This window comes from Nicotiana tabacum, chromosome 17 (assembly GCF_000715075.1).
Source record: "Nicotiana tabacum cultivar K326 chromosome 17, ASM71507v2, whole genome shotgun sequence".
In the NCBI taxonomy this organism is placed as follows: Eukaryota; Viridiplantae; Streptophyta; class Magnoliopsida; order Solanales; family Solanaceae; genus Nicotiana; species Nicotiana tabacum.
In genome coordinates, this window is record NC_134096.1 from 151,526,998 (window position 1) to 151,599,086 (window position 72,089).

Below are 72,089 nucleotides of genomic sequence, written 5' to 3' on the forward strand. Positions count from 1 at the left end.
ATAGTAAAGTTCGAAGACACGACCTGGAAAATAGAGCCAAAATGTCTAAACGACGTTGCTTCATTATTCAGTAATGTGATTAAAAAATATTGTAGAAAGAGCTCTTAAATATGAAACAAAATCCGATATGTTATGAAAATATTATATTGTGGATGTCTATTCATTACTCCGCTATAGATATCTTCCTGAAGAAAATTATTCATTTAGTACTCTGTTGAAGTTTATCTACAAGCAACTGATGCAGGTAGGTTGCAAGCAACTCAATGAAATGATTTGCAGCAGTTTCTTATTAAACAGGCAGGTTGCAAGCAGCTCATACAGACAGCTTACAAGCAGCTCATGCAGGCAGGTTGCAAGCAACTCAATAAAATGATTTGCAGCAGCTTCTTATTAAACATGCAGGTTGCAAGCAGCTCATGCAGATAGCTTACAAGCAGCTAAAGAAAAGCCTTGCAGCTGCTTCCTGAAAAGTCTCGTAGCTGCTTTCTTTCTTTTATAGATAGAAGAGTTTTCAGTTAATTATAAACATAAGTTTGAAAGTTGAATAAAATATCAATCTCCCTCTATACTTGTCTTCAGTTTATTTCTTTTTAGTCTTTATTTTATAACACGTTATCAGCACGAGACTCTGCCATTTTGAGCACTTACATCGAATTTAATTTCTATTTCAGTGTTCATCTCCGATGTAAGGCGACACTCTTATGTCCGTGGTCAGATCTTGGTCATTCCGAGCATCATAAGGCAGATTATATCCTTGAGGTGGTGAGTTTTTCTTCTTGGCAGTAGTGATGTAGATATCACTTACATATGGAGTGGCCAAATTTGTGTAATTTAATTTGAGCCTTTTGCTTATATTTTAATATCTTTATCATCGCTTGCTTGGTTATATGTTACGTATACAGTACCTATTTTGGTATTTGTTTTCATCCTTATTATCTTAATAAAGGATTACAAAGTGGATAGCATTGTTAGATCCACTTAAACTCTAGTAGAGTTTGCAAGAAATATACAACCACCAGAAGTGGTTATATTTCATATATCTCATTGTAACTAAATTTTGTTAACCACCAAAAGTGATAATTTAGGCTTTCTATGATTACAATTAAAGATAAGCTATAGAAACATTCTCTATATTATATGCACGCCTGGATTTGCTCCTGAAGTAGTAAATATTTTAAAAGAGGTTGAAGCATCACAATTTGATGTGATTAATGTGCTTTCAGATAATTATATTCGATTTCCTGAAGGATGAGAATTTTTGATAAATATTAATCTATTTCCTGAAGTGAATGTGATAATATTAATAAAGTCGTAAATATGAACGCGCTATTGTTGTAAATATATTACAATTCACCTCTAGAAGAGTTAATATGATTGAGAGAATATATACTCAATATTTCATATTTTAAATTTGCTCCTGAAGAAGTAACACAATTGAAATTTTCTCCCGAAGTAGGAAAATATTTTGAAGCAGTGTCTTTCTGTGCTTAAACAAAATAATGAGCTATTCAAAGTTAATTTTGAAGCACATTTTCATTCCTTGGAGTGAATGAAGAAATACCACAACTCACCTCCTGAAGAGGTAGAATAATAGAGGATATAAATATTATTTTTGTGGCATAAAGATCATTGCTGCATGTACCTGTTGTACGTAAAACATCTTGGATAATCTTATTAAGTAGCATTCTAAGGCAAAAGTATTCTTATAGAATGATTTCTACTACAACCACATTAATATATTATGGTTAGTTATTGAGTTCCCCGAAGGAAATAACAACTCGTGTATCTTTCCTTAAAAGATGCAATGACTATGTGGTTATCGTATTAATACAAAATATTCAGATGATAATGATATTTCTCCTTGAAGGAGATATTTGTCACAAAGTTAGTGGTAAAAATATTAAAATTCTTAATTTTTGTCATTTATAAATTTAGAATTAGCTTTATATTGTTCATTTGAATATGATTTTCTCTCATGATACCAGATCTGAGCAATATTTAGTAGTACAACAAAAGCTCCTAAAGAGCTAACAGTTTGTCTAGAAGACACATGACACAAGTAGTGTTTGAATAATATTTGATTGTGGACAATAAATGGAAGGCTCCCGAAGAGCTTATTTGTCATTATTGTGGTCAAAACATATGTTATGATAAATCGAAGTTTACTAATACATATGACTATCATACTGAGACTACAAATGATTAAAAGATTGAAAATTTTTATGTTTTCACAATCATATGGGGTAAATATGTATGTGAGAAGTTACCTGTCTTATTCTTCAAATTTGTACTATATCATGTATCACAGTATACCAGAAGTTTACTAATGCAAAAGCAGTCATAGTAAATCAGAAATTTACTGATGCAAAAGTTTATGCCATAGTAAACCAGAAGTTTACTGATGCAAAAGTTTATGCCATAGTAAACCAGAAGTTTACTTAGAGATAGTACATGTCATGACAAACTTGAAGTTTTCATCTGCCAATTTTAAATGAGCTATTTGAGAATTCAGATAAGCATATACTGAAGAACTAGAAGATTCTTCAAGAATTCTCTTGTGTTGCTTGTTCTCATAATAACTTGATTATGCCAGCTAAAGTTGGGACTAAAATCTCCGAATTCTGGAATATATAAAAGGTAAATATGGGCACATTCACCTATCATGTGAACCACTTATAGATGCATATATAAGATGGTTACATGTATGTTTATTATCAACCTGCAGTTTGGCATTTGAAATTGTCTTCTCAATTAAGAGCATAATTTTCAAATTATGAAATCAAGATAGTTCATCTAGATGATGCTGGTTTATATCCAAACTAGTTTAGCATTAAATACCTCCTATTAATGGCTAAACTATTGCTTATGAGAACAGAGCCTCATGTTTTGATCTAAGATTTTCTAAATTACATACAACAACACTTGTATGCATCAGACTAACAAAATATGATGAGTCATTCCCTCACAATTGGTTTAGGATCAGAAATAAAATATTTTTACTATCTAATAACTTTTGATGTGTGGTATATGATTAATTTCTCTAACACAATGTACAAAGATATGTTTTCCAAAGAAGATTGGGGAAATGAGTTAGTTTTTCTAACATTTGGGGGATGGAATAAAACAACTGGAAAATATGCTATATGAATCGAATTATCATTAATATGATCCTCGCTTAGAATATAATTCAAGTCAAATACCAGAAGTATTTGCTGATCCAAAATTAAATATCATATTTCAGCTGCAAATGCTTCTATTAAAATTAAAGTCCCTGAAGGATAAAATTTATTGTACGCATGAAGCGTGGTAGACCAATTGGTTCCAAAGGTAACAATCCTTGAAAAGAATATGAGCAAATGATCAAAATGATTATAATAAGGAGGAAATAAGCTATGGAAGAGCCCACGACATAATATTTTATGAAACTCCATAAAAAGTTAAGGTACCTGAAAATAAAGAAAGTGGTGAGATCTCAACAATTTATGTCGCTTGCGAACCGATACGAAATGATCGTCGACGATATATTTGATACAATATAGTGCACAATATTGTAAAAGATTATGAGGATCAGACCTGTAGTCCAGACACCTGAAGATGTCATGCCATTTAAATGTAAGTCATAACCTATATGACTCATTTGATTAATTCTATATGAAGATCCCTGAAGGATTTAAAATGCCTGAAGCAAATTCAAAATCTCGAAAAATGTATTCAATCAGATTACAAAGATCTGTGCACGGTTTAAAGCAATCTGGGCGCATGTGGTATAATCGCCTTAGTAAATATTTACTGAAAGAAGGTTACATAAATGATGTTATTTGTCCATGTATTTTTATATAAAAAAATGGCATCATAATTTGTTATACTTGCTGTTTTTGTTGATGACATAAATCTTGTTGGAACTCCAGAAGAACTCCAAAAGGCAATTGAATATCTTAAGAAAGAATTTGAGATGAAAGATCTTGGAAAGACAAAACTTTGTCTTGGTCTGCAAATTCAACATTTAGTAGACGAGATCTTTATCTATCAATCTGCCTATACAGAAAGGGGCTTAAAACGCTTTTACATGGACAAAGCGTACCCATTGAGTACGCCAATGATTGTTCGATCACTTAAAGTGAATAAGGACCCGTTCCGACCTCCAGAAGAGGATGAGGAACTCCTTGGTCCTGAAACACCCTATCTCAGTGTAATTGGTACACTTATGTATCTTGCTAATGCTACAAGGCCTGACATAGCATTTTCTGTTAATTTACTAGCAAGATATAGCTCTTCTCCTACACGAAAATATTGGAATGGGATTAAGCATATATTACGATATTTAAAGGGAACTCTTGATATGAGTTTGTTTTATGCTAACAAAGGTAGTGCAGATCTTGTTGGTTATGCAGATGCAGGTTATTTATCTGATCCCCATAAAGCTCGATCTCAAACCGGCAAGTAGGGAATGCGTATGGTTGAGATCAGTGATTCATTTCATTCGAGAAAAATGTGATTTGGAATGTGATAAAAGATCCACAATTTTATACGAAGACAATGTTGCATGCATAGCCCAATGAAAGGGAGGATTTATAAAAGGAGATAGAACGAATCACATTTCACCAAAATTATTCTACACACATGATCTTCAGAAAAATGGTGACATTGATGTGTAACAAATCCGTTCAAGTGACAATCCAGCAGATTTGTTCACTAAGTTGTTGCCAACTTCAACTTTTGAGAAGATGGTATACAAGATTGGAAGCGGAGACTCAAATATTTGAAACAAAGCTTTCATTAGGGGGAGTGAAATACGCACTGTACTCTTTTTTCCTTACTAAGATTTTTTCTCATGGAGTTTTTCTTGTAAGGTTTTTAATAAGGCAACTAGAAATACGTATTACTAAATATGTGTACTCTTTTTCCTTCACTAGGTTTTTTTCCATTGGATTTTTCCTAGTAAGATTTTAACGAGGCACATTATCTATTAATGAACATCCAAGGGGGAGTGTTATGAAAATATTATATTGTGGATGTCCATTCATTACTCCGCTACAGATAATCTTCCTGAAGAAGATTATCCATTTAGTACTCTGTTGAAGTTTATATACAAGCAGCTGATGCAGGCAGGTTGCAAGCAACTCAATGAAATGATTTGCAGCAGTTTCTTATTAAACAGGCAGGTTGCAAGCAGCTCATGCAGACAGCTTACAAGCAGCTAAAGAAAAGCCTTGCAGCTGCTTCCTGAAAAGCCTCGCAGTTGCTTTCTTTCTTCTATAAATAGAGGAGTTTTCGGTTCATTATGAACATAAGTTTAAAAGTTGAATAAAATATTAATCTTCCTCTATACTTGTCTTCAGTTTATTTCTTTTATAGTCTTTATTTTATAACACGATATTTTTTTTTCTCTTTGTTGTGCCAAAAATTTTCTTTCTTTCTTTATGATTGACAGAAATGGCCCCATAAAGGGCTGATCTTAAAATATTATTCATTTTTTTAAAAGTATTTAAAAAACGATCTTCAGCTTTACACACATTTATTGATTGCCAGGGATTTCCTACCTTATTGATAAATTTTATGTTATATTTAATCTATTTATATTGTTAATTGCTCATAAATTCTACTCGATTGGCATGATTTTATGACTATTCAATTATTTACTAAACTCTACCCACATTAGCATAACTATATATTATCTGCATTCGACCTATTTGCTAGCTGGCATAATTTTATACTTGTTCAATTATTCACCAAACTCTACCAATTGACATGACTTTGTGGTACCTGCAATTGACCTATCTGTTAAATTGTACATCAAAGTCTAACCAATTGACATAACTTTTTGTGTTGCTCAACAAAGTATTTTTTGGAATTACAATTTTAATTTCAATCAAATCACCTCAAAACTGCTCCTAATGATCTTTGGTATACATAAAACCTATATATATATATATATATATATATATATATATATATATATAAACAATCCTCAATCACCAATTTAATCAAATAACACTAAGGGTGTGTTTGGTATACTAGAAAATATTTTCATGGAAAACGAGTGGTTTTATCACTTATTTTCCCTTGTTTGGTTGGTGAATGAAAACCTTTTTCCGAAAAATATTTTTTAGTGTTTGGTTAGAGAGTAGAAAATATTTTTTATGCTACTCTCCTCATCCCCTTCCCCCAAGTCCCCATGTTTCCTTGCTCTCCCCCCTCCCCCCCAAAATAATACCCAGTATTTTCAGGACTTTATTTTTTTCAACAATTTAATTATTCTTCTAAATATTCACACAAACCCAAAGGAACTAATGTGCCGCTTTACTTTTTTACGCAAAACAACGTTGAAATTTATGCTCCATAACTATAAAAAAAAAAAATACTCCTTTTTTGGTTGAAAAAGAAAGTAGTCTTTCTATAACATGAAAATAAAGTAATCATTTTGTTGAAATAAAAGAAAATACTTTTTCTATAATATGAAAAGAAAATACTCATTTTGTTGAAATGAAAGAAAATATTTTTTTCTACATCATGAAAAGAAAGTATTTTTTTTGTTAAAATAAAAAAAAATACTTTTTTATATCATGAAAAGAAAATACTCATTTATTGAAATAAAAAAAATCTATCTATAACATAAAAATAAAGTACTATTAATAATATTTTAATTTAGGTTGGGGGTGAGGACGAGGGTGGGGGTGAAGTAGGATGGGGTGTGGGGGTGGGTAGGTTGGGGTGTGGGAGTGGGGATGCGGAATAGGGTGGGGAAGGTTGAAAAAGAATTTTGGAAAATATTTTCCTTTCTCTTGATATAGAAAATGAGTTGTTGAGGAAAAAATATTTTCCTTCGTACCAAACACACCCTAAATCAAGAAAATTCACTTTGTCTTCTTCAACTAAGAACCAACAATTGAGTTTTGAGACTTTTAAAGTAAAGCACTAAATCAATATTTGAATTAAAATGTAAGCATAAGTAATCAACATCCAAACAATCTTAACAATAATCAATTAACTTATAGTTTGATCCCCCAAACAAGAATTTCAAGTTTCTTATATTGAAGAACTATGATGTTCTTGGTGAAAAAGAAATTTATTTTTGTAACAAAAGTCAAGAACAATGACAATATTTAAGGACAAGTCTCTAAGGGGATAATTGGTGTAACCTTTTGTATTATATATATATATATATATATATATATATATATATATATATATATATATATATATATTATACTATATTAAAAGCACGACAGCCCTAAGCGAAATGTCGTTCGCCTTTTTTACCTTTTAATAATATAGTTCATACTGGATAAAATAGTTATTTAGTTATTTTCCTAATTTTTAAAACTTTGAAATAGAATAAAATTTTGATTATTATATCTTTCCTTTTTTAAACTAAAGTCATATATTTAGGACTTTAAAATCAATTAGCATTTTAAAATTTATAAATCCTTTTCTTAATTATGTAACATAACTGTAAGAAAGAGAGTATGGCAATCATCCGCTTCTTAATTATGGAACAAATTTAACTTTTCTATGTTTTTCTTTAATGTAATAAAATCACTCAAATTTTTAGACAACTATTTTACAATACAATATTGTAGAAACTTGCATACAATATTGTTTACCCTCAAAATCGGATAACAATTAAATTTGTAAGGGGTTTTAAGGATACGCGGATTAACTTGATACAAAGCGATAAATTAAGTTGCTATTTAATAAACAAAGAGAAAATAAATTCAAACCACACGAGTTGGATAATTTCAGCCTTAGTGAAATGGCCACTCTCGAACTGGGCTCACCACAACCGGTACTGTCACGACCCCAAATTCTCTCCGTAGGATGTCGTAATGGCACCTAGTCTCTAAGACTAGGTAAGCCTATCAATGCGGAATAACAATTGAAATATGAAATAAATAAATCTTCAATTCACATAATTACAACTCCCAAAACCCGATAGAAATAAATTACAAACTTCTAAGAATTTATCCTCAATGTCTCTATATATCATAGTCTAAAGAAAATAAGGAAGCAACATAATAATGATAGAAGGGTTCACCGGAGTTTGCGGATGCTGGCAGATATACCTCGAAGTCTCCGTACACAAGTAGCTTACTGATGTATAGACTGGTAAGATGTACCTGAATCTGCATAAAAAGATGTGCAGAAGCGTAGTATGAGTACACCACAGCGGTACCCAGTAAGTGACAAGCCTAGCCTCGGTAGAGTAGTGACAAGGTCAGGTCAGGCCCTACTGGAATAATAAAAGACAAGGTGAAATGTTTAACAATATAATAAAAATGAAATGACAATATAATAAGTAGTATGTCACTAATTAACTATGCAAAATAATATCAAATAATACCTCGTAGAAACAAAACAGAATTCTTTTCAACTTTAAGAAAATCACAACAATAATCAAAGGCAACTGCGGCCATAAATCAATATCAACAAGGGCACTCCCGAGGTACCGCTTCGTAGTCCCAAATCATAAATAATTTCACAATATCTCATTTTCTTATATCACCGCGGGAGCCTTCACAATTTATTTTAAAGAAAATATTTTTTTCGAAATAGCATCCCACATTTTAGCCACCCTTATCACACCGCATGACTTCTAGTAGTTCCCCTACTTGCCACGCGTATCAAGTCACCCTTATCTCACTGCATGCGTTTCAACACCCAGACCTTATACCACCGCATGCGTATCAATATCACAATATATCATAATTTGCACCTCAAGTACCAAAATAATTTAATTTGCCAAAATAAACAACATCAATAATATTTTTTCACAAAAGGGAGCTCACGGCTCAATCACAACGAGTATAAAAAATCTCACAAAAATATTCAGGAATAAATAGCTCAACAAAAATAATATTTTAAAATTTTTAATACGTTGCTTCAATACCAAATTTAAAAAGTCTAATACTTCATATTAATAATATTTAAATTAAAGAAAATCAAACTTCAAATAATGCACAGAATAAAAGAAACCAAGTTTCAACTAAACATGTAAAACAATTAGCAGGAAAAGGTCAAGCAAATTTAAAATATAAAAATTAAATCAATGATGAACAATATAACAAGGTAAAATTATTTAAGTAATATGCAGCAGTGATCTACAAAATTTAAAGATATAATCTTTCACACTTAGCCCGTGTACACACTCATCACCTCGTGTACATGACTTTCAACACATTATAATTTATCACTTCAATACCAATCCTTGGGGAAATTTCCCCTACACAAGGTTAGACAAGTCACTTACCTCGACTTGCTCCAATTTAATCCACTAATATGCCTTTTCCTCGATTATCTAACTCTGAATGGCTCGAATCTAGCCAAAATAATTCGATACAGTCAACAAAAATTATAGGAATTAATTTCATAAGAAAATACTATATTTTTCAATAAAATCCGAATTTAACTCAAAAATTGCCAGTGGGGCCCACGTCTCGAAATCCATCGAAACTCACAAAATCCGACAACACATTCAATTATGAGTCCAACCATACCAGCTTCACTCAAATCCGACTCTGAATCAACACCGAAATCTCAAAAATTTATTTTTATGTGATTTCTAAAAATTTTTCAAATTTCAATCTCAAAACACTAATTAAATGGTGAAAACAAATGATGGATTCGGGTAATCTAATCATAATTGAGTTAAGAACATTTACCCCGATATTTTCTCTGAAAATCTCCCAAAAACCGCCTCTCCCCGAGCTCCAATTTGTCAAAAATGGAAAATGAGACGAAGTCCCCTACTTTATAACTTACAGTTCTATCCAGGCTGCTCTCGGCCCTCGATCCTCGGCCCTCGATCCTCGGCCTCGATCCTCGACCTTCGATCCTGGGCCTCGATCTTCGACCTTCGATCCTAGGCCTCGGTCTTCGGCCTATGACCTTTGGCCTCGATCCTAGGCCTCGGTCTTTGGCCTTCGATTTCTGCCCCCGAATTTCCAGCAGAAAATATTGCAGCAGCTGTTTAAGTCCAACTTTTGATCTGTTAACTATCCGAAACTCACCCGAGGCCCTCGAGACCTCAACCAAATACACCAACAAGTCCTAAAACATCATACGAATTTATTTGAAACCTCAAATCATATCAAACAATACTAAAATCACAAATCACACCCCAATTTAAGCTTAATGAAACTTAATAATTTTCAACTTCTACATTCGATGTCGAAACCTATCAAATCAAGTCTGATTGACCCCAAATTTTTCACACTGGTCATAAATGACATAACAGAGCTATAAAAATTTTCAGAACTGGATTCTGATATCAAAAAGTCAACTCCCCGGTCAAACGTCCAAACTTAAATTCCTATTTTAGCTATTTCAAGCCTAATTTAACTACGGTCTTCCAAATAAAATTTCAAACACGCCCCTAAGTCCAAAATCACCATACGGAGTTGTTGAAATTATCAAAATTCTATTCGAGGGTCGTTTGCACATAAGTCGACATCTGGTCACTATTTAAACTTAAGATTTAAAACTTGGAACTAAGTGTTCCAATTCATTCCAAAACCTCACCGGACCTAAACCAATTACTCCGGCAAGTCATATATCAGTTATAAAGTATAGAACGAGCAGTAAATAGGGAAACGAGGCTGTAACTTTAAAACGACTGGCCGGGTCATTACATCCTCCCCCTCTTAAACAAACGTTCGTCCTCTAACGGGTTTAGAATTATACCTGGAGTCTCAAATAGGTGTGGATATTTTCTATGCATCTCCCGCTCAGTCTCCCAAGTAGCTTCTCCTTCTGGCTGGCCTCTCCACTGCACCTTCACGGAAGCATTGTTCTTTGACCTCAGCTTTCGAACCTGCCTGTCCAAAACAGCCACTGGTTCCTCAACATAAGGTAGATCCTTGTCCAACTGAACTGAACTGAAGTCTAACACATGAGACGGATCGCCGTGATACTTCCGGAGCATAGAAACATGGAATACCGGATGAACTGCAGAGAGACTAGGTGGTAGTGCAAGTCTGTAAGCCACCTCTTTAACTCTACCAAGAATCTCAAAAGGCCCAATATACCTAGGGCTCAACTTGCCCTTCTTCCCGAACCTCATCACACCCTTCATAGGCGAAACCTGGAGCAAGACCCGCTCACCAACCATGAATGCAACATCACGAACCTTCTGATCCGCATAACTCTTCTATCTAGATTGGGCTATACGAAGTCGATCCTGAATCAATTTAACCTTTTCCAAGGCATCCTGAACCAAATCTGTACCCAATATCCTAGCCTCACCCGGTTCGAACCAACCCACTGGTGACCGGCACCGCCTACTATACACGGCCTCATACGGAGCCATCTGAATACTCGACTGGTAGTTATTATTGTAAGCAAACTCCGCAAGTGGCAAGAACTGATCCCAAGCACCCCCAAAATCTATCACACAAGCGCGGAGCATATCCTCCAGTATCTGAATAGTGTGCTCGGACTGTCCGTCCGTCTGAGGGTGAAATGTTGTGCTCAACTCAACCCGAGTACCTAACTCCTATTGTACAGTCTTCCAGAACCGTGATGTGAATTGTGTACCCCAGTCAGAGATGATGGATACTGGTACACCATAAAGTCTCACAATCTCGCGAATATAGACCTGAGCTAGCTGCTCGAAAGAATAGGTAGTCATCACAGGAATGAAATGAGCTGACTTGGTCAGCCTATCCACAATCACCCAAAATGCATCAAACTTCCGCTGAGTCCTTGGAAGCTCAACAACGAAATCCATAGTGATCCGCTCCCATTTCCACTCCGGAATTTCTAAATTCTGAAGCAATCCACCTGGCCGATGATGCTCATATTTTACCTGCTGACAATTTTTACACCGAGATGCATACTCCACTATGTCTTTCTTCATACGCCTCCACCAATAGTGTTGTCTCAGGTCCTGATACATCTTTGTAGCACCCGGATGAATGAAGTACCGCGAACTGTGAGCCTCTTGGAGAATCAACTCACGCAGACCATCTACATTAGGCACACATAGCGTGCCCTACATCCGTAATACACTGTCATCTCCAATAGTGACTTCCTTGGCATCACCGTGTTGAACTGTGTCCTAAAGGACAAGCAGATGGGGGTCATCATATTTACGCTCTCTGATACGATCATAAAGAGAAGACTGAGAAACCACATAAGCCAAAACTCGGCTCGATTCGGAAACATCCAATCTAACAAACTGGTTGGCCAAGGCCTGAACATCCAAGGCTAAAGGCCTCTCTGCTACCGGTAAATATGCTAAGCCGCCCAAACTCTCCGCCTTACGACTCAAGGTGATGGCCACTACATTGGCCTTCCCGGGATAATAGAGAATAGTGATATCATAATCCTTAAGTAACTCCAACCATTTCCACTGCCGCAAATTAAGATCCTTCTGTTTAAACAGATGCTGTAAACTCTGGTGATCGGTGTAGACCTCACAATGGACACCGTACAAATAGTACCACCAAATCTTCAAGGCATGAACAATAGCTGCTAACTCAAGGTCGTGGACCGGATAATTCTTCTCATGTTCCTTTAATTGTCTAGACGCATAGGCAATCACCCTACCGTCTTGCATCAACACTACGCCGAGACCAATATGCGACGCATCACAATACACAGTATAAGACCCTGAACCTGTAGGTAATACTAATACAGGGGTTGTAGTCAAAGTTATCTTGAGATTTTGGAAGCTCTCCTCACATTCCTCGGTCCACCTGAATGGAGCACCCTTCTGGGTCAATTTGGTCATAGGTACAGCAATAGAAGAGAAACCCTCTACAAATCGGCGATAATACCCTACCAAACCAAGAAAACTCTGGATCTCCGTAGTTGAGGACGGTCTGGACCAACTCTGCACTGCTTCAATCTTCTTCGGATCCACCTTGATCCCTTCGCATGAAGCTATATGACCCAAAAATCCTACTGAATCAAGCCAGAATTCACACTTTGAAAATTTTGCATATAACTTTTTTTCTCTCAAGTTCTGAAGCACTGTTCTCAAGTGCTGCTCATAATCCTCCTGACTCCGCGAATACACCAGAATGTCATCAATAAATATAATAACGAATGAGTCAAGATAAGGCTGAAATACATTGTTCATCAAATGCATAAATGATGCTGGGGCATTTGTCAGCCCAAATGACATTACAAGAAACTCATAATGACCATACCGAGTCCTAAAAGTAGTCTTCGAGATATCTGGCTCCCGAATCTTCAACTGATGATAGCTTGAATGCAAGTCAGTTTTAGAGAATACCTGGAACCCTGAAGCTGATCAAATAGGTCATCAATACATGGCAATGGATACATGTTCTTCACTGTAACCTTGTTCAGCTGGTGGTAATCAATACACATCCACATAGAACCATCCTTCTTCTTCACAAATAAGACAGGAGCACCCCAAGGCGATACACTGGGCCGAATGAAACCCTTATCAAGCAACTCCTATAAATGTTCTTTTAATTCTTTCAACTCTGTTGGGGCCATACGATATGGTGGAATAGAAATGGGCTGAGTGGCCGGTAACAAATCAATGCCAAAGTTAATATCCCTATCGGGTGGCATACCCGGAAGATCCACTTGAAAATACATCAGGAAAATCCCTTACTACAGGAACTGACTCCACAGTAGGAGTATCAATACTAACATCTCTCACATAGGCCAGATACGCATCACACCCCTTCTCAACCATTCGTTGAGTTTTAAGAAATGAAACAACACTGCTAGGAACATGATCCGAGGTACCTCTCCACTCTAGCCGCGGTAGACCTGGCATAGCCAACGTCACCGTCTTGGCATAACAATCAAGAATAACGTGATAGGGTGACAACCAGTCCATGCCCAAACTAATATTGAAATCCACCATACTGAGCAATAATAAATCAGCTCTCGTCTCAAAACCATTGATAACAATTAAACACGACCGATACACGTGGTCCACAATAATAGATTTACCCACGGGTGTAGATACATAAACAAAAGAACTCAAGAAATCACAGGATACGCCCAAATACGGGGAAAAATAAGATGACACATAAGAATAAGTGGAGCCTGGATCAAACAAGACTGATGCATCTCTATGACAGACCAGAATAATACCTGTGATAACAGAATCGGATGCAACGACCTCTGTCCTAGCAGGAAGGCCATAATATCTGGCATGGCCTCCCCCTCTAGGGCGACCTCTACCTGTCCGACCTCCACCTCTAGCTGGCTGTGCAGGTGGAGTAGAGACTGGTGCAGTAATCATGGCCCGAGAAACCTGAGGGGCTTGTGGAATGGGTGGGGCCTGAGAAATCTGTGGAGGTGCACCCCTCCTAAGTCTGGGGTAATCTCTCATGATGTGACGAGTGTCACCACACTCAAAATAATCCCTCGGAGGACGTGCCTGTTGGGACTGGCTCGGGCCTGATCGACTAGACTGCCCGCTGAAGGTACCCCGTACAGGAGGTACAGAAGACACTGGTGGTGTATAATATAGAACCTGAGGTCTGGGAGTAGCCGAAATACTACTGGAAGCTGGAAGTGCTGAATGAATAGGAACGAATCATATAACCTCTACCATGACGGGCTGCAGCTGGGGCACGAGAATTATTATATGTGCCAGAATCTTGGGGTCTCTTAGCTTCCCTCTGTTCCCTCTCCTGGATCCGCATACCTTCCAATATCCTAGAAATTGACACCACATGTTGGTATGTGATGTCTATCTCTAGCTCTCAGGCCATACTGAATCTGATAATAGGGTGGAGACCCTCGGTAAATCTGCGAACCCGCTATCGAACGGTAGCAACTAAGGCTGGTGCATGCCTAACCAAATCACTGAATCAGACTGCATATTCCGACATGGTCATAGAACCCTAGCGCAACTGCTCAAACTCTGCGCGCCATGCATATCTAAGACTCTGAGGAACATACTCCCTTAAGAACATATCTGAAAATTGAGTCCAAGTAAGTGAAGTTGCCTCAGCCGGACTATCTAACTCATATGCCTGTCACCACTGGTAGGCCGCTCCTCTAAGCCGGAATGCCATGAAAGAAACCCCACTGGAATCCACAATACCCATGGTACGGAGGATACGGTGACATTCCTCCAAAAAACCCTGAGCATCCTCTGAAGCTAAACCGTTGAGTGTGGGAGGGTGGTACTTCTTGTACCTCTCGAGCCTGAGTTGCTCCCCCTCTGAAACTTTTGTCCTAACCTCAGGCCGAACTTAGACAACTGGTTGTACTGGTATAACCTCTGGGGCATGGTCAACTTGGACCCGTGGCTCGGGAGTAAGGGCGACGGGAGTTTGTGCTCCTCCCCCGGTCTGAGATATGGCAGGAGCAAGTGGAATCAACCCTGCCTGAGCTAGAGTGCCAAACATGCTCAAAAATTGGGCAAGGGTCTCCTGAAGTGGAGGAGTAGTAACATGCGTCTCAGGTGCCTGCTCTCCAACTGGAGCTTCTGGTGGCTCTGCTGCAGCAGCTCGTGCAGGTGCTCTGGCCGTACCACGTGGTCTTCCTCGGCCTCTAGCACGGCCTATGCCCCGGCCTCGGACTCTTATGGCTCCAAAAGGTAGCGCGGGTGTCTGATAATCGGATTCAGTTGTACGTGTCCTCACCATCTGTGAGAGAATAGAAAGACAATGGTTTAGAACTTTGAATTCAACAATGCGCACGATAAGGAATCAAAGAACTAAATATTTTTCTAACAGTTCCATAGTCTCCCGAAGATAAGTACAGACGTCTTCGTACTAATCCGCAAGACTCTACTAAACTTATTTGTGACTCATAATTGAGTTAAGAACACTTACCCCGATGTTTTCTCTGAAATCTCCCAAAAATCGTCTCTCTCCAAGCTCCAATTTGTCAAAAATGGAAAATGGGACGAAGTCCCATGGTTTATAACTTACAGTTCTGTCCAGGCTGCCCTCGGCCCTCGATCCTCGGCCTTCAATCCTCAGCCTCGATCATCGGCCTTCGATCCTCGGCCTTCAATCCTGGGCCTTTGATCCTCGGCCTTCGATCCTTGGCCTCGATCCTGGGCCTAGGTTCCTCGGCCTCGATCCTGGACCTTTGATCCTCGGCCTTCGATCCTCAACCTCGATCTTGGGCCTCGATCTTCGGCCTTCGATCCTAGGCCTCAGTCTTCGTCTTTTGACCCTCGGCCTTGATCCTTGGCTTCGGTCTTCGGCCTCTGATTTCTGCCCCCGAATTTCCTGCAGAAAATATTGCAGCAGCTGTTTAAGTCCAACTTTTGATCTGTTAACCATCCGAAGCTCACCCGAGGCCATCGGAACCTCAACCAAATGTACCAACAAGTCCTAAAACATCATACGGACTTATTCGAAACCTTAAATCACATCAAACAATACTAAAATTATAAATCACACCCCAATTCAAGCTTAATGAAACTTAAGAATTTCCAACTTCTACATTCGGTGTCGAAACATATCAAATCAAGTCCGATTGACCTCAAATTTTGCACACTAGTCATAAATGACATAACAGAGCTATGAAAATTTTTAAAACTGGATTTCGATCCCGATATCAAAAAGTCAACTCCCCGGTCAAACTTCCAAACTCAAATTCCTATTTTAGTCATTTCAAGCCTAATTTATCTACGGTCTTCCAAATAAAATTTCGAACACACCCCTAAGTCCAAAATCACCATACTGAGCTGTTGGAATCATCAAAATTCTATTCCAGGGTCGTTTGCACATAAGTCGACATCCGGTCACTATTTGAACTTAAGCTTTAAAACTTGGAACTAAGTGTTCCAATTCATTCCAAAACCTCACCGGACCTAAACCAATTACAATGGCAAGTCATATATCAGTTATAAAGTACAGAATGAGTATTAAATAGGGAAACAGGGCAGTAACTCTTAAAATGACTGGCCGGGTCGTTACAGGTACAGATGAAAAAGAACAAAAGCTGAAGACAGAGAAAATAGTAATGTATTACTTTTGAGTGCGTGTTACAATGTACTTCACGAATTATTAGACCATCTTTATATAGTAGGGGAGTCCTACTTTAGGTACAACTCTATAAAAGGTAAAAAATCTTCTGATTCATTGATTGTCGGGTCATAATCGTTACGTGTCGAGATCCCCGCCGCGATATTTGGCCGGTCACGGATATTTTGGCTTTCTGTTGGCTATGATGGATTGTCTGAAAATGTTCTTCAATGTCGTTCAAGAATAGGACCGATTTCGGGACCATGACCTCGATATTCTCGAGGGCAAGCGTCATGCCCCCGGGTTCTGGCCTGGTGGGACTTTAGCTCGATATCGGTCCATTGCCACTATTTCTCGAGCCTGGCTAATTTTATCGGAGGTTGGGATGCACCGTGAGCTCAATTTCACACGCATATAGATAGTCCCCTCAATTTTCTGAGAGTAAACGATGAGAAATGACATGAGCTTCCGATTCTTACTTTGAAACATCATGACAGAAATGACAAAACATCTTAAATGTCTCGTTAGTCAAGTCATAATGGCATTAAATGCAAGTCGTCCGCCGGTCGGCTGTCCTTGGACATGAAACGCCGCTGAACTACTATAAATACCTCCTCCTTTGTTCATTTTTAGTTTACATCAAACATTCTACCCTCGTACCTATAGGATTTCAATACTCTTTAGCACTTTTACCCCGGTCATTCGAGGTCCTTTGCAAGAATTTTTACCCATCTTCTTCTCAAGCCAATATGTCTAATCTTTCAACTTCCTTTCATTTTTCATCTTTCTCAGATTTTCCTCCATCTTCATTTTCTAAAGTAATGGCAAAGACTTCCAAAACCGTTCCCAAAAGAAGCTCCTTCTACTTCGCGGCTGGCTACTGAGGTCGAGAGGACCGCTCCACGTGCGGCCGTTAATGAACCAGTGCCAGAACCCCCTTTAAAAATTTTCATCCTCGGGGGATGTTCGGTCGGCGTCGATTTTAAGGTTGAAAAGCCTTCCTTCATACAGGGTCGGTGCGAGGAGGTTTCGAGATACATTTGCTCGATTACCGAGGAGGTCCTCCCTATGGTCCGAAAAGTTTGCAACTGGGTCGATAAAGACAGTGGTCTCCGACCCTGAAGAGGACATTACCACATATGTCGAGGGATATTTAAGTATTTACACTTATCCCTTTACATTGGGCCCGGTGGACCCGGTCATTTTGGACTTTTGCAAGAGGTACAACGTGTACCTAGGCTAGATTCATCTATCACTCTAGAGGATCATGATCCTCCCCTAATCTTTTGTGAAAAAAATCGATTGGTGCTCGTTCACCATCGATTATCTACTCCGCTTAAACAGTCCCCGAATGTATTGATACCGTTCTCAAGTATTGATGAGGACGGGGATCGAGGCTGGCAAGGCCGTTTTGTCTAAGTGAGGACTTAGGAATTGATACCGGCTGAGTAATACGTCACATAAGTAGAACTTACTTTCGAATATTGATTTTATACTTACTTCTCTTTTCCTTATCATTGCTTTGTGGTGGTACAACCGTCGCCCTGGTCCTAAATGTTGTCCCTCAACTCAAGGAGTGGGTCGAGGGTATCGTTTCACAGATTTCCTACTCCGAGCGCTCGTGGCACAAACTCTCGAAGGGTCATTGGGAGGCCCGTTCCCATGGTGAGATTTCTTTCCTGAGTAGGTTGTATTAGGATTCTCCTTTTAACTTTAAGCCCTTACTCCCTTAACTTCTTTTTGCAGGATTATCTAAGGATGTCGAGCTTAGGCCTCCAGTCAGTGGTGAGAACTTACATGCAGAGTCCCCTGCTCAGAGATAGGACGAATAGAGGAAGAGAAAGAGTGCTCTGAGTTCCCCGAGCTCGGAGAAAAAGAAAACAAGGAGAAGGTGCGCAAGTCAAAAGAAAACACCAGCTCCCGAGCACCAGCATCAGATTCGCTCTATCAGCTGAGGGAGGAGTCTGAGGAAGAAGAACCTTTTGTTCTGGTGGCCCGCGAGCCGTCGTAGCTCGAAAAGCAGGGGGCTCTGAACCAGAGATCCGTGAGGCCAATATGCCTTAAGCTGGGGAGGTCGATAAGGCGACCGGGGCCGAGGCTTTCCAGGATACGGGCAGTGCCCCAAATGAGGCACTCGGCGTGATAGACATCACCGAGTCACCCTCGTTTACCGAGTCCATGTATAACGAGGCCCAAACGGTGAAAGAGCACCCCAATGAGGGGGCCCACGGAGCGGACGACCCCTCTGCTGCTTTTGTTATGGCGTGGATTCCATCGCCACAGAGGACGTCACTGGATTAGGTGACTTAGAGGTACCGAGGAAAAGTCCATCATCAGGGTCAGGTGGGCCTAACTCGAGCTTGAAACTGATCAACTTGTTCCCTGCCCTAAGTGTGTATCCTGACCAGAAGCGATCCATTATCATCATCGTTTCGGAGGATGCCCGAGTTCTTTCTGCCTCCGTAGGGGTGGCCAGTTACCTCCGATTCCTGGTGGCCGATGAAGACCAGGCCAAAATGAACGAGGTAGACGTGCCCTACCTATTCAACAAAGCACAACAGGCGTTGAACCGAGTAACTCTAGATAACTCCTTATGATTTTAACTTTTCCTCTTATACTTGAACTAATTCATTGATAATCATAATATTTTTCTTCGTATTTGTAGGCCTCGGTGCTTCACCATGAAACTTTCCTCCGGTATCGAGGTGAACTGAACCAACTCAAAGCCGAAGTCAAAGAGCTTGCTGAAAAGAGAGACACGTACAAACTTCTCGGCGAGCAATGTGAAGGAGAGACTAACAGCCTTCGAGCTGAGTTAGAAGTGGCTTGGAAAGAACACGCCGACCTGGTTGAATAGGTAAAAATTTTTGAAGTTAGTGACGATGAGCTAGACACGGTGACTAATGGTCGGAACCCGCAGGTCCAACAAAAGATTGATCGTATCGACCAACTCCGAGCTGAGATGTATGCAATCAAGGTCGAGGCCAAAGAGTGGAGAGGCAGGATAGACTGCCTGGCCTCGGAAAAGGAGAGTGCCCGGGTGCAGTTGACCTCGACAGAGGCCCAACTTCAAGTGACGAGGGAGAAGGCTGAGGCACGGTCCCAAAAAATTGAGTAGCTCCAGTCTCAGCTAAGCTCAGTTGTTGCCTATCGAGAGACCCTTGCCAAAGAGCTTAACGCGGCTAAGTCGGTGGTTGAAGTAACCAAAGCCGATGTTGATGAGATGGGGGAGTAGTATAAAGCCGATGTCAAGGCAGCCTAGGACCGCCTGAAAGATATTGTCGAATACGTGAAGTGGCAGTCCCTAAGGGAGGACCTCGAGGAAGTTCATGCTTGGGGTTTTGATTTGTCAGCCGAGGTTGAAAGTGCTAAGGGGCTCGAAGACGAGGCCAAGAAGTTGGCGTATCCCGAGGACGAAGAAGACTCCGTGGGTTCGGGCGGATCTGATGGTAGAGAAGACTTCGATGGTCCCGGCGATGAGGCAGACTCCGGTAGAAACCAATCCGTTTAACTGCCTTGTGGATTTTTCCTAGTTTTTGTACCTTTGTGAGTTGCCGGGTCTAGAGCTTTACGTACATCTTTGTATATATATATATATATATATATATATATATATATATATATATATATATTTATTTTCGACAGTTTTTAAGCTTGTTTCCTTTCGCTCTTTTCTTTATGATTGTAAAGATATCGAATGCCTTAGCACGTAATAATTAGGTCTTTTTTGGAGGTTCGAACAGGCCTTGCTCTCGATATTATTTTGCTTAAGACTCGTGGGAGGCTTGGTATGACCGGAAGCTTTTCCCAAAGTACTTAGAACATTTTAGATTACAATTTGTCGAGGGTAGCCTTTTGAACCAGTTAAGAAATTTTGAGGGCCTTATATTTTAGTTACAGGTCTCAGACGTCTCTGAGCCGTTCTAGGGCGGTCGTAGCCTTTTTAGTTTGGGTATTACCTAGTGGGTTTGTTACCCTGAGTCGTCCGGTCTTAACCGATACAACCGTCCCCGAATGGGGTGGCCGTAGCCTTTAAAGTTCAGGCACTGCCTAATAAGCTTTGTGCCCCCAGGCTTCGTTATCCCGGGACGTCCGAACCTGCCTTGGGCGGTAGTCCCCGAGTGAGGTGTCCCTTGGGCTCGATGTCTTTAGGGGATCAAATGTAAGAAAGAAAAATTTTCAAGGGACAAAATATTTATCCGCAAGGTAGAAACTTCCTTTCATTTTTGTGTGTAATATACAAAATTACACATGTGTTCAAGCTTTGTGTCCGGGATCGGGCGGTCTATATGGGCACGGTTTATTTGATCGTTTGGCCCTTAGAGTAAATCCTATCAATCGAGCCTAGAATATTCGAGCATAAAGTTTCTTTCCTTGCTAAAATTATTATCCGAGGGTGATCCCCTCAGTGTTCGAGGCCGATCATAGAGAAGCCTCGTATACTGTTGATGTGATCCTCGACATTGGTTCACAACTGGTCTTCGATTCTAAGTTAGCACGATCCATTGTCGCCTCATTAAAAACCTTGCCGGAAAACTCATTTGGGACAAAACCGGTTCAAGGAAAAAAGAGTGCAACGCGTGTTTTCAGGCCTAAAAATTTTATCGTTCTTTGACGATCACCTGCAAGTGTTAGTCCAAAATATATATAAGTAAAAGAAGTAAACGGGGTCGTACCTTAGCAGTAATATAATTTCAAGTGAGTTATGTTCCAGTTGTTCGGTAGTCGCTCACCGTTCATTGCTCCGAGTTTGTATGACCCTTTTCTGGTGATCTCGATAATTTGATACGGACCTTCCCAGTTCGACCCCAGCTTCCCTTCGTTCGGGTTCTGGGTGTTTAATGTGGCCTTCCTTAACACTAAGTCCCCGATATTGAAGTGTTGAAGGTTGGATCTTTGATTGTAATATCTCTCGATCCGTTGTTTTTGGGCGGCCAACCGGACGATGGCGGCTTCGCGCCTTTCTTCCAACAATTCCAGGCTCATATTCATGGTCTCGTTGTTTGATTTTTTGGTCAATATCAGAACCTGAGACTCGGTTCTTCGAATTTGACCGTTATTAGATCTTCGGCACCGTAAACCAATGAGAATGGGGTAGGCCCCGGTACTGGACTTCGAGGTCGTACGGTATGCCCATAACTTCGAGCAAGATGTTTTCCATTTTCCTTTAGCATCGGTCAATCGTGTTCTGAGGTTTTGGAGTATGGTTTTGTCCGTGGACTCTGTTTGCCCGTTCCCACTAGGGTGATAGGGTGTTGACAAGATTCTTTTGATCTTATGATCTTCGAGAAACTTGCTTACTTTATTGCCGATGAACGGCTTCCCATTGTCACATACGATCTCGGCCGGCATTCCGAACCGACATATTATGTGGTCCTAGATGAAATCAATGACTTTCTTCTCCCTGACTTTCTCAAACACATGTGCTTTGACCCATTTAGAAAAATAGTCAGTCATTAACAATATAAATTGAGCCTAATCGGGTGCCCATGGAAGGGGGCCTATGATGTCCATCCCCCATTTCATGAACGACCAGGGTGACAAGACCGAATGTAGAAGCTCCCCGAGCTGATGAATCATCGGAGCAAGCCTTTGACATCCGTCGCATTTTCGTACGAACTCCTTCGCGTCCTCTTCTATGCCGATCCAATAGTAGTCGGCTCTGATTATTTTTTGAACTAATGATTCGGAGCTCCAATGATTTTCGCATGTGCCTTCATGGATTTCTTTCAGAATATATTCGGTGTCTCCTGATACTAGACATATTGCGAGTGGGACATCGAACGTTCTCCGGAACAGTGTACCATTTTCGGACAGGCTGAATTGGGCTGCCTTCGTACACAGAGTCCTCGATTTCTTTAGGGTCTTAGGGCAATTTTTCGGTTTTCAGATATTCTATATATTTGTTCCTCCAGTCCTAAGTTAGGCTTGTCGAGTTTATCTCGGCGTGACCTTCTTCTACTACCAATCTCACGAGTTGTACGATCGCCCCTGAGTTGAACCCATTATCGTCAACCGATGACCCCAAGTTAGCAAGGGCATCGGCCTCGCTGTTTTGATCCCGAGGCACATGTTGAAGAGTCCACTCCTTGAACCGATGTAACATTACCTGTAGTTTATCCAGGTATCATTGCATTTGTTCCTCTCTGACTTCGAACATCCCATTAACTTGGTTCATCACAAGGAGGGAGTCATACTTAGCTTCGAACACCTCTGCCCCTAAGCTTTTGGCCAGTTCGAGAACTGCAATCATGGCCTCATACTCGACCTCATTGTTAGTTAATTTCACAGTCCTAATAGATTGTCTAACTATATTACCTATTGGTGGATTCAATACAATGCCGAGTCCGGACTTCTTTGCGTTCGAGGCATCGTCCGTAAAGAGGGTCCAAATTCCAGAAAAAGTCCATGAGTTCAACAACAACTCTCTTTTGACCTCGGGTATAAGGCCAACATAAAGTCGGCCACAAAGTTTGCCAAAATTTGAGACTTAATGGAGGTCCGAGACCGATATTCGATATCGTACCCACTGATCTCTACGATCCATTTGGCCAACCGTCCTGAGAGCTCGGGTTTATGCATTGCATTCCTCAATGGGTAAGTGGTTACGACACATATGTGGTGACATTGAAAGTACAGTTTTAGCTTCCTAGAGGGGCTTAGCAATGCGCACGCCAACTTTTCTAGGTGAGGGTATCTAGTTTCAGCCTCGCCTGGGGTCCTGGTAACATAGTAAATTGAAAATTGCGTATCTTTCTCTTCCCAGACCAGGACTCTACTTACTGCTATCTCCAATACTGCCAAGTATAGGTATAGATGTTCGTCTGTCTTCGGCGTGTGAAGTAACAGTGGGCTCGATAGATATCGCTTGAGCTCCTACAAGGATTGTTGGAACTCCGGGGTCCATGAGAAGTTATTCTTTTTCTTCAACAGTGAGAATAACCGGTGTCTCTTGTTGGATGACCTCGAAATAAATCGTCCCAAGGCGGCTATGCATCCGGTTAACCTTTGTACGGCCTTCACGTTGTCCACAACAGTCATATCATCGATGGCCTTGATCTTATCGGGGTTGATCTCGATTCCTCGGTTGGATACCATAAATCCGAGGACTTTACCGGACCCGACTCTAAATACACATTTCTCCGGGTTCAGCTTCATATTGTATTTCTTCAATATACTGAAGGTTTCCTGCAAATGTTTCAAATGGTCCTCTGCTCGCAGGATCTTAACCAACATATCATCAATGTAAATCTCTATTGATTTTCCTATTTGTTCTTCGAATATTGGATTTACTAGGCGTTGGTAAGTGGGGCCGACATTTTTTTAGTTCGAACGACATCACGTTATAGCAGTAGGTGTCGTACTTGGTGATGAATGAAGTTTTTTTCTGATCTCCCAGGTCCATCAGAATTTGGTTATACCCGGAATAAGCGTCAAGAAAACTGAGGATCCCGTGGCCAGCAGTTGCATCAATCATGCGATCGATGTTAGGCAAAGGGAAACAGTCCTTGGGACACGCTTTATTCAAGACTTTATAGTCCACACACATTCTTAATTTGTTCCCTTTTTTAGGGACTACTACTACGTTTGCTAACCAGTTCGGATATTAAACCTCCCGGATGGACCCTATTTTAAGGAGTTTAGATACCTTGTCGTTGATGAAAGAATGTTTGACCTCGGACTGGGTTCTCCTCTTCTACTTGACCGGGTGAAAATTCGGGTCTAGGCTTAGCCTGTGAGTGGTTATTTCTAGCGGGATCCCTATCATATCAAGGTGGGACCAAGCAAAGCAATTTTCGTTAGCTATAAGAAATTGAATGAGTTTTTTTTTTGAGCTCGTGATTCAACTCCGTGCCTAGGTATACCTTTCGATCGAGCAAGTATTCGATCAATACGACTTGCTCCAGTTCCTTGACCTTTGATTTGGTAGCGTCGGAATCGTCGAGAGCTATGAAAGACCTGGGAACCCCGTAGTCGTCGTCCTCACCCATCTCCTGCTTCTTCGGTTGGGACGGAGTCGGTGTCAGTAGTTGCTATTTGGTTTCTCCCTTGGTAACCGGACCCAGCTTCTTCGGTGTCGAAAGTGTGGATATCGGGACCACCTCATCGACCGCGAACATCTCTTTTGAGGCCGGTTGTTCTCCGTAAACTATTTTTATTCCTCCCGGTGTCGGAAACTTCACACCTGGTGCAGAGTCGAGGGTACCGCCCTCATGTTGTGAATCTATGGTTTTTCGAACAAAGCATTGTACCTCATATCCCCTTCGATCACAAAGAACTTTGTTTCCTGAACGGTCCCGGCGGTATTCACCGGTAATGTTATCTCCACTTTAGTGGTCTCACATACCATGTTGAACCCGTTTATGACTCGGACCGCAGGCACAATCTGATCTTGTAGGCCGAGCTGTTCCACGACCCTCGATCTGATGATGTTGGTCGAGCTACCTTGATCAATTAACATACGCTTAACTCGAGATTTATTTATAAGTACTGATATTACCAGTGCATCGTTGTGGGGCTGCACGATCCCCTCAGCATCTTCTTCGTTGAAGGAAACGGTTCCCTCCGGCACGAAATCTCGGGTGTGTTTTTCTCTTGTGATGGATACTTTGGTGCGCTTCAGCATCGGCCCCTGGGGAATGTTGACCCCACCGATGATTATGTTAATGACGTGCTAAGGTTCCTCATGCTCGATCTGTTTACTAGAATCTCTGTTCCTGAAGTGGTTCTTGGCTCGATCTCTCAGGAACTCACGGAGATGCCCGTTATTGAATAGCCTGGCTACTTCCTCTCTTAATTGTCGGCAATCTCCTGTTCTGTGACCGTGAGTGCCATGATATTTGCACATTTATAAATGGTTTTAAGGATACGCGGATTAACTTGATACAAAGCGATAAATTAAGTTGCTATTGAATAAACAAAGAGAAAATAAATTCAAACCACACGAGTTGGATAGTTTCAGCCTTAGTGAAATAGTCACTCTCGAACCAGGCTCACCAACATCGATACAGATGAAAAAGAACAAGAGCTGAAGACAGAGAAAATAGTAATGTACTACTTTTGAGTGTGTGTTACAATGTACTTCATGAATTATCAGATCCCATTTATATAGCAGGGGAGTCTTACTTTAGGTACAACTCTATAAAAAGTAAAAAATCTTCTAATTCACAGATTGCCGGTTCATAATCGATACGTGCCGAAATCCCGCCACGATATTCGGCCAGTCACGGATATTTCGGTTTTTTGTTGGTTATGCTGGATTATCTGACAATGTTCTTCGAAGTATTCGAGGCTAGGACCGATTCCGGGACCATGGCCTCGATATTCTCGATGGCGGGCATCATGCCCCGGGGTTCTAGCCCGATGGGACTTTGGATCGATTTCGGTCCCTTGCCGCTATGTCTCGAGCCTGGCTTATTTTGTCGGAGACTGGGATGCACCGTGAGCTCGATTTCACCCGCATACAAGTATAAATAGGCTTTTTTGAACTTTTATATATCGTATGCGTTTTGAACAAGAAATTTAATTATTAAAATATTTATAATTTTTGATCTTTTGTATATCTTATGCGTTTTGAACAAGAAATTTAATTATTAAAATATTTATAATTGATATCGTGATTGAGGAAAACCCAAACAAAAAAAGTGAGGAAAAATTAACTGAAAGCTTGAGCAAAATGCTCTAGCCTTTAAATTTTATTTAGGTACGTGGCAAACATCAAGAGCTCTATTGAGTATTTCAAGCAAGAAAATTTTAATTGATTTTAAAGCCCTAAAAAGTATTATTTGATATTATTATTATTGTACAATGTAAAATAATTTTCTTCGTTTGAGTACTTACTAACGGTTGGAAAACAAATCAATTTTTAAATAATTAGGACTTTGAAATCAACTAATTTTATCTATTAGATTTTTTCATATTTGAATTATATATCAAATAATAATATATAAGATTTTAAAATTAATAATATAAAATATGTTCTTATTTGAACTATATAACATAAATATAATTCTTACAAAAACCTTTGCACTGTGTTGACAATTTGATGAATCATACTCAAATTAAATACGAGACGAACATAATACTTCCATCTTTCATATTTTCTATCCCCTTCGTATATATTTATGATTTTTTTCCCAGCATAAAATAAAGATTTAAAATTTTTTGGGTATTAATGTGAATAACAAAATCAAAATTACAGATGTAGGTAAATACATTGGAAAACATTTCCAACGGTACAAGAAAGATTTGAATCAACTTGGATTGAGCACGTGTTTAAATTTTTCTTCCCTAAACAATATTATCACTGCATGTAAACCGGTGAGTATAGTTGCTGAAATAGACATTTTCATCGATCAATACTTCTCATATCAATTACATTTTATCATTCAAATGACTAATTTCTCTTAAATTATTTAATTGAAAGTAATCGAATTCGTAATTAGTTCAGGCTTCTTCCTCAATATTAGAAAAAGGACCATGAAAGGTATTATAGTTATGTTATATGGTTAAAATAAGAAAAATTGTTATATAAAGTTAATTTTAAAGTGGAGGTGGAGCACGATGGTTCCTATTTATAAAAATAAGGGTGATATCCAAAATTGCAATAACTATCGGGGTATCAAGCTGCTTAGCCATACTATGAAAGTCTGGGAGAGAGTGGTAGAGCTAAGGGTGAGGAGGAGTGTGTCTATTTCCGAAAACCAGTTTGGGTTTATGTCGGGGCATTCGACTACAGAAGCCATCCACCTTGTTAGGAGATTAATGGAGCGGTATAGGGAGAAAAAGAAGGACTTGCATATGGTGTTCATCGACTTAGAAAAGGCGTACGATAAAATTCTGAGGGCGGTTTTGTAGAGATATTTGGAGGCTAGAGGGGTACATGTTGCCTACGTTAGTTTGATTAAGGACATGTATGATGGAGTAAAGACCCATATGAGGACGGTGGGTAGGGACTCAGACTATTTTTCGGTTATGATGGGGTTGCATCAGGGGTCGGCACTCAACCCTTTTTTGTTTGCTCTGGTGATGGACGTACTAACGCGCCACATCCAAGGGGAGGTATCGTGGTGCATGCTATTTGCAGATGATATTGTATTGATTGACAAGATGCGAGACGGTGTGAACGCGCAATTAGAGGTATGGAGGCGGACCCTAGAATCTAAAGGCTTCAAGTTGAGCAGGACCAAGACAGAATACTTGGAGTGTAAGTTCAGCGGCGAGACTCGAGGAGGGGAAGGAGAGGTGAGGGTGAACTCGCAGGCCATCCATAGGAGAGAGAGTTTAAAGTACATTGGGTCTATTATTCAGGGGGATGAAAAAATTGATGAAGATGTCATACATCGTATTGGGGCGAGATGGATGAAATGGAGACTCGCTTCCGATGTTATGTGTGACAAGAAGGTGCCACCGAAACTTAAGGATAAGTTATACAGAGTGGTGGTCAGATCAACGACGTTGTATGGGGCGAAGTGTTGGCCAGTCAAGATTGCCCATGTCCAGAAGATGAAGGTAGCAGAGACGAAGATGTTGCGATGGATGTGCGGGCACACCAGGTTAGATAGGATCAGAAATAAGGTTATTCGCGGCAATGTGGGTGTGGCCCCTATTGAGGACAAGATGCGGGAAGTGAGGCTTAGGTGGTTTGGGCATGTGAGGAGGAGGAGCACAGACTCCCCGGTGAGGAGGTGTGAGAGATTGAAAATGGAAGGACTACGGAGAGGTAGAGGTAGGCCAAAGAAGAGGTGGGGAGAGGTTATTAGGCAAGACATGGCGCAACTTCAGCTGACCGCGGACATGACCCTTGATAGGAAGGAATGGAGGTCGAGGATTATGGTAGTAGAGTAGGTAGTCTAGAATGTTCATAACAGTAGGATTGGCACGTAGTCTCGCTTTCTGTTGATAGTAGGTTTTTATGACTAACCGTTGTTTTCTTTTATTATTGATCACCTTACTATCTTGTTGTTTTTTATTCTGCTTTTATATGGCTTTATGGTACTGTCCCTTCTTGTCTATATTTTCATTAATGTGGTGCTTATACTTTCGTGAGACGAGGGTCTATTGGAAACAATCTCTCTATCCTCACAAGGTAGGGATAAGGTTTGCGTACACACTACCCTCCCCAGACCCCACGGAGTGGGATAATACTGGGTATGTTGTTGTTGTTGTTAAATATTAGGACTTTAAATTAACAATATTTTTTTATTAATTTTTTTCTTATTTGAACTATGACATAAATCCTAATATTTAAAACTTTAAAATTACTTTAAATTTTACCTTATTTTAATTATTTACTTTGATTATGATATAACTATAAAATTAAAGACAGGTTTGAATAGTAATAGTAAGATTGTTCTTGTGACAAAGCCATCCAAATAATGAGAGAGCTCATATATCAACATCATTTGTAAATTAAGTGCGATAATATCATTTGAATTAGAGTTTACTGCTATTAAAAAGGGTTAATAAACTGAAAAGACAAGCATCAAACTCCAAACTTGTATGCATTTTTTGGGGGGGTTAAAGGTAACTAACACAAATAGAAATTTGTAACGATCCGACCGGTCGTTTTGAGAATTTAAGCTTTGTTCGGTGGCATAAGGTCTTGAACAACTTCATATTATGTGTATTGACTTGCGTGCGTGGTTGAATTCAGTTACCGGATGATTCGCAGTGATTTGGGACACTTAGTCCCTAAAACGGAAGCTTAAGTTTTAGAATTTTGACCGTAGTCGGAACTGCGTGAAGACGACTCCAGAATGGAGTTCCGTCAGTTTCGTTAGCTCCTTTGGGTGACTTTGGACTTAGGAGCGTGTCCGGTCTGTGAATTTGAGGTCTGTAGCTGATTTAGGCTTGAAATGGCAAAAGTCGAATTTTTGGAGATTTGGACCGGAAGTGGACTTTTTGATATCGGGGTCGGAATGCGATTCCGAGAGTGAAAATAGCTTTGTTATATTATTTGGGATTTGCCTGCAAAATTTAACGTCATTCCGGGTTGATTTGATAAGTTTCAGAGCGAGTTTTAGAAGTTGAAAGATTCGAAAGTTCTTAAGTTCGATTCTTGGTTCGATTCGTACTTTCGTCGTTATTTGATATGATTTGAGACCTCGAGCGAGTCCGTATTAGTTTATGAAACTTGTTTGTGAGTTTAGACGGGGTCTCGGGGGCCTCGGGTGTATTTCGGATGGGCTAGGGCTATTTTCTTCTATTTTTGAATTGTTGTTCTCTGTCATCTTGTTTCCTTAATCACGTTCACGTCCCTTCCTTCGAGTTCGCGAAGAGTAATTTTAGAGGAGGGAATATTTCTTCGAGTTCGGGAGCTTCTATCCGCGATCGTGTATTTCTGCCCTTCTCTTCTACGCGTTCGCAACTCCACCTTCGCGTTCGCGTAGAAGAAACTAGAAGCTGGGAGTTGGTGATCATTTTCCTCTTCGCGTTCGCATGACCTTGTTCGCGATCGCCGAAGTCTGTCTACTCCTTCTACGCGATCGCATATTCTGCTTCGCGATCGCGAAGTGTGGCTTTGGGCAGCAAATATTTTCTTCACTACGCGATCGCATAAGCCCTTCCGCGATCGCGTAGCACATTTTGGACAGTGATCATTTTTCCTTTTACGCGATAGCATCATTTCTTCCGCGATCGCGATGTACAAATACCTGGGCAGGCAGAATATATTCTCAAATCGAGGGTTAGACCATTTTCATCATATTTTGAGTTGTAGAGCTCGGTTTTGAGCAATTCTTTGTGGGTTTTTCAAGCAAATCGATTGGGTAAGTGTTCCTCATCTAGAATTTTATATATTTCATGATTTTATCTTTATTTTTATTATTTAATTTATGTTTTGAGTTGAGGAAAATGGTAGTTTTTGAAGAAAATTTTTAAAATAAAAAATCATGATTTGAGGGACGAAATGGTATCGGAATTTATTAATTTTTGTATGGTTGGACTCATATCGGAATGGGTGTTCGGGTTTTATAAAATTTATCGGGTTTCGAGGTGCGGGCCCAGGGGTCGACTTTTGGACCGATTTTTAGATTTTGATAAAGATTGAAGCTTTATGATCCGAAATAGTCTCTTATGAGTTTTATTTGTGCTTTAAAGTTATTTTGATTGGATTTGAGCCGTCTGGAGGTCATTTCACCGAGAAGTTCATTTTTGAGTATCGGTCTGTCTTCTATGAGGTAAGTATCTTGCCTAACCTTGTGTGGGGGATTTTTCCCTTAGGATTTGAGTCTTTTATGTTGATTGTAGTCCATGTACATGAGGTGGCGAGTGCGTACTCGGACTTATTTATAGAAAGTTGGGCTTTTAAGGCTCTTAGGCCCTTATATTCACTGAGTATGAAGTCTTTCTTGATATGATTAAGTTCCTATTTACTAGGTTCACCTCTACATGCTCTAATTTAAATTAATTGCTTCAGGATTCACTCTTATTGCCTATTTGTCTCTTATTTGACCTAACTTCTTATTTGACTTAACTGAAGATTTTTACCTCTTCTATTTTCATGCTATCTTTTCATAATTTCTTATCTTTAATTAAAATTATTATTATCTCATCCTATAATTGTTCAGTCTTAACTGAGGTTGTGATTATCTTTCCGCTGCTTATCCTTAATTGAATTGTTGAATATCCTTCGTAATTTCTCAACCTTAAAAGAAGTTAGATATCCTACATCTTAGTCGACTTGTTTTATTTGGAATTATTTGACTCGTGTTAGCTTCCCTGTTGTTGAAATGTATATTGTGGAATCGTTGCTATATATTAGTTTTTTTCCTTGTTGAGTTGTTCTCTTTGCGCCTAACATCCTTTACTGTGATTATTCCTTGTGAATTCGTTCTACCGTTTCTTTGTGATTTAAAGTTCTTGAGCTAATTTAATTGTCGTACTTTGTATTATTATCATTGTTGTTGTAGTACTTGTTATTGTGATGCACGAGGTTTCTACCGTGCGGTTGTTATTATGGGGTTGCACGAGGTTTCTGTCGTGCTATTGTTACTATTGATATTTGCACATGCGGCGTGACAAGGCGGAATATATATATATATGGGTTACGCATGTGGCGAGACAAGGCGGGAACATTATTATACACGTGTGGCGAGATAAGGTGGGAACATTGTTATGCACGTGTGGCGAGACAAGGCGGGCACTTACTTTATTATTGCACACGTGGCGAGATAAGGTAGGCTGTGTCAGGGATTGATTTGTGATGACTTATGGACTGGGGGAATTCTTGTTGTTGATATTTGTGTAGTGGTATACGTACCTGTGTGAGCTTTATCTTGTGAAAGCTGTGAGAAAATATTTTACGTGATGTCCGTTCTTCTTCTAACTTATGTTTATTTGCTGGTATGGACTATGTTAGGACACTTGCACAAGCATACACGTAGTTAAGCACTCTTCTCGGATAAGTAGTGTTCTTGATATTGTTGAGCATAGATATACACCCTTATTTACTTGCCTTCTATGTGAGAACGGCTCTATTGGCACATGAGTCATTAGTGCGGTTATGAGATGTTATGAGGGCACAGGATGCCAAGTGTTAGGGTTCAGGTATCGGGACCATTGAGTTGTGATTTGTCCGAGGTTCGGTACCTCGTGGAGTTGTTGACTAAAACCTGATATAAAAGCGGTTGTAGTTGCTGAGTTATTACTTGTCCTTGCTGTATTTGTGATTCCGGATTTAGGTTGTGTTCCATTCACTTTTCTGTGTCATTTGTATGATACTCCGTTGATACTTGATGTTTCTTTTCTTATTGCCATTACTGTATTGTGAACCATATTGCATAGTCCTTATGTAGATATCATATTTCTGTTGTTCATATACTTATACTCGTTCAGTTTATTGGACCAGTGGGTATCATGACTATTCCTCGTCATTACTTTACCGAGGTTAGTCTTAATACTTACTGGACACCGTTGTGGTGTGCTCATTCTACACTTCTGCACATTTTTGTGCAGATCGAGGCATTTGTTCGATAGTAGATGTGCGAGTTATTGCTGTGGAGACCCAAGGTAAACCTGTTGCTTCGTTCGCAGGCTTCGGAGTCACCTTCAAGTTTTCATTTTGCACTGTTTATTTTTATTTTTGGACAGTTGTATGTAGAAGTTTTCTAGCAAACACTCTGTAGAGCTTATGACTTCTACTCCCGATTTTGGGAATTGAAGAGATTCTATTTAAATAATGTTGTTGTTTCAATTATTGTTAGGCTTACCTAGTCCCTAAGACTAGGTACCATCACGATACCCAAACGGAGGGAAAATTGGGTCGTGACAGTTTGGTATCAGAGCCCTAGGTTCATAGGTGTTACGAGTCATAAGCGAGTTTAATAGAGTCTTGCGGATCGGTACGGAGACGTCTGTACTTATCTTCGAGAGGCTACGGAACTATTAGGATAATATCACTTCTTTCATTCCTATCGTGCGAGCTTATTGATCTCGGAGTTTGAAATTTTATCATTCCATTCTCTCACAGATGGTGAGGACACGAGCTGCAGTTATCGATGACGCTGCTCCCGGAGCAGGTATCGCTAGAGGCAGAGGCCAACAAAGAGTAAATGTCGTAGCCAGAGCACCTACCAGAGCAGCAGTTGAGGAGCCGCCAGTAGATCCAGTTGGGGGGTAGGTACCGGAGGCGCCTGCTGTTACCCCCGGGCTTCAGGAAACCTTAGCACAGTTCCTGAGCATGTTTGGTACATTGGCTCAGGCGGGGTTGATTCCGATTGCACCAGCTATTTCACAGACCGGGGGAGGAATCCAGACTCCCGCCGCACACACTCCAGAGTAGCGAGTTCATGTTGGTCAGGTTTCAGGTGTCATGGCGACACAGCCAGTGGTTCCAGTTCAGCCTGTGGTCAAGGCAGCAGCATCTGAGGAAGAGCAACTTAGACTTGCAAGGTTCAAGAAATATGACCCTCCTACATTCAGTTGTTTGGCTTCAGAGAGTGCATAGGATTTTCTGGAGGAGTGCCATCGCATTCTCCGCACTATGGGTATTGTTGAGACGAGTGGGGTTGCTTTTACTACGTTCAAGCTTCAGGTTCAGTTTTCAGAGATGTTCCTGAGGGAGTTTGTATCTCAGTCTCTTCGAGATGCATGGCGCGTGGAGTTTGAGCAGCTACGCCAGGGCACTATGTCAGTATCAGAGTATGCCATAAAATTCAGTGATTTGGCCAGGCATGCGCCAGTTTTAGTCGCCACAGTTAGAGAGCGTGTCCGTAGATTCATTGGGAGACTCAGGCATGATATTCGGTTCAGCATGGCTCGAGAGTTAGAGTCAGATGTTTCATTTCAGCAGGTGGTAGGGATCGCTCGTCGTGTAGAGGGCATGTGGGATCAGGAGAGAGGATAGGTGGGTCCATGAGAGACAAGGCGGGCATTTACTTTACTATTGCACACGTGGCGAGACAAGGTGGGCTGTGTTAGGGATTGATTTGTGATGACTTATGGCCTGGAGGCATTCTTGTTGTTGATATTTGTGTAGTGGTATACGTACCTGTGTGAGCTTTATCTTATGAAAGTTGTGAGAAAATATTCTACGTGATGTCCGTTCTTCTTCTTCCTTATGCTTATTTGCTGGTATGGACTATGTTAGGACACTTGCACAAGCATACACGTAGTTAAGCACTCTTCTCGGATAAGTGGTGTTCTTGATATTGTTGAGTATAGATGCTCACCCTTGTTTACTTGCCTTCTATGTGAGAACGACTCTATTGGCACATGAGTCGTCAGTGCGGTTATGAGATGTTATGAGGGCACAGAATGCCAAGTGTTAGGGTTCAGGTATCGGGACCCGTGAGTTGTGATTTGTCCGAGGTTCGGTACCTTGTGGAGTTGTTGACTAAAACCTGATATAAAAGCGGTTGTAGTTGATGAGTTATTACTTGTCCTTGTTGTATTTGTGATTCCGGATTTAGGTTGTGTTTCATTCACTTTTCTGTGTCATTTTCATGATACTCCGCTGATACTTGATGTTTCCTTTCTTATTGCCATTACTGTATTGTGAACCATATTGCATAGTCCTTATGTAGATATCATATTTCTGTTGTTCATATACTTATACTCGTTCAGTTTATTAGACCAGTGGGTGTCATGACTGTTCCTCGTCACTACTCCATCGAGGTTAGACTTGATACTTACTGGGCACCGCTGTGGTGTGCTCATTCGACACTTCTGCACATTTTTGTGCAGATCCAGGTATTTGTTCGATAGTAGTTGTACGGGTTATTGCTGTAGAGACTCAAGGTAAACCTGCTGCTGTGTTCGCAGGTTTCGGAGTCACCTTCAAGTTTTCGTTGTTTTGCACTGTTTATTTTTATTTCTGGACAGTTGTATTTAGAAGTTTTCTAGCAAACACTTTGTAGAGCTTATGATTTGTACTACCTGTTTTGGGAATTGAAGAGATTCTATTTAAATAATGTTGTTGTTTCAATTATTGTTAGGCTTACCTAGTCCCTAAGACTAGGTGTCATCACGATACCCAAATGGAGGGAAAATTGGAACGTGACAAAATTTTAAATACAAATTCCAATTGAATAATAATACTGCATAGCTGAATGATTGAAATAGAGTACCAATTTTAATTCCAAGGGATTCTCTTGGAATAAATAAAATGTTCCTTTAAATAATAACTGATTAAATAATTTGAGTTAAGGTTATGTCGACTTATGTGGAATTCCGTTGTTGAGTTAACAAAATAGAATGACCATTCGACATTTTTAGGAATTTACACTATTTGTTTTTTAAATTCTATTTTATAACTCAAAACACAATTTTTAATAATATTTATCTGGATTTTTAAAATCTTTTACTCAACGCTACATGCGCAACGCGCGTACCATAAGACTAGTATATATATAACACTAAGACTAGTATGTATATATATATATATATATATATATATATGACAATATTTGATTAAATATAAACAATATTTTGAATTGAAACAGTTTAATGGATTCGAATTCGTAAAAGTTAAAAGTTGCATACTAAAATGATGTTAATATATGTTCAAACATACCACATAAAATTAGATACTTCCATCAACGAAATAATGTATGTTCTCTGTCAACGTAACATGTTTTTGGAAGATTCAAACATATAATACTTGTCGTCCGAGTTATTTGGATACAACTTGAATCTGCTGGGTTTTGGTATTTTGTGAATTTACTTGTTATGTATTTTGTACTTTGATTGCCTTGCTTAATAATGTTATACAATGGAAAGCTAAAAAACCGAACAAATTCACTGTCCTCCGATTAAAATATATGGGGAACTCAGCACATACTTGAACAAATAGCTAAGACGTACCAAATATTAAAGATTTGAGTTCTGAAATTTAGCTGCTTTGGCAATTCCTGGCATATGAGCAATCAACAAAATGGCTTCACTCGTCAAAATTGTCCAATCCAAGAAAGACATCATTCAACCCCATTAATTTGTCAGCTTAAAGAATTTTAATTAAATTTCTTAATATTCTCATCCTGACATGTGACGACTGGTTTGTCCCTTTTCAGTAGTTATATACAGATTAATAGTTTTAACCCTATTAATTCTCTGATGATATTATACCAAGCAGAATTAATGTCGTTTAATGATTTCAATAGTTTTAATAGAATTAATCATACTTCTGTAAAGCAGCAAAACACCATTCTGATTCCACATTTAACTTCAGGTATCTGACTGGATACATTGCACCATTTATGTTGATCCAGACGCTTTCACATAAATGGGAGTTGTTGCTTGTAGTCTTAAGGACGGTTTAATAAAATTAATGGTGTAAAGCCAAATTTTAATAAGGGGATTTTACTTTTTTATATTAGAATTTATATACACATGCTAAAATTGTTGTTGCCATTTCTTTTATACTTGTTATTTATTGTATAATATTCTTAAATGACCTAAAATCTTTAACTTTATGTAGTAATAGTATTATTTATATTAGTAAACAATAATTTAAAAATAATAGACATGTATTTACAATATATTTTCTTTCATATTGTTGTAAAAAATTGTATTTACTAATATAAAGATTTAAGTAATTTAATTCAAAATTCTAACATATTTTTACTATTAAAGAGTACACAACCTTTCTTTCTTTCGTATTTATGAAATTTTTGTATATTTTAATATCTAGAGTAAAACTAAATCATAAAATCCACTTTTAAAATTTTTTGGGGCCCCAAAAATCTCTAGGTCCTAAATAAAAGCTTTACTAGCCTCTAGGAGTGTCAATGGATATTTAAAAACCGACCGAATCGTACCGTACCAAATCGATTTTAAGGTTTCTTTTAATAAAACCGTAGGTTTTTATATAAATTTATAACCGTATCGATAATTAGGGTAGATTTTTTATTTTATGAAAATAAACCAAAAAAATATCAAACCTTAGCGAATAAATTTACAATATGAAAAATATATTTATACTAAAGTTTAAAAATAATAAAGCATTAATTTTTTTCTTGGGCCTTGAAATTATGAAACAAGTAATTAAACTCAAAATCCTAATTCTCAAACCTCTTATGCTACTCCTATTGAAACTAAATTATTTCCAGCATATTTACGAGCAAGACACAAGGTATTGTAGTGATTATGAGTAGCAAACTACAATGTATTGAATATGTTTCCTTTCGTATGATTTAGATTTATCTTTTTGAATATTTAATCTTCTATAAACTTTATTCTTGAGTCCCAGCTTGGTTGATATCTTTCCACTCATGTGAATTATATTTTTATTGTATTTGCTTAGTTTCTTTTATGTTGTTGTAGAGTAGTTGTTGGATCTATACTCTAGCCATCTTTCATGTTTTCTTAATTCATCACATTTTAAGCTGTAAAAATGTCTAGAGAGTTTGCTAAGTCCTATAAAAGTACGTATTTTATTACATTCTGCTTCTACTAGTGACTTTTACATGACATTTAAAAAATATTACCGAAAATTAACCGAACTGTACCAATACCGAAGAGAAACCGACATGATTGGGACGGTTTCGAAAAGTCTAATTTTGGTTATACATGATAGAATAACCGAAAAATTGGTATGGTACAAATTTTATAAAATAACACCCCTACTAGCCTCCCCTTGAGTCATCAATCTACCCCTGACATTTTCATCAAATTCTACATAGTTTTAATTAAGATAGGACAACAATGACAAGAACATTAAAGGCAATGAATGTGTTATTCAGTTATAAAATGCGAGTAAAGCTGGTTGAAGGCACAATGATCTCAACGGAACTAGTGGCCTAAAACCAAAATATTAAAAGATACTTTTAACTTCTTTCATAAAATAATGAAAGACAAAGAAAAAATCTACATAGTTTGATCTTGGTGACAGCACAACACATGACATATGGATTAGACACATGTCATGGTATTGAACTCTCCTCTAAACAAAAATATGATATTTGAGTGAAACTAATAAAGGGGTTAACCCATTATTTATCAAGTTTTGAACCTTGTAACTTGCCTCGAGGATTTCTTAGTTTTAAAAAAATGAGACACAAAATAATTTGCTTTCTAATGTTTGAATCAACCAAATATGACAAAAAGAATAGCTAGTTTAGAGCAACTAGTTAAAATTAGAAAGTAAAATAGTGAGAAAATGGAAAAAAAAAAAAAAAAAACTATACATAAAAGAAGAAAAATAGAATTGACGAGAAGGTAATTATATTATTTGTTCTCACTCAATCCTAAGAGGTTGCTCTGATGGTAAGCGCCCTCCACTTCCAACCAAGAGGTTGTGAGTTCGAGTCACCTCAAGAGCAAGGTGAGAGTTCTTGGAGGGAAGGATGCCAAGTTTCTATTGGAAACAGCCTCTCTACCACAGGGTAAGGGTAAGGTCTGCGTACACACTACCCTCCCCAGACCCCACTAGTGAGATTATATATTGGGTTGTTGTTGTTGTTGTTCTCACTCAATCCTAACTCTACCAAATTTAAAAGAATATTAAAATTTAAAATCTTTTATTAATAATTATATAAATATAAAGTATATATATATTATATAATAATACAGTACTCCCTATGTTTCAATTTATGTGAACTTATTTGACTGGACTCAAAATTTAAGATAAAAGAAAAGACTTTTGAACTTGTGATGTAAAATTAGACACATATATTTTGTGTGGCTATAAATCATTGCATAAAGTAAATTATTTCCAAATATATAAATGGCTCATTCTTTTTAGCCCCGACTAAAAAGGAAATATTTTCTCGTAAATTGAAACGGAGGGAGCTATACTTCATATTTTTGGGGCCTTAAATATTTGGAAGCCTAAGGCAAGGGCTTCATGAGCCGCCCTCGGTTAGCCTACTAAGATCAAAATCTTTCAACGGCAGCTCGCCAAAAACATGCTCCATCAATATCGGCATACAGTTTAACTACATTTGGATCACTTTTCCTATTCATGTTGACGGTGCTTGAGTGTGATGTGGACATATAGCATCTCCACCTATCATGTTTAACGGTGTTTCAGTGTGGTCTGGATCATCTAGCATCTCCACCACTGGAGCAAACTGCAGAAGTCGAACGACTTATTCAGTGTGAAGAGCCCAAAAAAAAAGGAAAAAGAGAAAACTAGCATCTGACTTTTACAAACCTCATCATCTTCTTCAAGGTACATTCCATCAACTGCACTGTTCTGCTGGAAGTCCCATCCAAGAGTCTGCTCAAGCAGCTCTCTCAGTTTTCTAGTCTATAATTCAAACAAGAAAAGCACACCATTTGTTAACTTCAGATAGCCAATTAAAAAGGAATGCTCATTTACTTGCATTTCAAGTAGTTGTTCAATGAATCTGGAATTGCATGTCTAAAGGAACAGAAGGTGGATTATACTTGGTGCTTCCCATGAGATAGTACTAAAGTACTTAAGCATCCAAGTGCACAAGAGATTTTTATAGAATACTAAATGCACATGGACAGAATACATAGCTTTGGCATAAATACAACAATCTAAAGGACAAAAAGAAATACGATTATCGTTCCTGATGATGAAATTGAGCTGTGAAGTTGACATCCTGTTTGTCAATTCTACAAATAATTATAAGGTTCACAACTTTCAATCTACAAACGCTTAAGAAAATATACTAAATTCATCAGTGAGACCTATGTTGCTTGGATCCTCCAAAATGCACCCCCACCCCGGGTGTCAGATCCTCCAAAATGCACCCCCACCCCGGCATTTTTAGAGGATCCGAGCAACACAGCCAGAGACATGGTCAAACTGACAGGACAGATGTAAACTCTCATTCAAGTCGAAAGTAATCTATATAATAAGTATCGCCTTCTCCAAGTTAGCTTCTCGTGCTCTAGATGCCTTTTAAGTGCTCTCGACGGATCTTTATTCATCATAAATAAATCCCTACTTCAACTACAATAATCACAGAAAAAGTATGTAGAAGTGATTAACAACCTAGGTGACGATTCTTCAGCCAGTTCTCAGATTTGCAAAAGGGTAGGGTTAAGGCATCACCCTTTTGTTCCTTCCCATAAAATCCATATAATTGTTTTGCAAAAGACACTAGTAGAAACTACAATGCAACAGTCCATAATAAAGAATGCTTCTGACTCTATTCACAGGCACTTGTTCACAAAAAGAAACAACAACCCAATATAATCCCACTAGTGGGGTCTGGGGAGGGTAGTGTGTACGCAAACCTTACCCCTACCCTGGGGTAGAGAGGCTGTTTCCGATAGACCCTCGGCTCCCTCCCTCCAAAAGACACTAGTAGAAACTACAATGCAACAGTCCATAATAAAGAATGCTTCTGACTCTATTCACAGGCACTTGATCACTAAAAGAAAATCTGAATTTATTTCAAAGAATCAAAAGGGATCAGTCACTGGAGGCATACCCAAGTCAGCAGGTCTCCATCAACCATGGGGGCATCAAGCACCAATGAGAAGAAATCCTGAAATCAATGGATTAAAGATGGCTCAACCAAACTATCATAATCACGAGATATGTGATCCCAAGTAAAACCATCCACAGCCATATTACTAGGTAGTGTAATCATTGTCAAGTGTCATAGTGAAACGTTACAAGCAACCAAGGGTGTGAACTAGCGGTTAATGAAGTGAACTAAAAGCATGAGTGACCAGGGTTCAGAGGCATAAAAAGCTAGGTGACTAGTACTCGATGGAATAATTGAGATGAGAAAGCAGGCACAGATATCCCCCATTAAAAAACAACACTTATTAGATGTGTCAAAGAGTTTTTAATTCTAGGAAGAATGTTACTGTCCAAAGAAACCAGGGATTTGACCTTGAGATGCTTTACCTACACTTTAGTAGCATACACTGATAGGTGAACTGGATTCTTACCTTACAAAGGTGACGCAGGAAGTTATCAGCAGACAACAAAGACTCATCCAACAATGTCATTGCACCCTTCTCCGCCCTGCCAGTATCCTTACTATCCTTTTGAAATCCAACTTTCAACTGATAATATATTGCTTTCATAAACTGATGATAAATATAGATTGCATGAGTCAGTATGTATGAGTCTAAAAGGATGAAAAACTCAAAATAAACTGAAGGCATCTTTTCATACTGACATGTATGCAATATCGAGATTCGAGCTGCATAGAAAACTAATAGTGTACACCATCAATTCCATTTTCAGTGGGATTTAATCAAATATCAGAAAGATAAATTATACACTACCACTATTCCCGATCTTCAACTGACGTACTAGAGAAAGTAGGGTACCATAATTTACACATTAAATGCAAAACGACATTATTGATGCTAAATACAAAGTTTAACACGATACAACCACAGGTCCACTATGTTCATCTGCCCAACTTCACACCAAGAAGTATAGTACCATACCGATGTCCATGTTTATTCTTGTTCATTAACAAGAGCAAGAAAAATCACATAAACCCCGCATTGCTTAAAATGCCTCTGCAAAACTACAGTAAGATCACTCTAACAATAAAGGAACTCCTTATAAAGTGAAATAACAAAAAAAACCTCATAGGCATTGCATTTCTCGCTTTGACCATGCATATTAACTTATACGCTTTCTCATTTTTACCTTATGTTGGACAGAGTTGTGGAAATGCAATGATAAAGTAGGTGAAACAGTGAAACCTTAAACTGAATTATTCCATAGGCCCAGGCTTCCCACCACAGAGCCGGAAGGTACATACCTTTCTATATGACAGCATGCACAGAAATGATATATTCTTTAAAAATTACCTTGGTGAAGAGCTGAGTCCTTGTGTGTAGAGGCTGCAAAGATATAAATGGTTAAACTAGACATAAATTTGAAAGTAGACCTACGACCACGATGTAGGTTGTTTAAGCAATTCACATAAACTGGGCATGAAGATAAATTATAGTCATAAACAACTTAGACTTTTATCTGAAAGCATAACTGAGTATCCACATTGATCACACGAAACAGAAAGAGGGGTGGGGGATGGAGGGAAGGAGTCGATAGATACTGTTTCTACAGAAACACAACTTTATTTGCGCAAATAATAGCTAAAAGATCAAATTCAGTGGTACATTTTGCTGACTATAATAAATAGGAATATCAGACGCAAGAATATGACTGCTGAAGGACCTCCAATTGAAGAAGATACTCATTAATAGCTCAGCAAATCAAGATGATAAAAATCACCTATTGATACTAAAAGGGAATTCTCAACATCGGAATCCAAAATCTTTCTGGTCTTGTTTCAGGATATCAAGGGAAGTGTGAACGAACTACAGTGTTCTATATTCTATCAAAAATACACCATAATCTTAAGTTACAATAAAAAAGCCAAAAGAGCTCATTGTTAAATTACAGGAATCAAAGTTTACCATGAAAAAATAGAAGTCCAAGTAATCTCACATATTTTCTTCCCCGGTAGGATCACATGACTACCTTCGGCAGCTTGAACATTCTCATCATGTTTTTGTGGGAGATGTGAACCTTATCCAAACTTCTCTTGCAGTTGGCGGATGTTAAGCGATTAAAACGGCTATATGTTCATATTCTTCCAAAAGAATTGAAAGGACAACTGAACAATCTTGTAAAACTCAATTGTATTTAGGCCGAATTAGCAGCATGATTCCCACCATACAGAAATTAGGGAATCAACTATACAAGTTTCTATCACAAAATCCCAACAAAAGAAAAAGGAAGGGATGATCCATCACCTCTAGTCTTTCCTAACTGTAACAGGCAAATCTTCCCTTATGCAATGGTAGTGATGTTTTTTTTCCCGACATGATAGTGATGTAAAGTTGAGCTTTAAAGCCTCTTATAGGCTCTAGTGTCCCATTTCCTTCCCAACCTTTTTTTTCAAATGAGAACAAGATGGTAAACTTGGATTGTATTATTTAGGTCCTTTCTGCATCCGGAAATGGAAGTACAGAAGAAGATCTCGCTAGCCACATACAAGCAGAGGGATTGACGCATACTTACAGCTTCTGTACAGCCAAGTAATAGGCTGACTAAAAGCTTCCACTGCAGAAAAGCTTCAAGTGACTGTCCCATCTGTAAATTGCTCACACATTAAACTTCAAGAACTGTCTTCTTAATTAAGTTGGTTTATCACATAAAGAATATAAGAACAACGAAAAGGTGAAACCGCTGGTTGATACCAGAAACGCAACAAAGGTAAATTGTAACTCTCCCAGAAGTGAATCGTCTGAACCACCATGTTGCTTCATCAGAATAGTCTCCAATATTTGTGTCTGCATTGAAGGAAAAAGCTAAAGTTCTTCTCAAAAGCAAAAGGAAAAAATAGAAATACTTTCATTTTACAGAAATAATGCAGATTTGAGACAAATACCTTGTCAAGATTCATGTTAGTAAGCTCTTGTCCTGAAGCTCCCTTTTGCTTGATAACACGAGGAATTGAGGTGTAATAACAACCTTTACTAGGCGACTTCTCAACAGGCTTCGAGAACTTGCTACTCTTCAACTGTTCAGCCAAGACTTTCTCCATGGCTGTCTTAGGAACATTCTCAACCACCTCAGATTCAGAAATAACTGTGATTTCTCCTCCAATAGGTTCTGCCAAATGATAGAACTGGTGAAGCATATTGCAAAGAGAAACAAGACAGAGCAATGACCCCACACACAAAAACACATACTCAGAGGTAGAAGTAAGAATAGTTGCTGTCAGCCTAGCCAAAAATTGCTAAGAGTAACTCACATTTTGATTTCCTCAGGCAGAGATGAAGAACCCCCACAGGTTTTATAGCCATTATCTATGACATGAAACACACTAGCTGAAGCAGTTCCACTTGGCTGGTCAAAGAATCCAAAGGATCACAATATTGTTGTTTATTTTAATATGAATTCAACTAAGTAGCGGATCTCACATTAGCAAGGATTGGGAAATCGCATCCCACAATTAATGGAATTAATAATGGTATACCATTACCAATGGGATCCCTAGGCGCATAACTAATGGGATTAGGTGTCATCTCAAATCAGGCTCCATCATATTGCACAAAAACACAAGGGCTGAGAGACATTGCTCTCACGCATTCCCAAAGTTAATACCTGTCTATCTAGCTTACGCTGCAAGAGTCTTATTTATCCAATTGATATAAGGGCATAAGGCTTATTCATGGGATGAGCGGCACCATCAACAAAGTACAAACTCTCCTTTAACTCACATGTCCATGCATCAACTCTTTTCTATATGTCTGGTGCGGAACGAACCCTCATTCTAAGACTTGGTTGTTAGAACAACCCTCAAATTTATCTTTCTTTTTTCCTACAATCAATCTTTTTCATTCTTTAACTTGAAAACAACACAGATAAGATTCTGCAGCATCCCATGATCAATCATGATGCGATTTGAGAAGAGAACAAGAGAACGAAAATTACAAGTTCAAGAAATCGTGAAAACCACCATACAATTATTCAATATAAAAAAAAAGGAAAAATAAGCATATGAGAAAAAAATACCCATCCAGTAAGCAGAAAAGGCAACTTGACTCTTAAATGAATAATCTTTTTGTTGATTTGAGAAAATCTTGTGTTGGAGCATTGATCTACACCAACCAACACCCTCAACTTAACAAAATTGAAAAGCAAAATACTCAGAACATATTAATATGCTGATAACTCAAGGAAGCTGTTAACCTTCGTAAAAAACTCAAGGAAGCTGTAAAGCTGACCAGAGTGCAAACAGAAGTTTTGAAGTCTCCATTTCAGCTTATTGGGTTTATATTCCGCATTAATATGCTGATAACTTTTTTAGAATCAACTCAAACAAGGTTTCAACATCTTTGGCTCAGATGCTCCCCTCAGTTCTCATTGTCAAAACATTAAGAGACAAAGTAAAAGCAGTGTACTCACCAATACTTTCAATGGTATTCTTCGTAATATAGTTAGATAAGCGCTTCCAATCTCCGTACCGATCCAATGCATAAGGGCCAAGTTGTCTGTCAAACTCCAAATTCTTTACTGCTTGAGCATATCTCTCTTCCTTCAATAAACAGGAAATAATCATTTTTTGGCAAGAAACAAATCTTCTGAAGCAATCAACATCCACACCATAGATACGATAAGAATAATGTTGCATTAAATGAAAACCAGTGCCATGCTAGAATTACGTCACTGAGAACTAACTATTAACCGCCACATGAAAACTCATAGTTCAACAGTGCATTAGACAAGTTGAAGCTCAACAAGCTGAGAGCTCATATGTAGCAAAGACCTCGAGGAATTATGGCCTGAACATCTAAGGACATGTAACTAAAATAGAAGAGCTCAACTTGCACACAACTTTTTGCACTTATCAGTCAAACGAGTCAGTAATTAGTCCCTTGGAAGATTAATGAATTGTTCTCTTATCATCAATAGAACATGTCAGAAAAGGATGGGTGTATGAAAGATATAAATTTATATGCAAGTGATATTATATGTTCATTATTGTTCATTTAATTGAGTTGGATGAACTATGGACAACCTGCTTTCTAAGACTAATAGAAGTAAGAGACCAGCTAACCAATTCCATCCTTTCCAACTCGTCTCCAAGATTTCGCACGAGGTAGAATGGGAAAGTAAGATTTCTCATTTCTGAAGGTCATTTCTTTAATATAGATAGTAGTGGTCTCTTCATGAATTTATTTGCTTTCATAATCATGGAAACAATTCCAACAACGTCATCTATCAAGGAAAATAACCATGGGACGATTCCACGAACATCTAAAATGGTAGTCAAGAAAAGATGCTATTGTGGCAATGGAGATACGGTTGGCCTTACTCCACCTTATTATCTAACATGTTCTGGGCTAGCTTAGAGAAGGAACGAAAATTCTTCGAAGAACTTACCTCTTCTTCGGATAATTTGATAAATCGTTCATCCTTTGAATCCCATTTCCTAACAATTACCTGCTAAATTACCACGGGAAGATAGAGATCAAGTTCCCAGAAAATACTTTGACATAAAAGAAAAGAAAAACAAATAGTACACCAATGGAAAATGAATAACTGAAACATGGAAAGAAAGCAACCAGCAAAAGAAGCAAGAGATTAGCATATAGGGAATCGATGATAATATAACTATATCCGTGTCTATGGTCTGGCAACATAAAACTGTACAAGCTCTATCTAGCTATCAACATCAAAAGAGCTCAGAACAATTACGGACATAAATGGATCAACATAAAAATGCAGAAGAGGAAAATGAGATGTTTTGTTAACCTCTGAAGGGCTTGCGTCAACGAAAAAACCAACTATTGGTGAAAACTGACTTCCTTCTCTGCACTCACAAAAAGAAAGGCAACATTAGCTGTTACTAATCATATTGTTTCCTAAGGAGAGAAAGGAGCCCCACAAAAAGAGCAGCAAAGAACAACACGGTACAAAAAAATATAAGGTTTGGCAACAGAAACAGATTCTTACAGCAGAAATGAATACTAATAAGTACTTACAAACCACATTCATGACAACTCTAGAAGCTGTAGTTCCTAAATTCAAGGAAACAAAAAGCTAACCTGTTGGATGAACTGTAGTAAATGAAATGGACGCCAGGAGGAATCATCTTCACGCCTTTGAAATTAGGCCCAGTGGAAAACATCTGCAAATGAAAAAAATAACTACTCCAAATTAAAACCAAATCAATCAAATTGTCACAAAAAAAAAAAACACCAAAAATCACTACATACGTGGGTATCAATACCGATGAGGGTGTTTTGAGGAACATCGAGAAGTAGCATAGTAGCACCCTGCTTCACAAACTCTAGCGCTGCTTCAGGTTCCATTTTTTAGCTCTGTTTCCTCTCCAAGCTATTTTGGCAGAAACTCTCCTTCTTTCTCTGTCTCCCGCGAGTCCGGGTTCGAGAAACGTCTTTAAATGTGCCGCCGATGTTTAGCCAAAATTGCATTGTAATTGTTACGCCATCCTGAGATTAACAATTACAATGACTCCCCTTTTATTTTCCAAGGAATTCTAATTAGCCCTATCATGCTAAGAAAATATTTAAAATTCTTATTTTATTTTTAATTTATATTAGACCGCAAGTTTCAAAATATTTTTAAGTACCGTGTTTAAATTTCTTCGGAGTCGTTCTGATAAAAGCACGTTTGGCCAAGCTGTCAAAAACTATTTATTTTTAAAAGTACTTTTGTTCAAAAGTGCTTTTCGAAAATTACTTTTATAAAATAGCAGTTTGTGTTTGGCCAATTCGTTGACTATCACTTTTTGCAAGCAAATTATGTTTGGTCAATCATTCCAAAAAGTACTTTTGAATATCAAATTACGAAAGAAAAAAAAGGACCATAAAGGTTTAGTTTGCAACTAGTATTATTTAAAAGAGATATGAATTTAAATATTTATTATAATAAAAATATAATTTAAAATTTTTAATCAATATAATTTATAGTTATTCCAAAACAATAATATCGGGGCATCTAGTATTACTTATTGTTTACAAGATAATTTAAATATATCAAAATACATCACCAATATAATTTAAATATATATTTTTATAAATCACAATATAAAGAAGAGAACTATTTATAGTAGAGAGAATATTCAGAGAGAAATAGGAGAAAGAGAATAAAAAGAGAAGAATTGTATGGTAAAAAGAGAAAAAAATAGAAATGTAAATTAATGAGGGATAATTTGAAAAAAAATAGAAATATTAAATTAAATGTAGCTTCTCCCTAAAAACAGAAAAATTGCTTCTACTTTTGCTCAAAAGCACTTTTTCGTTTTGGCCAAACATCCTAATTTTTTCAAAAAGTACTTTTAAGACCCAAAAAAAAAGGGTACTTTTTTCTCCCTAGAAGCTTGGCCAAACAGGCTCTAAAGACTTAAAGGGTGTTTGGCTAAGCTTATAAGTTGGTCAAACTAGCTAAGCTTATAAGCCGGTCAAACTAGCTTATAAGCATTTTTCGGCTTATTAACGCGTTTGGTAAAGTTAAAAGTGCTTATAAGTCAAAAGCCATAAGCTGGTCACCGCCAGCTTATGAATTTTTAGCTTATAAGCACTTTAAATTTGACCAAAATTTTTACTATTTTATCCTTAAAATATTTCTGTTTAGAACAAAACTCCTACATCGATAATCATTGCCTCAAGTATTTTTTTCAACCTACCCCCGCATCTCTTCAAGTCTGCAATTCTCATTGACTATTTAAGATAAGCGAATCCTATATTCCTTTGCATATTTATATCAATGTAATTGTGTATTAATCTTTGAACTGTATGTAATAAATAAAGACATATTAATTTTTTGATATATTGCTTTCTAAGTGTTGTAGTGATGAACACAATGTTTGTTTCTCTTCAAATATTTTATCATATTTAGGTTTATTTTTTACTGAGAAATTATTGTCAATTTATTAATTATTATAACTTATGATTATATGCTTATCATAAAAATTATCTTATCTAAGCACATTTGTATTTAAAATAAAATGACAAATAGACTATTTTGTATTTGAATCGATCTAGAATCTAAAATTTTGAAGAAATTACGCCCTTATAAGTATAAACAATTCTAAGGTTATTTAAGTCATTTTAACAGAAAAAGGGCTTATCAACACTTTTTTTATCAAATACTGCAGCAGCTTATTATCAATTTCAGCACTTGTATCCAAACACATAACTGCTTATTTATTAAATCAATTTCAACACTTAAAAGTGTTTTTCAGCACCTAATACTTATCAGCTAATCCAAACGGGCTCTTATTGTAAATGCTTTTCTTAGTGGTGTTAAAATACTAAGAACGATCCTAAACACTTCATGCAAACCATCGTTCTATTCCTTTGTCTTTTTTCATACTGTAAATGAGCATTGAAATTATAGAGGAGTAATTTATTAGAGTATACATATACATATATTCATCAATTAAAGTATTATTTTTTACTTAAAAATATCTCCTAGAGTTTTTAATTCTGAGAGCAAATCTAACCGTCATTGTCGAATTGATTATTACTATTTCAAAACACACCAAGTTAAGGCAATACTTATTATTTTTCTCAAATTCTCATGTCTCCTTTCTTAAGAGTGTTTTTCAGTCACCGTCAATTACAAATAAGCAGTCTTCTTTCTATCTTTCTTATAAATATTTTGTATTTTTTTTGCTACAAACTTCAATAGTATTGTCTAAGCGAAAATAAATAAAATCTACTATAAATTTTGAGTCCTCAATATTTTGGGGTATAAAGCAAAGGCTTTACTAGACCCCTCTTGAGCTGGCCCCTGCCCGTCGGATTGTCCATTCTCCTTGGATTTCTTCCACCTATACTCTTCGGCGGATGGGGATATGAATACCTCAACAAGAGAGAAATGCGCCCACTTTTATTTATAGTGTATAAATGAAAGTATTTCATTCCAATGACAATTCTAAAAGCAATAAATAGACGAGACGACAACACAGACATCTCAGATGTATCTTTTGGCTCTATATTTAACTTCTGGGTTGCGGATGTTATCTTGGCTCTGAATCAACCGAATCTCCAGACTGCTTGACTGGCAGTCATAGCCAGCCTTTTGATAATCTGCTAGTGTCCTCAATAAAAGTGCCTGCGTCAAGCAACAAAAATAGCATTGATTTAAGTAAAAGGGCAAGCAACTGGTATTCATCATAGCACGAACATTCTTAACACTTGAGCATGCATTGCGTACATTGTACCCATATTATGAGAAAATAGGTTAGGTTGCATAACAAAGGATTTCCATCATTTTGTTCTAGGCATAAGTCAAGGCAAGCAGCTGCTTTAACCAAAAAGTATAACAGCAACTTCTATGCATAAATTTTGACAAGTTTATCTGACTGAAAGCTCATAGCTGTTATACAATTCCTGGTCTTAATGAAGTGCAATAGCCCTATAAATTTAGCACAGTAATGAAGCAAATATCCAAAAATCATGACAGTGCAATCAAACTAGTCCTGAATGTCATCATAATAACCAATTTAACAGAGTCATTCAGTCTCCACATTCAAAAAAATTTACGAGTGGATCTCCACAAACAACAGGGAAGCACATAAGTACCTGTAAGCTTGAGACAGCAAGCTCTGCCGCTTTGTCGAGGTCATTAGGATATTTCTGTATGAGAGCAATTAAGATCAGAAACATATGTTGTGGGAAATAAAGCTCAAAAACCTATTTTAAGCTGTTTAAACATTACATTGCTCCATCCAAGCAACAACGCAGTCATTAGATCCCCTGTTCCCTGCAAGCATGCAGTGTATATTGAATGAATATACAAGGGGTCATGTATAGAGGAACTGTTGCGGGTGAATGAGCATCAGCATTAGAAAGCAAAAAGGACTTCTGGCATTTCTATACTGCTGTAAATGTGCACAACCAGCCAGCTTGTCATTCAAACTGAAATTTGAATGATCGCCCTGATACCATTTAATAAACCCATGTACATTTAATAAACAGGAATAATCAGGCGTTGACACAAGCACAATGAGAAGTATTTGATAACTGGATACATGGCTGGTGATGCAAGTCTCTCTCTCTGTGTATGTATGTGTGCACAATAGATGCATAAGAGCTCCCATCAACCAAAAAAAGAGAAAAAGAAGCATTGAAACTCCTAAACAATTAAAGGCTTGGAAAAATAAAGTTTGCTAAAGCTTCCGCCATATCTAGGATTTCTGAGAAGTTGCAACTGTTGAGTTATTTTCTTATTTAATTTTTAATTTTTGATAGGCAAGTAATTGCTGAGTTACTAATTGCCCCGCACGGATTTTGCAAGTGCCTCAACGGGATTTATAAAGATTTTGGGCAACTCTGCCCGTTGATTTGAAGTTTTAAATTGGAGACTCATATCTTTCACATTGTGTCGGTGCCAACTTTGGCAAGCCCATTTTCGCACCCATGATACGAATTAAAAGATCGCGTGTGAACCCCCTGACAGGGTTACACGTGGGGGAGTGCATTGAGTTACTAATTGTCTCTCATGGATAAAGTAATGGCTTCCAGAATAGTTTTTGGGTAGGATGCTCAGACTTTATCAATCGGTAGCTTTTAGTAAATTCTAACCGTTGATTATACAACAACAACAAACTCGGTGTAGTCCCACAAAGTAGGGTCTGGGGGGTTAAAGTGTATGCAGACCTTACCCCTACCTTGTGAAGGTAGAGAGGTTGTTTCCAATAGACCCCCGGCTCAAGATAAAAGTAAAAGAAGCAGCCACAACATGTAACATAAACAAGATAAGGTGATAGGAAGATAGGGTGATAGAAACATCGAAGAAAAAGGATCAACATAAGATAAAACAAACCTACGGATATGAATGTATGAAAATAAAGGAGTAAAACTAATGCGACCGACATGAAATTGAGACACTCCCACCTAACTACTAACCTTCTACCTAAATTCCCAACCTCCATACCCTCCTATCGAGGGTCATGTCCTCAGTAAGCTGAAGGTGTGCCATGTCATGCCTAATCACCTCTCCCCAATACTTCCTAGGCCTACCTCTACCTCTCCCCCGCCCCACCATGGACAACCTCTCGCACCTCCTCACGGGGGCATCTATACTCCTCTTCACATGCCCGTAACAAGTGTTGTTTTAATTGTTTCTCTGTGGAACTCACTCTAACAGCAGAAAGCAAGAAGCTCATTGATGACATTACTCGTGATCACTGTAGGATTATTTCTCTCTATGAGCACCAAAAAGAAAAGGATAATCAGTTTAACCTCTATCAACTGTTCCAACAAAGCACAGGCTTACGTGATTCATGGACTTTCGGGGGGAGGGGGGGGGGGGGGTTGGGACAAACTTGTTTAATTAAATAGCTTGGAGACACATACCGTGAAATATGCAGGAATTTTCGGTATCACGATCTTAAATTGCTCAGGAGACTGACCCTGTCACATTAGATATTCGTATCAGATACAATTTTTTAGCCAAAATAACAATTTCAGTGCCTGAGACATCCCAAAATAACTATAAAATTAGACATAGATGACGATGCTCAAATTGCAGTTTACTAACTAGTTTCATAAAAGCAATGGTGGGGACAAAATAACTGCATCACAATCTAAAGACAGTTCACATGCAAAAACCATTTGAAATTTGCAGAACGTCTTGAAGAGGAAGAAATGCAGACCAGCAGACAAAACTGAATTTAACATGAAATATTCTTGCTTGGTCCCATTTTTAATCTATAGCTAGGATTACTAGTAAGGAGAAAAGTTGGTGTGAGTGTTATTTTTTTGGGAAATAAAAGTTGAAGTAAGTGTTTTTAGTAATTATTGGGGAAACAATGTGGAACCACAAGTCAGCTTTGGTGTTAGAAATAAAATAGAGGATCAACAACAACAAGCCCTGTATAACCCCACAAGTGAGTTTTGGGGAGGGTAGTGTGTACGCATACCTTCTACCTTGAAAAGGTAGAGAAGCTATTTCCGGAAGACCCTCGCCTCAAAGAAAGATTAAAGAAGTCAGCACCAAACAATATCACAGCACTCCAGTAAGAAAACCGAAGCAAAAGAAACAACAAATATTAGCAGGAAAATAAAAAAGAGGATATTGAGAAAAATAAATGAGGGTCCACAACACCTTTGCTTTAAAAGAAAACTAAAAAAAGTTCCTTTTAAGGAAAGTGGATACTACATTTGGATAGAACGTATGAAAGTAGGAATATATTCTTGGAAAGTGCATGATATCAAGAACATATCTCACAACGTATGATTTGGTAGACCGAATTCCACTTAATGCCAAATGAACCGATCATGTCATTTACCTTTTCTTTCTGGTGACTACCAATAAGGAGAAGATTTCCATCAATGTTTATGCTAGTAATAACAACCTGACATAGAGCATAAAAGGCCTCAATGATATTGCATAAAAGAAAAAAAGAGCATAAAGGCTTGAATGATGTAATTTACGTACAAAAGGTGATACTACAGCCATGAAATTTATATGTATTATCTTTTCAAAAAAAAAAAAAGGAAAAATTTTTTCTATCTTTTTTCCTTGATACTCCAGTAATTTTCTTGATATACAGAATGTTTTAGCACGAAACTAACAGTGGGATAATCATCAACAAGTGAGCCAATGGAGGAGTGATGTAGAACATAGAACTATGAACTATACAATCAATCAAATACTCCTCAATCCCAAACTAGTTGGAATCATCTATATGTATCTTCTATATCTATTACACTTTATTCACGCCCATTAATCCCCCAAATAGAACTACACAAGCACACATTCAGATTCACTTGAATTAAGGTGAACGGCTATGACTAGTGTTTCCAAATAATAAAGGACTACAAAATGTATAACAATAGAGCTCCAGCATATACATAGCTTTATCAAACCTACAGAGCTAATTATTCCTTCATCTTTTTTTGCTCTTTTAGAGCAAATAGCTAATTTTATCTTACTCCAAAATGTTTTTTTCTCGAACTTCAACTTCCCTTTTCATGTTCATATTACTATGAGAACCATATTAGATTACAAATAATTTTTAAATGAGTGAGAACTGAGCAAGAGCTCCAAGAAAAACTGGTAGAGCCACAAGCATGAGCATCAGCCCTTAAGGATCATTAAACTTCTCCCAGGTGAGGCCACGTTCCCCCTCCTACCATGTGAGAGCAAAAGAAAAAGGAAGAATTGAGATTACGCATAAAGGAAAAATAACTCAAGAGGAACTGCAAAGTGAACCCATCCTCCACAAAAGGCTAAGTAAAATAGAATATGAAGAAAAGACATAGTGGGTACTTAAAAAGTGATGATCGAATTCTGCAGGAGGCATTTTACACTCATGGAAAGAGTGAGAAAGAGGTAAGAGGACATGGGCAGCGGAAGTTATTCTCAATGATCAAAATTAACATGCTTCAGAAAAGAAAAAGTTCCAATCGTCGCTTGTAAGTTGCTGAGAAGCAAGAGCGAGATTAACCTAAAGAGCCCCTCTAAATTGTCAGCCAAGACATATAAAGACTGAAAATCTTCATCCCGGTTGAAGTTATTTGCCTACTTGCACTATCTACTCCCATGGAATGCTCCAATAATCCAAGATAAAACATAAATTACTGAGTTAATTGATTCTCATTTGCAGGGTGCATTAAGGTTGTTAAGGAGACACGGCAAGGAGGAAAAGTAATTGCAATTAAGGTTGTTAAATATGATTGAATCTAGGAATATTATATTTGCGATTATAAGTATGTCAAGGTACCTTTGATGGTCCAGCAGCATGCAGAATGTTGCAAGCTTCTTGCCCATCTTTTTCAGAAGTGATACTGTCAAAAGAAAAAACCTCTCTAAGGTAGAATTATTGCAGGAAAAGAAATGAAGCACACAAAATTATGTCTTTCTTTTCTATTTTGCAAAGTGAAGCTTCGCCCTTCTCAATTTTCAATAAAATTTCGAAATTTGTAGAACTAACAATAGTCAATTGAAAGTAGTAAGAGTCGTGATAAATATGAATATATGATATTAGTGAGTGGAGAAGCTCAAACTATATGACAAGATTAAGAAGAAAAACAAAATCTTCTATTTTATATATCATTTTTTTTATAAGGTAGGCTTCTATAAATCATGCGCATCACAACAAAAGAATAGATCACATAAACAAGCTTCTGCTTCTACTCAAAAGCACATTTTTTCTTCTAAAAGCATGGTCAAACACCTTAACTTGGGGAAAAAACACTTTTGGCAAAGAAAAAAGCACTTTTGGCCAAACAAGCTAATATAACTTGCTATTCCGAAATTGCTCAACCCCCCCCCCCCCCCAAAAAAAAACACACCCCAAAAAAAAATCAAAAGAAATGTCATAACACTTGAGTCAAGTCTACCATCGTAACGACTACATGAAAATAACTATCTCTTCATTATATCAGGTGAAATCCCCTGGAAATGCTTTTTTCCTCTATGGATAAGTAACAGACTCTGGAAATGTTACCTGGACCCAGTCAACTGCTCTGCTTCAAACTGGTTAGGTGTCAGCATTGAAGCAACGGGAACAACCTACTTAATGAAACACAACAAGCTAGTGAAAAACTTAAACAACTGCATTAAATACTCCAGAGCGAACAAAGTACTCAATCACCAATTAATAATCTGAAGCCACCCTCACACTCCAATCTAAATGAATGTATGTAATCATATCCAACTCCGCATGTCTAATCAAAATATTAAAAAAGGAGATTTTTTTACATCCATAACGAGGGATTATGGTGGCCAGCTGCTTGGCTAACTGAACTTCCACCTTGTTGGTGGGGGTTCGATTCCTCACCTTGTAATCCCTTCCCCTCCCCTCTATGTATAATAAAAAATCAGAAAAAAACCATAACTCTTACCGTCACCATTCACCAACCACAATGCAAGTAGGTAAATTCTATAACGATGTGGGTGACATGACTTACAAAAAATCTACAAACACAAAATAGTGCCATAAAACATTTTTAAAAAAAAGGGTCAGTGCCTATGAAAGGAAGAGAGTCATAAAATATTAAGGGCAATATAAATCACAAGATATAAATGCACAGTTCAGTGCAAAAACATATATAAATTTTAAAAAAAAACTCAGTGCCTTTGCATGCTTAAGTTATCACAACAACTAGCTAGGAGAACACTAATCTGCAAAATGTTAGTTCTCATCCATTTCTAACCCTGATTAAATCAGCACAATGCTTATGATGTATCTTTCTGAATGCAAGTGATGCTTTGTTCGTGGTGAATTGTTAAAGGAAATTAAATAAGAAAATACCTTCTCACGGTATACTGCCACCAGTTCAGGAGGGACATATAGCCTACCTTCATCACCCATCACAGGATCACAAACTGACAAACACAACATAATTACACAATGAACTAATAGAGACAAAACATAAGAGATATGCATACATCTACCTACACCAGAAAGAGATGCAATTTGGTACAAAAGCCTAGTAGTAGCTATCTAAGACAACATTGGACAACCTCACAAACAATTACTGCATTGAAATTCACCTTCTCCATTATTAAGGAAACACTTGACTACATGAAGAGTACTGTAAAATCAGCAAGTTTGAGAGATTATATCTTCCTAAATGCCGCAGAATAAATTGCTCTTGGGGATATACTCACCATATGTAAGTTTGGGGTTGACAGACCGAAGCTTATCGACGACTTTCAGTACTGTGTTCAAGAAGGAGACTGAGCCAATATAACCTACAAGTGCTAGTCAATATTAGCATCAGAGGCCGACAAAGCATTCCAGACAAAGAGGAGAACATTAAAAGGGAAGGAAATGAGAAAAAGAAAAGAAAATTTCTGTCAATAGAAAAGGACCAAATTAAAAAGCACTCCGAATTCAACAGGATTATTCACTCATTGAAACTAAATAAAATTTAAAATACCTGTCAGTAGATGAGTATAATATAATAGATCATTGGCCTCAAGACCTTCTACTAACTCCCACAGTTGTTCTCCATTTAAAACCTGGCCCTTAAAGGTTGGATATCCTGCAGAGTTCTCAAGCTGATTAACCACAACATAGTCTAGTTATTATAATTTTACAGGCTAACAGATGACCTCGCACCGTATTTCAGGCCTCAGATTCTTTGAATGAAGTGATATAAGCAGCTTGCCTGTGTGATTTGAGAACTGAACAGAATTGATTGGGTCCACATCATAGCCCAACAGTTGGAGAGGGAATACTGCTGACTTGTTTCCCACATATCCCTAAATAAAAAGCAAAATTTGAAAAATAACCTCTGCATCAATTATTGTTATACACAACACCAAAAGAGTATCAATAATCCCACACCATAGTCAATAGTTAACAGAAGAAGGTTTCTATTCTTCTGTGCACACAATTTTCAATTCTATCAAATCAATCACCATGCAGGCGGTTAACAATCTTGAAAGATATGCAACTAAATGTCTGACAAGTCAGACTCCTAGGATGACCAAATGACTCCTAAAGAGATAAAGCGTCAAACAAGCTGACATCTGAACTACAGGAAAATCAAATACGTTCTGCGAATTGCTTACCCAGTTCTTGAGAAATAAGTAACATTTAAAAGAAACACCAACATGTTACTCATCACTAAAAAATAAAATGGAAAGAGCTTCCATATCTTTCCATTTCAAATGATCTTTTTAGATGGCCACACTTTAATGTGGAAGAGATATGGATCATTGGATGTACCATTTCAGAGTTTAAGTGAAGTTGTGCTACACTACCAGTTGTATTCAGATTCTGGCAGTTCACGGAAAGTGAATACCTAGTGAAAATGAAAAGAAGAAAAAAAAAACTACCAGCTTAGGTGCATTTCAACTAAAGGAGTCTCAATTAAACACCTAATGAAAAGTGAATACCTAGTGAAAATGAAACGAAGAAAAAAAAAACTACCAGCTTAGGTGCATTTCAACTAAAGGAGTCTCAATTAAACACCTAATGAACAAAAATCCTATCCAGAGAAACCTTTAGGTGGAAGCTTACGAAAAAAGAGATTATTAGGATAACCTGTCAAAGTTAATAGTGGATAACATGCCCAAAATTGGAGCAATGTAACTTTAAATAATTTCAAAAGTCAGGGACTGAACAAAATTAAGTGATCATGTAAACTAGAGGTTATCAGGATGCACAAATATTGGCTTCACAACTGGTAGCATGTTATGCAATGCAAAATGACACTCGTGCAGGACAAGCTTCATTGGACAATGGACAGAGCCGTTTCAGGAACTAATGATCCAGTTATTGAAAAAGCAGGTATTATACAAACAAGATGGAAGCTTGTAGACTATTTCACCTAAATAAAGAGCTGATATCTGGCATTGATCTACATAGCATTTATCTTGTTGTTGGAATTGAAGTTATGTTGAGAAATACTCTAATTTCCAGCTAGTCAACTCACGCCAACTAATTTTGAGATTGAAGGGCACTTATTGATGACCAAGCCATGAAAAAAAGGAGTACCTGAACAGTATGAGACTGAATGCTGAGGACACGACCGGTGTCCGATGGCAGTGCTAACGCGAGGATCGGTGGTGGAGCCATCTGCAATTGCTTTGAGCACCTGGGTCTGCAAAATTTACTTCAATTACTCTCCACAAAAATCACGCACACTAGTAGATAAAGATACTCAGTTTCTTGAGGAAGAGAACCTCACCTGAAACTCGAGAAGTTTCTGATTGTGTTGAATCCAAAGCGAGCAATGAGTGGATAAACAAACATATATAAAGGACTAAACTTTGAAATTCAATATTGTCTGAATTAATTAATATTACAGTCTACAGCATATTGCAATAATAATTAATTAAAAGTTTTGGATTAAATTATTGAGACTTGGAGATTTGATGTTAGGTCAATCTTCGTGGCGTTTGACTGCCTCGGTTAGGTGAATGTGAACCTGATTTGGAGCTACCAGTATTTATGTCAGTGATGACTAGCGAATCAAAAATTTGAACCGAGATATTTTAGGGTTCCGCCACCGCTTTGGCAGATATTCCTCTCAGTTTGGGCTGCGTCATTTATAGAAAGGCGGAAGTGAGAGGTGGCGTCCGGTTTACCAATTAAATGCTGCCACGGTTGGGGGAAAATGCGGCGTTAAACGTGCTACTTAATTTTTTGCTCGACCTTTTTGCGTAATTTCCTAGAAGCTCTTCTTCTTCTTCTTATTTACTTTTTGGAATATTTTTTGAATAATTTTTGCAATAAGGTAAAGTCAAGGATCATCATATATATATATATATATATTACTCGCTCCGTTCCAATTTATGTGAACATATTTGATTGATTTAAGAAAAAATGAAGACTTTATGTGAACATGTTTGATTGGTTATAAAAAAATTTCATTAAGGGTAGAATTTGAAGTTTAAACTAAATTGTTTTCAAATTTAGAAATGAATCATTCTTTTTGGAACGAGCCAAAAAAAAAATAGATTCACATAAACTGGAACAGAGGGGTAACCAGTTAAAAAGGAGTTTATGCCGAGCACGGGCCCAAACCCACTTGATTTTTATTTTTAAATTAACATGTTAAATTATTGAAATCAAATCGACATAAAAAACATTCATAAGGAGAAATGTAAAATGACAGTAGCAAGGGCAAAAATTTGTTAGGACAGTCATTCTCTTTTTTAATTTATCCTTTAAACTTTTATCTTTAGATCGTAGGGAAATGACACCGAAAGTTAACAACAATAATACTGCAATAATATTATTAGCGGAAATATTCGAATTGAATTGAGTCGTGCTGGACACTGTTCTAAGAAATTATGGCAAGTAATACTACTACGAAAATTTTTGATGGTGCTACCAATTATGGTATTGTCTGTGCAGCATCCTTTACTTTGCCTTTTTCGTTCCTTTTCAGCTCCTTTTATTTCCTTCTCAAATTTCTATAGTCTACTTTCTTTGTTCCCCTCTTTTAATAGCTGTATTTATTATTAATATTTTGTTGATTCACGTATCCTCTAAATAAATAGAGATGAGCTTGTTTAATCATGATGAAACATTACTATTTTCAAAAATTGGACAAATGTCCTTCCAAGTGGCAATGAAGAGATGAGTGTGGCAATTTTGCATGGGAAATTCAAGACAAGTGTTATACACTTGTCACGCTCTAAGCCTCTATTAAAGTTTATAAATAGGCAATCAACTTATGCATCAATGTGCAGCATCCTTTACTTTGCCTTTTTCGTTCCTCTTCAGCTCCTTTTCTTTCCTTTTCAAAATTTTGTAGTCTACTTTGTTTGTTCCCCTCTTTTAATAGCTGGATTTATTATTAATATTTTGTTGATTCTTGTATCCTCTAAATAAATAGAGATGGCTTGTTTAATCCTGGGAAAATATTTCACATTGCTTAAATAGTTTCTTAGGACAGTACCCACCACGACTTAAGCTAATTCGTATATTTCCGCTAAAAATATTATTGCAGTATTATTGTTGTTATTTTTCGGTGTTATTTTCCTACAATCTAAGAAACTATGGCAAGTAATACTACTATGAAAATTTTTGATGGTGCTACCAATTTTGGTATTGTCTCCGCTGCTACTGTTCCAGTTGTCCTGCCAGATATCCACGGTATTGCAAATACGTTATTGCATCCATAACTTGAGCAGACACTGATATCAAAATACGGGTATGTAAATAGACATGGTTATATATCCAATGCTAATATTAAAACCTTCAAGAAAAATGCACCTCAATGCAAGAGAAGAGTTGAGATAAATGACAATCTCGCTAAGTCAAATTTAAATTTGACTAAAGCGGATAATATAATTATTGCGGTCATTTCTCAAATAAATAATGTGGCCAATGTGAGAAATTGGGTGATAGACTCTGGTGCTACTAGGCACATTTGTGCAGATAAATTTTTGTCTTACACCCAAGTTGAGGAAGAAGAAAAAACTATTTATCTTGGTGACTCAAGAATAACTCGCGTTCTTGGAAAAGGAAAAATTCTTCTCAAACTCACATCTGGTAAAACTCTAGCATTGAGTAATGTATTGCATGTACCTAATACCCAAACCAATTTGGTTTCTGTGGGATTATTAGGAAAAGTTGGAGTGAAGGTTTCTTTCGAGAATAATGAAGTCGTATTGACCAAAAATAATTTTTTTGTGGGCAATGGATATTGTAACCATGGTTTATTTATGCTTAATATTTATGATACTAGCAATGAAAATGCATCTTCCTTTGCTTATATGGTTGAGTCAATTTCGTTGTGGCATGCTAGACTAGGACATGCTAATGTCGCGTATATAAAGAAAATGCAGTCACTAGGATTAATATCTGGTTTAGACTCAAATAATATTGACAAATGTGAAATATGTGCTGAAGCTAAAAGTACTAGAAAGACTTATTTTTCTGTAAATAGAGAAACTGAATTGTTATCTTTAATTCACACTGATTTAGGTGATTTGAAGCAGACTATGACTAGAGGTGGTAAAAGATATTATATGACTTTTATTGATGATTTTTCTAGATATACTAAGTTGTATTTGATTATAAATAAAGATGATGCCTTTAATGCTTTTATTTCTTATAAAACTGAGGTTGAAAATCAACTTAGTAGAAGAATCAAGAGAATTAGATCTGATAGAGGTGGAGAATATTTTTCTTTAAATGATTTTTGTGAAACGAATGGAATTATTCATGAAGTAACTCCGCCTTATTTACCCGAGTCAAATGGAGTAGCTGAAAGAAAAAATAGAACAATGAAAGAGATGATGAACTCTATGTTAGTTAGTTCTAATGCTCCTGATAATTTGTGGGGTGAAGCTATATTATCTGCTTGTCACTTGCAAAATTGAATATCACATAGAAGAACTGGAAAAACTCCGTATGAATTGTGGAGGGGGTATAAACCTAACTTGAAATATTTAAAAATGTAGGGGTGCCTTGCTAAAGTTCTTTTGCCTAAACCTAAAAAGAGAAAAATAGGTTCCAAAACTTCTGATTGTATGCTTATTGGATATGCTGAACTTAGTGCTGCATATAGATTTCTTGTTTTAAAAAGTGATGTGCTTGATTACAATACTATAATTGAGACAAAGAATGCTGAGTTCTTTAAATATATTTATCCATTGTCTGATAAAATTTCTCATACATCTGTTAAAACAAATAGTGAAATTACCTCTAATGAGGAACTGAAAAGGAGCAAAAGGCCTAGGATAGAATATTTTTCTTATGAAAATGATTTTCAATTTTTTCTTGTCGATAATGAACCATCAAATTATTTTGAAGCTATATATTCTTCAGATGCTAAATATTTGAAATAGGCAATAAAAGTTAAAATCGATTCTATTTTAAAAAATAACACATAAATTTTAATTGATTTACCTCTTGGTGCAAAGCTTATTGGTTGTAAATGAATTTTCAAAAAGAAATTTAAGCCTGATGGATCTTTAGATAAATATAAAGGTCGGTTAGTAGCAAAAGAATTTTCTCAAAAAATAAAATATAGATTATTTTGATACATTTGCACCAGTGACTAGAATTTCTTCTATTCGAGTTTTAATTGCCTTAGCTTCAATCTGTATGCTTTTTATCCACCAAATGGATGTCAAAACTGCTTTTCTAAATGGTGATTTAGAAGAAGAAATTTATATGGTTCAACCTGAAGGTTGTGTCTTTCCTGGACAAGAAAATAAAGTTTGTAAATTAATTAAATCTCTTTATGGCCTTAAACAAGCTCCTAAGCAGTGGTATGAGAAATTTGAACAAGTCTTACTGAGAGACTATTTTTCATCAGTTGAAGTGGATAAATGTGTTTATACTAAAGCGGTAAGCAATGATTATGTGATAATATGTCTATATATTGATGACATGCTTATATTTAGTACAAGTTTAAATATTGTGCAAAGTACTAAATTATTTTTGTCTGCTAATTTTGATATGAAAGATTTGGGTGAAGTAAATACAATATTGGGAGTTAAAGTTATAAGGAGTGAAGATGGAATAATGTTGTCACAAGAACATTATGTTGAGAGACTTTTTAAAAAGTTTGAATATTGTAATGTCGCATCTGTGAGCACTCCTTTTGATGCTAACTCTCAGTTGAAAAAGAATAATGGTGACCCAGTTGCTCAGTCTAAATATGCGCAGATTATTGGGAGTCGGGTGCATTTAATGAATTTTACAAGGCCTGATATAGCCTATGATGTGTGTAGACTGAGTAGATATACTCATAATCCCAACAGAGAGCATTTGTCACGACCCAAAATCCAAAAAAAAAAAAGGTCGTGATGGCACCGGACACCACTGTCAGGCAAGCCAACCATAATCAATTAACTTAATTACCCATTTTAGTATTTTTGAAATAAAAAAAAATACATTTCTTCAATGAAATTGTAAAGATAAAACTCATACAATGAATGATAAATATTTTTGCAGCTAAATTTCTAAACAATTCACAACCATTCCCAAAACCCGGTGTCACAAGTGCATGAGCATTTATTAGGGAATTAAAAATAAAATACAGCATCTGTCTAGAATACAAATTAGACAGGAGGAATATAATAACTCCGAAGGAGATTCTGTTAGTTGCGGATCGTAATATAGAATGCAGCTCACCTATGTCCCCACAATTATTAACCACACCTCTGCGCCCACAAGGCCGCTATTCACTTTGGCGTACTTTAATTTTAAAAAATAGTAACTATGGTACGTGATTTGCAATGAGAAATGATCGAATATGAGTAAAATCTTACGAAGAGTATAATAGCTAAACCGTTTTTCAGCCAACTTTAATCATAAAAGAAAAAGTCATTATTCAACGCCATTAGATATTAATTAAAAAATGTTAAACTTTGTAATATAAAATTATAGAATAAAAAAGGAAAAACAAAATATTTGTATTTGCAATTTAAACCACAAGTGATGTTATCATCCTAATTTTGCAAGAAGGATTGACCAAAATCATTGTTCCCGCAAATGGACCAGACACATGAGTTACTTTCGTTTAAATCACTTCCCAGTAATTTTCTTAGGTACATACTACTCTTTACCTTACTTATATTGTGAATAAATATACAAAAAATTAATTTTAATTAATAAATCCTTAACAAATAAAACACGATATTATAAATAGTAAAATAGCATGTGCAAGTACAAACGAGGTAAATTTACTCTTCGTATTCACAAATAACAAAAAATTTAACTTTGTTTATATCACCTTATAAATATGTTAATTCCTTCGTTCCAATTTATATGATGATGTTTGACTGTATATATTATTTAAGAAAGAAATTAAAAAATTTAAAATTTGTGGTCTAAAATATGTTATAAATATTTCTATGGCCTGAAATTATTTTATTAAGAGTAAAATAAAAACTTTAAATTTAAATTATTCTTAAATATAAAAAGATATCATTTTTTTTTAAAACATACTAAATAAAGAAATATGTTACATAAAACGAGACAGAGGGAATAAAAATTACTTCTTCCGTTTCAATTTATGTACCTATTTAATTGGGCACATAGTTTAAGAAAAAAGGAAAGACCAAATCTATCAAATGCCCAAATCTACTCCAAATAAGCTCAAATTTGAAACATAACTTTCAAATATTATAAAGAACAAATCTCAATCATCAATTTGTCGAATCAACAACAAATTTAACATACCCATTTTGCAACTACGAAGAAGAAGAAACTCTAAGCACAAAGAAGAACGAAGAAAACATCAGTAGAGAAGAAGAGAAAAGTGTATGTATCTCAAGTTATCTAAAAATTGGGTATCAGTTAAATTTTTTTAAAAGTGGTATAAATTCAATGGGTGACATAAAACTAGACGCCACATAAAAGTTTTACCTTTGACTATAGTTGTTTGGCCCGGCACAGTCCGGGCTAATCGTAACTAGTATAAGTAGAAAATACAGTCAATTGAATCAAAATTTTAGCAGAATTTGTAATCAACAACCCATTTAATATGTGATCGATATTTCATATTATAAACACAGAGGTTAGTATTATCCAGTGAAGTCTACACGAAGGTGTCTAAAATCATATCTTATTAATGATATATGTACGACTAAGCACTCTTTGGTTTTAATATAAACTCATGCATATTAACTCCAATTTTATATGATGAGAATAAATATAAAATGCATGTTACAAATATTAATAAGATAATAGTATATAAGTAAAAGAATACTCCTAAGGAATTGTTTGGTAGGATATATTAGAGAAAATAATTTATGTATTAACTTTGGTATTATTGATCCTTTGTTTACTACTGAAAAATAAGCCTACGGTAACGCATGAAAAACCGTTCCCACAGACTGTATAACCGTTGCCATAGAAATATTGGAACAATTTACAGCCCGTTCCATCAGCCCACGTGCCAATAGGTCTATGGAAACGGTTCTTGCAACGGTTTGTATCACTGTGGTTATAGATACGTCTATCGCAACGGTTTTCCCTTTCTCTGTTGGAACGATTATTTTTTCTAATTGGAACGGTTTAAAACCGTTACTATATTGTGTATGCAATGGTTCTTAACCGTTACCATATTATTTAATGCAACACTTATGTAAGCTTTTGTTACGGTTATGTATGGATATAACAACGGTTTCTTTAAGCTATCGTAACGGTTTTATTTGTCTTGGAACAATTTATAGATCATTTTGGAACGATTTATAGGACCTATTGCAACGGTTTGTATTGTATAATGGAACGTCATTTGTGTCCTATTGCAACGATTCTGGTAGGCTATTGTAACAGTTCAATTAAAACAAAAATATAGCCCATGTTATAAATAAATATTTATATATATAATAAATTATAATAACACTAAAATTTAAATAAATCATAAAATGAAACTATTAATAATATAAATTATCCATAAAGCAAATGTTCTATCCCAAATGCATAAGTTTAATACATTTCAAGAGAGTAAGTTTCAAAAATATTGATAACAAAAGATTCCTATAGAACATTCATCTATAGCAATTCAAAATTCACCTCAAGTAAGGTCTAGTTCTTCACTTCCATCATCTTCTTTCATTTTTTGATTTACTCCACCTACAAAAGAGGATAAATAAAGCCATTACTCTTCAAGAGAACTACTCGTTTCAAAACCAAAAATGGATTTGATATAATTCAACATAATCTAAAAAATGTCAAAAACATGAAAAATTCAACCATAAAAAGAGACCCAATTCACTAGATTATATCCATAATAAAAACCAATCATCTCTTTAATGGAAAACAATTCAATCCTAAGAATCAAAACTGAAAAACCATAAAGAGCAGCATAACAACTAGTAAACTACAACAGTCCAACCAAACACCTACCAAACAGAGGCCACTTAATACCAAACATCATAAACTAGTAAACTACAGCAGTCCAACCAAACACTTGCCAAACAAAAAACTTAATACCACTGCCAACACATAAAGAGCAGCACAACAAATAAACTTAATGGCAACAACTAATAAGCCAACAAGGCAGTCAACAACACAAAAAATATCACTATCAAGTGCCAAATACCACAAGGCACAGGCCATACATTTGGCAACTATTCCAAATGTTAGGTATTCTCTTTTCATTTGCGTGACTAAGTGCCATAGGGAAAGTAAAAAAAAACTATTTAGACTTTGCGCGCGAGACAGAGAGAAGTGGTAGAAGAAGAAGAAATAGAAGAAGATGTATAACATTTGGTAAGTACTGACCTTAATTGTTACTACCAACAGATGGTCGATTGTTTAGTTGAACAACAACTTGTTGTGCAGAGGAAGCTTCTACGAACCTTAGCATGTCAGGATCAAGTTGCAATTCTGGGTTCAGACGCTGAAGTCGTGCGACAATGTTCATTGTAATATGTTGTTCCATAGCATCCTTTTGTTTGTTCAACTTTTCTAGCATTCTTTGTTGCATCCTCTCTTCCATTTCCTCCATTTTCTGCTGCATCCTCTCATCAGCAGCATCAGAAGAAGATCCAAGATTCCCTATTTTTCCTATTAAGACAGTCTTGGTAACCCCTCATCCATACAATCTCACGCGACCTGGATGTTCAGGTCCCATGACTGATGCAAAAGCGTCAACTGAATGACAGCCATCTTCACTTTCTTGAGTTGATTGTAGTCTCTACATTTCAGCCTACAAACCAAACGCGAGAGAAAAGAGTTTAAGTAAATAAAATTGAATCATTAATTAAGAACAAATAAATAATCACGACAAACTTTAAATTAGAAATTTCTTACAATTTTACTAATCGCATTGTCATATGAGCTTTTGTATACTCGGTCAAATTTTCTTTCTTGTAGCTACAAAGATGTCCTTACTTGATAGAGTATCCGAAGTATCAGAGATTTTCTTCTTTTTTGCCTAGTTACATGAAAACTAGTATAAGAATCTTTCCATGTAAAGTTAGCAAGTTCCTAATAAAAAAAAAGAAGAGAAAATATCAAACCTCGCGAATTAGAGCAAAAGGTGTTCTGCCAGTAGTGTGCGGACACTTCAACTTATTTCGATTCTCAGTATTGGTTTCGGACATTTTCTGCAAATAAATGAGTCAACCAAATAGCAACTTATTTCGATTCTCATGGTATTTTTAAAATATGCATGCACACTATAGCTTTAGATATGCACCCAAGGAACATAAGAGGCATGTGAATATTATGATGCATATAAACTGTCATGACCCAAAATTCAACTAGTCGTATGCTTCATTTACTTTCTTCTTATTCTCCTGCTAATATTTTTGTCTATCACATTACTATGAAAACTTCTTCAAAACGTTCCTTCACTTTTAGCTCCACTTGCTTTATCTCACTGGCTCTCCGGAATGCCTAACATTCTTTTGGAATTTAAGCAACGTATTAAAATTTTGAAATATTATTTTGTTGAGTTATTTATTCCCGAATATTTTGGTGAGATTTTCGTACTCATTGTGATGGAGCTGTGAGCTCTTTATTGTGAAAAAAAATATTATTGTTGATTTATTTTGGCAAATTAAAATATTTGGGCACTTGAGGTGTAAATTGTGATATATTATGATATTGATATGCATGCGGTGGTATAAGGTTTGGGTGTTAAAACGTATGCGGTGAGATAAGGATGGCTTGATACGCGTGGCTAGTAGGGAAAACTACTAGAAGTCATGCGGTGTGATAAGGATGGCTAAAACGCGGGATACTATTTCGGAAAAAATATTTTTTGTTTAAAATAAATCATGAAGGCTCTCGCGGTGATAGCCTAAAGTTTTTTCGGGCCATCAAATACGACCTAAGGAACCGCCCCGCCATGACCTTTCCTCTTGTTTTGGGTTTTACGGTAAAAAAACTAGAATTTCATCCGATTACTATATTTTCGTGTGATATAGCCCACACCTTCCGAGTGGACCGGTCACCCCCTGACCCTGATCGCCTAAACTATTTTCGAGCCATCAAATACGACCTATGGAACCACATTCACCTCTCTGCCATCACCGTTCCGCGTTTTTTTGCGTTTTACGGCCAAATAACTAGAATTACTCCCGATTCCTATATTTTCGTGTGCTATAGCCCACACCTTGAGTGGGCCCGGGCCCCTCTGACCCGGATAACCTAAAGTTTTTTCGGGCCAACAAATACAACCTAAGAAACCATAATCATCGCCCCGCCATGACCGTTCTACGTTGTTTTGCGTTTTACGGCCAAATAACTAGAATTTCACCCGATTCCTATATTTTTGTGTGCAATAGCCCACGCCTTCCGAGTGGGCCAAGGTCCCATGGACCCGGATAGCCTAAACTTTTTTCGGGCCATCCAATACAACCTAAGGAACCATAGTCACAGCCCTTCCATGACCGTTCCTCCTTTTATTTATTTTACGGCAAAAACCCCCCCCCGAAATCGGATAGCTTAAAATTTTTTCATGCTATCAAATACGACCTAAGGAACCATAGTCATCGCCCCGCCATCACCTTTCATCGTTATTTTGCGTTTTACGACCAAAAAATATGAATTCCGCCCGATTCCCATATATTCGTGTGCTATAACCCACGCCTTCCGAATGGGCCCGGGCCCCCGGACCTGGATCGCTTAAAAATTTTCCGGGCCATCAAATACGACCTAAGAAACCGTAGTCACTGCCTTGCCATGACCGTTACTCCTTTTTTTGCGTTTTACGGCAAAAATATTTGAATTCCGCCCGATTTCTATATTTTTTCATGTAGACCACGCCTTCCGAGTGGGCCCGGTCTCCCCAAACCCGGATCGCCTAAAACATTTTCGGGCCATCAGATACGACCTAAGAAACCATAGTCACCGCCCCGCCATGACCGTTCTTCATTGTTTTTGCGTTTTACGGCCAAAAAACTAGAATTTCGCTCGATTCCCATATTTTCATGTGCTATAACCCACGCCTCCAAGTGGGTCCGAGCCCCGGACCCCGATTACCTAAAATTTTTTGGGGCTATCAAATATGAGCTAAGGAACCATAGTCGTCCCCCTTCCTTGACCGTTCTTCTTTTTTTTTTTGCATTTTACGGCCAAAAAAGAAGTATTTTGCCTGATTCTCCTATTTTCGTGTGTTATAGCCCACGCCTTTCGAGTGGGCCCGGGCCCTCCGGACCCGGATTGCCTAAAATATTTTTGTGCCATCAAATATGACCTAAGAAACCATAGTCACCGCCCCGCCATAACCGTTCCTCATTTCTTGCGTTTTACGGCCAAAAAACTAGAATTCCGTCTAATTCCCATTTTTTCGTGTGCTATAGCCCACGCCTTTCGAGTGGTCCGGTGCACCACGGAACCGGATCGCCTAAACTTTTCCAGACCATCAAATATGACCTAAGGAATCATAGTCACCACCCCTCTTTGACCGTTCCTCTTTTTTTGCATTTTACGGTAAAAAAAAAAGAATTCCGTACGATTCCCATATTTTCGTATGCTATAGCCCACGCCTTCCGAGTGGGCAGGCCCCCCGGACCCAGATCGTCTAAATATTTTTGGGCCATCAAATACGACTTAAGGAACCATAGTCACCGCCTCGTCATGACCATTCCTCATTTTTTGTGCTTTACGGCCAAAAAACTAGAATTTCACCTGATTCCCATATTTTTGTGTGCTATAGCCCATGCCTTCCGAGTGGCCGCGGGCCCCCCAGAACCGAATCGCCTAAAAATTTTTCGGGCCATCAAATATGACCTAAGGAACCATAGTCGCTGCCCTCCATGACCGTTCCTCGTTGTTTTGTGTTTTACGGCCAAAATATTAGAATACCGCTTGATTTCCATATTTTAATGTGCTATAGCCTACGCCTTCCGAGTGGGCCTGAGTCCCCCTGACCCTGATCGCCTAAAATTTCCCGGGCCATCAAATACAACCTAAAGAAATGTAGTCACCGGCCCGCCATGACCTTTCCTTATTGTTTTGCATTTTACGACCAAAAAACTAGTATTTCGCGTGATTCCCATATTTTTGTGTGCTATAGCCCACGCCTTCCAAGTGGGCCCGGGGCCCCCGGACTCCGATCCCCTAAAATTTTTTTGAGCCATGAAATACGACCTAAGGAACCATAGTTACCGCCCCACTATGACTGTTCCTGGTTTGTTTGCGTTTTACGGACAAAAAACTAAAATTCTCCCCGATTCTCATATTTTCGTATGCTATAGCCTACGCCTTCCGAGTGGATATGGGCCGCCCGGACCCCGATCACCTAAAATTTTTCCAGGCTATCAAATACGAGCCAAGGAACCATAGTCACCTCTCCCATAACCACTCCTCATTGTTTGGCGTTTTACGGCCAAAAAACTAGAATTCTGCCCGATTCTCATTTTTTTGTGTGCTAGCCCACGCCTTCTGAGTGGTCCCGGGCCCCCAGGACCCCGATCGCCTAAAAATTTTCCGGTCCATCAATTACGAACTAAGGAACCATAGTCACCGCCCCGCCATGACCGTTCGTCGTCGTTCTGCGTTTTACGACAAAAAAACTAGAATTCCGCCTGATTTTCATATTTTTGTGTGCACGTCTTCCGAGTGGGCCCGGATACCCCGGAACCGGATCATTTAAAAAAAAATTGGGCCATTAAATACGACCTAAGGAACCATAGTCACCACCCCGCCATGACCGTTCCTCGTTGTTTTGCGTTTAACGGCCAAAACATAAAAATTCTGTCTGATTCCCATATTTTCGTGTGCTATAGCCTACGCCTTCCGAGTGGTCCCCGGCCCCCATAAACCGGATCGCCTAAAAAATTTCCGGGCCATCAAATACGACCTAAGAAAAAATAGTCACTGCCCCGCCGTGACCGTTCCACGTATTTTTGTATTTTACAGCCAAAAAACTAGAATTTCACTCGATTCCCATATTTTCGTGTGCTATAGCCCACGCCTACCGAGTGGGGCCGGTCCCCCGGACCCCGATCGTCTAAAATTTTTCCGGACCATCAAATACGACCTAAGGAACCATAGTCACTGCCCCGCCATGACCGTTCCTCTTTTTTTGCGTTTTACGGCCAAAAAGCTAGAATTCAACCCGATTACCGTATTTTCGTGTGCCGCCTTCCGAGTGGGTCGGGCCCCTCTGGACCCGGATCTCCTTAAATTTTTCAGGGCAATCAAATACGACCTAAGGAACCATAGTCAATGCCCCGCCCATGACCGTTCCTCATTTGAATTAGCCCTCTCGGGTCATCCAAACGACCCGGACATATGTCCAAGTCCAAAATCATCATACGAACCTGCTGGAACCTTCAAATCCCGATTCTGAGGCCGTTTACTCTAAAAATTCAATCTTAGTCTATTCTTCCAATTTAAAGCTTTCGAAATAAGAATTTTCTTTCCAATTCAACTCCAAACTTATCGAAATTCAATCCCGACCATGCGTACAAGTCATAATACCTGAAGTGAAGCTGCTCATGGCCTCAAATCACCGAACGATGCGCTAGAGCTCAAAATGACTGGTTGAGTCATTACATTCTCTCCCACTTAAACATACGTTCGTCCTCGAACGTGCTAAGAACTGCTCTGAAGTTGTTTGAAATCACTGCTTAACACCTCATGCACCTACCCGTGCTACCATAACTTAGTTGAGTACACTGGCTCGAGTAAATCTGAAGATTCCCCTCTTTGCATAGTCAAATTAGCCTTAGAGCCAAATTCCAACATCCGGAATCTTCTGTCAGGCATGTTTCCAACGTACGATCACTGTATCAATCACCACACAATATACCAAAACATGACTGCATCTCTTTACTGAATTCACACCATGCACCGCATAATTCACATGACCATAATAACATCCTCTGATAACAATAGCCGAAATTCCACGAACCTGATGCTCACCATGCACCTCATGACATATATAAGTCTG

The 72,089-nt window shown here is 37.6% G+C and overlaps 3 protein-coding genes across 4 annotated transcripts in view; all 3 read right to left on the bottom strand.

Annotated features, from left to right (window-relative positions):
- The window catches only part of LOC107781753 (uncharacterized), a 4,654-nt gene extending 4,634 nt beyond the window's left edge, over positions 1–20 (bottom strand). Inside the window, exon 1 of one of the 2 annotated variants that reach the window (XM_016602504.2) lies at positions 1–20. This exon is cut by the window's left edge and continues 132 nt beyond it. The gene's annotated coding sequence lies outside the window, so the exon portion shown is untranslated. The other variant, XM_016602506.2, reaches the window with a different exon arrangement.
- Positions 21–39,035: 39,015 nt separating this feature from the next.
- Positions 39,036–47,283, bottom strand: LOC107781751 (uncharacterized). Its single transcript, XM_016602503.2, has 13 exons — positions 47,049–47,283; positions 46,878–46,960; positions 46,585–46,642; positions 46,213–46,272; positions 45,235–45,364; positions 43,712–43,935; positions 43,521–43,613; positions 43,342–43,413; positions 42,123–42,155; positions 41,241–41,381; positions 40,772–40,828; positions 39,517–39,612; positions 39,036–39,433 (listed from the first exon to the last, which is right to left on the bottom strand). Exons 1-13 carry the CDS (start codon positions 47,142–47,144, stop codon positions 39,323–39,325), a joined length of 1,254 nt encoding a protein of 417 aa, XP_016457989.1. The 5' UTR covers positions 47,145–47,283; the 3' UTR covers positions 39,036–39,322.
- A 2,386-nt stretch (positions 47,284–49,669) lies between these two features.
- Positions 49,670–58,833, bottom strand: LOC107781750 (pyridoxal kinase). The gene is made up of 13 exons (XM_016602497.2): positions 58,455–58,833; positions 58,262–58,367; positions 56,928–57,021; positions 56,697–56,801; positions 56,425–56,508; positions 56,066–56,139; positions 55,259–55,323; positions 54,533–54,596; positions 53,096–53,161; positions 52,161–52,217; positions 50,521–50,565; positions 50,385–50,438; positions 49,670–49,914 (listed from the first exon to the last, which is right to left on the bottom strand). The coding sequence occupies exons 1-13, from the start codon at positions 58,517–58,519 to the stop codon at positions 49,774–49,776; spliced, it is 1,020 nt and encodes a 339-aa protein (XP_016457983.2). The 5' UTR covers positions 58,520–58,833; the 3' UTR covers positions 49,670–49,773.
- Positions 58,834–72,089: the final 13,256 nt, after the last annotated feature.

Bases quoted from the DNA above. Each gene is read 5' to 3' on its own strand.
- LOC107781751 (XM_016602503.2), bottom strand. From the start codon at position 47,144: ATGGAACCTGAAGCAGCGCTAGAGTTTGTGAAGCAGGGTGCTACTATG. The intron at 46,273-46,584 runs GTTAACAAAACA...GTAATTTAGCAG, and splicing joins TTGACGCAAGCCCTTCAGAG to GTAATTGTTAGGAAATGGGA. The intron at 43,936-45,234 runs GTGAGTACACTG...ATCATTTGGCAG, and splicing joins GAATACCATTGAAAGTATTG to AACCTATTGGAGGAGAAATC.
- LOC107781750 (XM_016602497.2), bottom strand. From the start codon at position 58,519: ATGTTTGTTTATCCACTCATTGCTCGCTTTGGATTCAACACAATCAGA. The intron at 56,802-56,927 runs GCAAGCTGCTTA...AGAACTCTGCAG, and splicing joins TCAGTTCTCAAATCACACAG to GATATCCAACCTTTAAGGGC. The intron at 50,439-50,520 runs GTAATGTTTAAA...GCTCTCATACAG, and splicing joins TGTTGCTTGGATGGAGCAAT to AAATATCCTAATGACCTCGA.